The sequence below is a fragment of the Nicotiana sylvestris genome, chromosome 12 (assembly GCF_000393655.2).
Source record: "Nicotiana sylvestris chromosome 12, ASM39365v2, whole genome shotgun sequence".
Classification (NCBI taxonomy): Eukaryota; Viridiplantae; Streptophyta; class Magnoliopsida; order Solanales; family Solanaceae; genus Nicotiana; species Nicotiana sylvestris.
In genome coordinates, this window is record NC_091068.1 from 131,373,663 (window position 1) to 131,445,751 (window position 72,089).

At 36.4% G+C, this 72,089-nt stretch overlaps 5 protein-coding genes across 5 annotated transcripts; 3 read left to right on the forward strand and 2 right to left on the reverse strand.

Moving 5' to 3' along the window:
* Positions 1-12,054: 12,054 nt before the first annotated feature.
* On the forward strand, positions 12,055-13,032 carry LOC104222298 (premnaspirodiene oxygenase-like). The gene is made up of 2 exons (XM_070164453.1): positions 12,055-12,292; positions 12,635-13,032. The coding sequence occupies exons 1-2, from the start codon at positions 12,055-12,057 to the stop codon at positions 13,030-13,032; spliced, it is 636 nt and encodes a 211-aa protein (XP_070020554.1).
* A 4,502-nt stretch (positions 13,033-17,534) lies between these two features.
* On the forward strand, positions 17,535-23,238 carry LOC104246224 (uncharacterized). Its single transcript, XM_070164454.1, has 12 exons — positions 17,535-17,765; positions 18,984-19,100; positions 19,300-19,812; positions 19,916-20,119; positions 20,309-20,440; positions 20,523-20,628; positions 20,717-20,797; positions 20,914-20,994; positions 21,068-21,464; positions 21,572-21,698; positions 22,368-22,906; positions 22,992-23,238. Exons 1-12 carry the CDS (start codon positions 17,535-17,537, stop codon positions 23,236-23,238), a joined length of 2,775 nt encoding a protein of 924 aa, XP_070020555.1.
* A 686-nt stretch (positions 23,239-23,924) lies between these two features.
* LOC138883746 (uncharacterized) lies at positions 23,925-24,698 on the reverse strand. The gene is made up of 2 exons (XM_070164455.1): positions 24,573-24,698; positions 23,925-24,368 (listed from the first exon to the last, which is right to left on the reverse strand). Exons 1-2 carry the CDS (start codon positions 24,696-24,698, stop codon positions 23,925-23,927), a joined length of 570 nt encoding a protein of 189 aa, XP_070020556.1.
* Positions 24,699-30,140: 5,442 nt separating this feature from the next.
* Positions 30,141-30,599, forward strand: LOC138883747 (premnaspirodiene oxygenase-like). Its single transcript, XM_070164456.1, has one exon. The coding sequence runs from the start codon at positions 30,141-30,143 to the stop codon at positions 30,597-30,599; it is 459 nt and encodes a 152-aa protein (XP_070020557.1).
* A 16,272-nt stretch (positions 30,600-46,871) lies between these two features.
* Positions 46,872-48,020, reverse strand: LOC138883748 (uncharacterized). The gene is made up of 2 exons (XM_070164458.1): positions 47,886-48,020; positions 46,872-47,150 (listed from the first exon to the last, which is right to left on the reverse strand). Exons 1-2 carry the CDS (start codon positions 48,018-48,020, stop codon positions 46,872-46,874), a joined length of 414 nt encoding a protein of 137 aa, XP_070020559.1.
* Positions 48,021-72,089: the final 24,069 nt, after the last annotated feature.

Below are 72,089 nucleotides of genomic sequence, written 5' to 3' on the forward strand. Positions count from 1 at the left end.
CTGTCCAATCTCCATAAGGCATCGGCAGACATAGCTGCTCCATCACCGGTCTGAGCCATCACACCCGGCTGAACTGCTCCAACTGGCTGAGCTGCTGGAGTCTGAAACTGGGGAGCCATCTGCTCCGGAGTGCAAGTAGCAGGAGTCTGGGCTCCTCCTCCAGCCTGAGAGACAGCTGGTGCTACAGGAAGCAAGCCTGCCCGGGTGACACTCTCCATAAGGCCCACTAGGCGGACCAGAGCATCCTAGAGTACTAGGGTAGCAATGAACCCCTCTGGGACCTGAGCTGGGCCCACCTGAACTGCCTGGGCCGGAACCTCATCATCAAACTCAACCTGAGGCCCCGTCGTTGGTGCTGATGCTCTAGGCTGAGCTCTGCCCCTACCTCGGCCTCTAGCATGGCCTCGGCCTCGGTCTCTGCCCCTCGTGGGAGTTGCTACTAGGGGATCAGGCTGCTGATCAGTGGATGAGGAAGCGCGTGTTCTCGTCATTTGCGAAAGAACAAAGTAGAAATTCAATTAGCATTGAGAAACCAAACCGCACGACACGAAAGAATAGATGTAAAGTTTTTCCTAACTCTATAGCCTCTGGGAGATAAATACAGACGTCTCTGTACCGATCCCTCAGACTCTACTAAGCTTGTCCGTGAATCGTGAGACCTATGTAACCTAGAGCTCTGATACCAACTTGTCAGGACCCGGATTTTCTACCCTCGGGAGTCATGATGGCGCCTACTCGTGGAAGCTAGGCAAGCCGAATATTATAAAACCATTACCCTTTTCATTAAACATGTTCGATAATTTAAAAATAATAAGTAATTAAATAGCAAAATAAATTAAATAACCGGAAATGCGGAAGACGAAACTTAATATTTCAACCAAACACTGCTACATAATTTGATGTACAATACTACCCAGAATTTGGTGTTACAAGTCACGGACTGTCTAAGAATACCACAAATAAGGTCTGAATGAAATACAAAAGTATGTCTCTGAATAAGTAAAAATAGAAAGAGAAACGATAGGAGGAGACGCCAAGGCCCGCAGACGCCTGCATGACTACCTCGGGTCGCCTAAATGACTGAAGTTAGCACCCTCACTACGGTCCAAATGCTCCGGTATTAGTATCTGCACAAAGTGCAAAGTGTATTATCAGCACAACCGACCCCATATGCTGGTAAGTGCCTAGCCTAACCTCAGTGAATTAGTGACGAGGCTAGGACCAGACTACCAAATAAACCTTTGTAGTTAAACCATATACAGCGGAAATAAAAGCAGATAATTACAGCTAAAGTTGGGCGGGGGAAACATGTTGCGGGGAGTAGCAAATAACAACAGAATAACCATAGAAAAATGTAAGGAATGCCATAAATCAATTATCAGCAAGATATAAGGATATAAGGAAAACAAGTACACATATAATACCATTGCAGGCGTGCAATCCGATCCCATTTCATATAGTACCATTGCAGGCGTGCTACCCGCTCCCATTTTACATATCACTGTTGCAGGCATGCAACCCGCTCCCATTTCACATATTACCGTTGTAGGCATGCAACCCGCTCCCATTTTATATATTACCGTTGCAGGTGTGCAACCCGCTCCCATTTCACATATTACCATTGTAGGCATGCAACCCGCTCCCATTTCACATATTACCATTGCAGGCGTGCAACCCGCTCTCATTTCACTTATCAACACCAATTATAAAAGAATCTCGGGAAGGGAACAATAATGTTACAACAACATCCAGGCAAGAGAATAACAATATCACAACAATATCCCGGCAAGGGAACAATAATACAATAATAACATCCCGGCAAGGGAACAATAATATCACAACAACATCCCAGCAAGGGAACAATAATATAATTCTCATATGAAGCACGAATAAACCACAACGGAGTCATAAAAGTTACAATACAAGACTTACTAGCATGCTTGAAACCGACGTATAGATACTCGTCACTGTGCCTATATGTCGTACTCCACAAGTAACACATAGCAAATAAGACACAACTCCCAATCCCTCAAGATAAGGTTAGACCAAACACTTACCTTGATGTTGCAAACGCAATTCAAGCCTCAACTATCGCTTTACCTCTTGACTTCACCATCAATACCCTCGTATCTAGCCACAAGTCACTTAACTATATCAATAAATGCTAAATGAATCAATTCCAATGCATGAAAATAGGTTTTCTAAAGTTTTTCCCAAGAAGTCAAAAATCGTCCCGGGCCCACATGATCAAAACCTGAGGTTCGAACCAAAATCTGATTACCCATTCCCCCACGAAACCAAATATACAATTTGTTTTGAAATCGGACCTCAAATCGAGGTCCAAGTCCCCAAAATTTAAAAAATCTAGGTTCTACCCAAAACACCCGATTTCCCCCATGAAAACCTTTGATTTTGAGTTGAAATCATGAGAAAAGATGTTAAAGATTAATAAAAACAAGTTAGAAATAACTTACAATCGATTTGGAATAGTATTTGTCTTTGAAAAATCGCCCAAGAGAGTTTTGGTTTTGAAAGGGTTTGAAAAATGAGAGATTTTTGGCTAAGTTATAAATTTGCAGGTTGCAGATATCGCTATTGCGATGATACATTCGCAATTGCGAAGTATGCCCAACTCTGCGTTCTTCTCAAATGTGAACTATTGTTCGAAAATGCGATGCCTTCTAAGGTCGCAATTCCGATATCGACATAAGCTTCGCAATTGCGAAGGTTCCCTTCCCAGCTCAGTCTTCGCAAATGCGATGGGTTTTTTGCAATTGTGAGCCAGGCTTCGCAATTGCGAAGCTTGCAGGTCTGCCACACACAACAGTTTTTCCCTAAGTTCAAAACACTCTGTGGCCTATCCAAAACTCACCCGAGCCCTTGGGGCTCCAAACCAAATATTCACACCAATCTTAAAACATCATACGGACTTGCTCGTGCAATCAAATCCCCAAAATAACATCAATAACTATGAATTTATCACCAAAATCAAGGGAAATCTCATGAACTTTCAAAGTTTCAAATTTTATAACTAAGGTTCCAAATCACATCATTTCAAGTCCGTTTCTTACAAAATTTTACGGGCTCGACTTAAATCACATATAAGACCTATATCGGGCTCCGGAACCAAAATACGGGCCCGATACCATCAACTTCCAAACATTTTTCATTTCTAAATACTCATATATATTCCAGAAAATAATTTTCTTTAAAAAATTTATTTCTAGGGCTTGGGATCTCGGAATTCGATTCCGATCATACGCCCAAGTCCCGTAATTTCCTACGGACCCTCCGCGACCGTCAAATCATGGGTCCGGGTTCGTTTACCCAAAATGTTGATCGAAGTCAACTTAAATTCATTTTAAAGGCAATTTGTTTTATCATTTTTCACAAATTTTCACATAATGGCTTTCTGGCTACGTGCCCGGATTGCGCACGTAAATCGAGGTGAGACAGAACGAGATTTTTAAGGCCTTGAAACACAGAATTTATTTTTAAAATAAGTGAAGACCTTTTGGGTCATCACATAAAGTCTTATTCCCAAGACTTTCATGTGTAAAGAAGGGTCTTTGTGTGTCATATCCAAAACAAAGTCTTATCCAAAGAGTCACAATAACTTAACCCTTTGCTGCCACATTGAAAATTATCCAAATGACAATCCAAAATATTTTAATTTATTATCAATTTATTAATTAACTTGGTAATTCCTCACTAATCCAATAATTAACCAATTATCCACATAATTAAGAATCATCTCAAATTACATAAAATACCACTCACTTTTAATCCACTTTATATGTCTTATAATCACGGTATGTGATACCTTGTCTGGAAATGTGGGATGTAACATCTTATTTCCAAGCTTTCATCAATTTACTTATAGCATATTTTTAAGTACGAAAACATGGGGTGTAACATTTTTCATCCATTGTTTCTAACTCATATGCACCCTTTCCTACAATACCTCGAATCTTGTAAGGTCCTTCCCAGTTTGGGCTCAAACTTCCTGTATTGGCTGCTTTCGTTGATTGAAAAACTTTTTTGAGTACGAATTCCCCAATCTTGAAGTACCTAAGATGATCTTTCCGATTGTAATATCGCTCAATGATTTGCTTCTGTGATGCCATCCTTATCAAGGTTGTTTCTCTCCTTTCTTAAAGCAAATCGAGATTTATTCGCATCTCTTCCTTATTTGACTCTTCGGTTGCTTGGGTGTATTTCGTACTTGGTTCACCTATTTCAACTAGAATTAAGGCTTCAGCACCATACACAAGTAAGAACGGAGTCTCTCTCGTACCTGTTTTTGCTATCGTGCGGTAAGCCCATAAGACTCTTGGTAACACTTCTGGCCATTTTCCTTTTGACTCCTTTAATCTTTTCTTTAGGTTATTAATAACAACCTTGTTTATTGATTCTGCTTGTCCATTGGCCATAGGATGATAAGGTGTTGAAGTTATCCTTTTAATTTGCCAACTCTAAAAGAATTCTGTGATTTTTGCACCTATGAATTGGGGGCCGTTATCACACACGATTTCTTTTGGAACTCCAAATTGGCATATGATGTTTCGCCAAATAAAGTCCCTGACTTCTTTTTCCTGTACCTGTTTGAAGGCACCTGCTTCTACCCACTTGGTAAAATAGTTAGTTAGTACTAGTAAAAATCGTACCTTTTCTTTGGCTTGCAGTAGTGGACCCGCGATATCCATCCCCCACTTCATGAAAGGCCATGGTGCAATAACCGGATGTAATAACTCTGATGGGCAATGCATGTTATTACCATATCGTTGGCATTTGTCATATTTGACCACATAGCTTTCCGCATCTTCTTCTATTTTAGGCCAATAATACCCTGCTCTAATTAGAGTTTTTACCAAGGATCTTCCTCCTGTGTGATTTCCACAGTGTCCCTCATGTACTTCTCTGATCACATACTCTGTTTGAGAAGGTCCAAGACATCTTGGTAAAGGTCCATCGAACATCTTTCGATATAAGTTGCCTCGATCCAAACAATAATGGGCAGCTTTTCGTCGAAATGTCTGAGCCTTTTTCTTATCTTCTGGTAGGATCCCATACTTCAAAAAATTGACAATCTCGTTTCTCCAATCCCAAGTTAAGTTATTTAAATTTACCTCGTTTTTAGCTTGATCGAATGCCGAATAAAACAAATATATTACGGAAGCATTTTCTTCATTTGTCACTTCTGCAGCGGATGCAAGATTAGCCAATGCATCTGCTTCCACATTTTCTTCTTATTTGTATGATTTTTCAAGATTGGAATTGCCTGATCAATCTTGTGCCTTTTCCAAATATTGTTGCATCCTCGCCTCTCTAGCTATATAAGTCCCATGCATTTGATTAACTACAAGCTGCGAGTCACTTTTGATTACAACATGTTCTATTCTGAGTTCTCATGCTAATTCTAGACCTGCAATTACAGCTTCATATTCTACTTCATTGTTAGTAATGGGATGGCACTTTATGGCTTGACTTATAGTTTCTCCCGAAGGTGGGATAAGAACAATGTCTAAACCTGCTCCTTTAACATTTGAGGAGCCATAAGTAAATAGGGTCCAAGTGCCTGGATTAGACCCGTTGAATACCTGCAGTTCCTTTTCTGCTTCTTTTACTATCCCTGGGGCTGAAGTCTGCCACGAAATCTACTAAAACTTGTGATTTTATCGCAGTTCTAGATTGATATATGATATCATATTCACTTAGTTCTATAGCCCACTTGGCTAATCTACTTGATAATTCTTGCTTATGAAATATATTTCGTAAAGGGTAAGCGGTCACCACAGAGATAGGGTGACATTGAAAATAAGACCTCAACTTTCTAGATGTCATTATTAGCTAAAGCAAGTTTTTCTAAATGAGGATATCGAGTTTCAACATATAATAAGTACTTGCTAACATAATAAATTGGAGATTGTTTACCTTTTTCTTCCCGGACTAATATTGCGCTTACTGCCACTTCTGAAACAGCGAGATAGATGAGTAGCCTTTCTCTGTCCTTTGGTTTAGCCAGCAATGGTGGGTTTGACAAGTATGCTTTTAGATTTTTGAGTGCTTGTTGGCATTCCTCAGTCCACTCAAATTGGCTTTATTTTTTCACTACTGAAAAGAACTTAAAACTTTTCTCCGAAGATTTAAAAATAATCCTCCCTAATGTCGATATCCTATTGTCAACCTCTGCACCTCTTTTTTGCTCGTGAGTATATCCGGTATCTCTTCGATGGCTTTAATCGGTGCTGGATTTACTTCAATTCCTCGGTTAGAAACAAGGAAACCTAAAAACTTACCTGAAGACACGCCAAATGCACACTTCTCAGGATTTAACTTCATATTGAATTTGCAAAAATTCAGAAATATATCTGACAAATGTTGGATATAATCCCCCGCCTGTTGTGACTTGACTAGCATATCATCAATAAAAACCTCCATGGGTTTTCCCAGATTTTCTTGAAACATTTTCGTTACTAACCTCTGGTATGTGGCTCCAGCATTCTTTAGGACGAAAGGCATGACTTTATAACAGTAAGTCCCCCTGTCTATAATAAAAGAAGTTTTTTCCTCATCTGAAGAGTCCATTTGTATTTGAATATATCCTGAATAGACATCTAAAAAACTCAACAATTTGTGTCCTGCAGTAGCATAAATTAGTTGATCTATGTGTGGTAAAGTGTAAGGCCCCATAAAGTTCTTCCTAAAAACCGGGATATCATGGTGCCAAGCTAGGATTATGTGTTAGAGATTTATGAAATTCTTCACTCGTCACGGTTCAAACCTTTTGGATTGAATTGTGCATTAAAAAGTTAAAGGAAAATGTTCGCAGAGGTATGCATTTCTGCGGCCCATTATGCGGCCGCATAATCACTCTGTGGGCCGCATATTTTCCGCAAAGTGAGGCAGCTTTTGGCCAATATTAAGGTCATTTTTAAGGCCCATTATGTGATCGCATATTCACTTTGCGGGTCGCACATTGGTCGCATCGTTCTTAGACTTTTGCGAAGGGAGGTTCTACGGCGCATTACACGACCGCAGAACCGGTCTGCGGATTGCATAATGGTCGCAGACCGAAGCAAAGAGATCAGGACCTGAGAGCCACTTTTCGCAGTCACTTTGCGGACCGCATAACTGTTATAGATCCGAGTCGGGGCCCCAGATTTCTAATTTTTAAACATGATCCCTTGTCGTTATAACTTATACAATGGCTCATTTTAAGCCTATTTCCTAATACTTTTAGAGTGAGAAAGAGGGTCTAAGAGAGAGGAAATATCCTTCACCAGAATTGATCTACAAAATTCATGTTTAAACTTTGAAGATATTCAAGTGAGGCACCTAAATCTCCATCATAAGAGGTACGACTTCATCACCCCAGCTCTTAATTCCAAACATAGCTAAAATGGTCCAGTAGTGAGATAATTCATGGGGATGAGGGTAATTACATTGCATGCATATATTCTTAGAATATGTAGGGGAATTGTAGAACAAAGATAGAGAAATGTGGTAAATGGATTGGTATAATCTTCCATAAAAGGACTATAAGACCTTAATGAACACATGATAATTGATAAAATACTCAAGTGAGCTAAGATTATGATCATTTTCCTTATTATGAATTCAATTGTGCTACAATGCTAAAATAGATTGAAGTTGTGAACATTCCGGAACATTGTAGGAATTAAGGGAAAGCTCAATTAAGGTATGTATGGCTAAACCTTCTTCTTCTTAGAATTGAACTCCTGATGTACGTGTAAGTGGTGTAAGTCCCTAAATTCATACTAGAATTGTTGCCCTAAAGTGTTGCGTTCAAAGATTTATGCTCAATGATTGTTCTAAATGTTCATCATGCTATTTAGAATGTGTTTAAATGTGGAATATATGTGTTGAGAAAGTTCAAGAATTCATGTCAAGAATCGAATAAATCTTGCTATGTTATTTGTATGAAAAGCCTCCTTATGATTAAGATTTTCCATGCCTTCCCCATGTGTATGTAATGCCTTACATAATAGGCTTTATTGATGTGGATGATAATGTTATTTAAATGTATAAAAAGGGAAACTTGAATTGTAAGATACGTCCAAGTACCAAAAACGATTTAATAAATGAGGTTGCTCGTGCCATGTAATAAAAGATGGGAAGGAAATGTGAATTGAGATGAACGATTGAATGGTTGATGTCTCAAGTGAGATGGCCTAGCCAATCGGGCCGTGATCGGGCACCATACCGCACATATGGTGGTAATTGTACTGGATTGATTGATTGAAATTGTGGAAATAGTTGATGTCTCAAATGAGATGACCTAGCCGGTCAGGTCGAGATAGGACTATGTGCAGGAACATAGTGGTATTGTGGATTGTGGCACATGGCATTGAGATTATCAAACTTAAATAATGGAAACTTAATCGGAAATTGTGTGATCCTTACTTGATGTTTTCGTATGTGTTTGAAGCTCTTGTTGTATATCATGACTGCTTCCCCTTTATTTTATTGTTCGTTCTATTAAGATTGGTGTTTTGCTTTACATACTAGTACTATTTGACAGTACTAACGTCCCTTTTGCCGGGGGTGCTATATCTTTAAATGGATGTAGGTGGTTCCGTAGTAGATAATGTTGATTGCAATTAGTGGCACATCCTCTTTCCAGCTGACTTGGTGAGCCCCACAATATTTCGGGGACCTATATCTTTTGTATCTTATGTTCACCTTCTTAACATATTTTTAGGTATAGCCGGGGCCTTGTTGCCAATACTTTTGTAGCAATTTCTTTTGTATACACTTAGAAGTTCCGTAGACATTTATGTGGGTTGTATAAGGGTGTTGGGAAGGTCAATGAATTATGTTATGCTTTGAATCTGCCACTGAATTGATACTTCTAGAAGCCTATCGATCACCACAGATTTGTCTAATTCCCCATTGTAAAGGGAACTTAATAACTTCATGTAAAGTAGACGGAACAATATCCATCTCGTGAATCCACGGTCTGCCGAGGATCATATTGTACGCCATGTCCATATTTATTACTTGAAATTTCGTATCTTTGACTACTCCTTCTGCGAATGCGGTGAGCATTATCTCCCCTTTTGTAACAACCCTTGAATTGTTAAATCCAGATAAGGTGCGTGCTTTGAGTACCAATTTGTCATTAGCTTGCATCTCATTTACCACTCTTAAAAGAATGATATTTACAGAGCAATGCATCACTGTGTGGGATCAACATGCCATCTGCATCTGCATCTGCATCATCAAATGTTATATTGTCTTCTTCCAAAACTTGGCGAACTCGCTTTTCGTAGGTGACTGTGACTTTTAACACCTTTTTTGCATCCATATATGCCACACCATTGACTTCCTCCCCTCCGCTTATGACATTAACCGTTCTTTTCGGTGATGAAAGTTTTGGTGGCTCCTGTCTATTCTTCATATATGCTTGCTTTCCCTTCTCACTAAACAAATCGGTTAAGTAACCTTGTTTTAGCAAGTGCTCTACTTCACCTTGTAACAATCTGCACTCTGCTGTTTTATGAACGTAATCATTATGAAACTCGTATCAGAAATCTGGGTTTCTTCTGTTGGGGTTCGATCTCATTTCTTTTGGCCACCGCACCTTATCTCCCATGCTTCTTAAAACAGCTACCAACTCAGATGTGCTAACATTGAAACTGCAACCATCAATCTTCACTTTTGTACTTCTGTCGTTGTCCCGTGTGTCTCGCTTCTTTCCAAACTTGGATGACGGACCCGCATCTCTGTCCCTTGATCTGGAACCATACCTCGGGTTTTCATATTTAGAACGTGCATCCCTTCCTGCTGGTCCCATGTAAGGTTCATACTTGTTCTTACCGGACCTTTTTTCAGTTTTTGATCGCCTCGAACTTACTCTTTCATCTCCCCGTGACTGAGTGATAGTATCTTCTTCTATTCGCGGCTTCGTATTATACCTATTGTAAACATCATTCCAAGTTGTTGCAGGGAATTCTTGTAAACTTTCTTTTGAGTCTCATTGTGGCTTCTGAGCTTTTTTCATTCAGGTTACTTGCAAATACCATAGCCTCCCAATTATCAGGTACATGTGGTAACATCATCCTTTCACGCTGGAATCTATCCATGATTTTTTTGAGTAGCTCTGTATCTCCTTGGTACAGTTGGTAATCTGTTAACGAAAGCTTGAAGAGCATTGTTCACGTGTTTTGCAATTAGTTGCTTCAGTGCATCATCAGCAATTTGATCTTCCCCTTGTTGGTTCTTCACATGTGACATTTATCTGTCAGGTGACCCTTCTCGGGAGTATTGAGAAGAATTTTTGGGTGAAGGGATTCGAGTTCCATCCTCTTGTTGATTCTGTTGGTTCAGTTGGTTTTGCTGTTTTTGTTGATTTTGTTGGTTGTTGTCGTTAGCGGTCGACATGATTTTTTGTCATAAATAATGAATTTGGATAGTGGAAAGATTATCAGTTTTTCGATAATGGAACAAATTTGTTTAACAAAAATTGTGTACTTCGGTCAAAGCTTATTTTTAGAAGTACTCGGGCTACTGATAATCAAGAAATTCTTTATTTTCTCAAGAAAGAAAATGAAATAGCAAGATAATCAATAGAAAGCAAAAGAAAATAATTGTATTTCAATAATAATCAGAACGTATCCTTACAAGTGAAATCCCCTTCCCTTATATAGGAATCTATAAGTACAACGTCTCTTCCCTTTTATGACTGAATCATTATGAATATTAATGACATTAATGAAACGTTATAATTGATAATCGTAACTGTTTACGAAGATTCTGTAACGTCTATGATCATTAATGTATATTAACTGGTGATTCATGAATCTTCCTTCTTTACTGTGCTCATAATGTGCTCTCTAATCCAAATTCACGAAGAAATACCTCATAATGTGCTCTCTAAACCAAATTCCAATAGTAGATAGTATTGTCATTAGAAGAAAAGTAAAAGAGGAGGTATTTATTTGAGGAGAAAAAAAAGAAGACTGTAATGAATACATAGTTGTATTTGCATTTGCTTTCGATCTAGATTAATTGAACTTATTGTAAAAATGCACGATACTTAAAAGAGTACAATAACAATAGTAATTGAAGAAATATATATACGTGGATTATATATTTTGTACAAACATGTTACATCATAAAAAGATTGAAATCATTTAATGAAAAGATCTTTTTTTCAAGGAGTAAATGGTCACTTATATTTTAAAGGACATTTCTATAAATCAACTTTGAAGGTAGGATCTTCCTACTTTTATTATGGAACTTTTAGTACTCCATAATATGTGATATATGATATATGATATAGACAGATAGGTTAAAACTCATTTATAAGTCAAATTATGACAATGGGTCCACATCACTTATTGTGTGTTATGAGACTGCATATTATTATTCTCTCCGTTCATTTTTACTTGACATGTTTTTATTTTTCACGCCTATTAAAAAATAATAAATGAAGTGCATAATTTACCATGATATCATATTAATTGATGTATATTTTATTGAATTTGAAAAAATGATTTGAAATGAGTAATAAATACTGTGGGTATAACAGGAAAAAAAAATTGTCTTCTCTTAATATGAGTAAAGTGACAAGTAAAAATGAAAATTTATTTTTAGTCTACTTATCAAGTAAAAGTGAACGGAGGGACAGATTCGCTGAGATTTTGCACTTCATTGCTGGCTGTAATTTAATGTTTAATGATTAATCATGGTTGGACAGTTCATTAAAGTCTTCGTCGTCATTCTATTGATATCAGGTGTTTAAATTATTACAATTAATTAACAACTGGTTTATTGATTTCATTAGATGGCAATAATAAATACTAAAAGTCTGGCAAAATGCCTTTATCTCGAATGCTACTTTCACTTATTTTATTAAAAAATTTGGAGACATTTGCAAATCTTATTAGTATTATAATCTGTTTTGGAAGTAAAGCATATACTATTTACTTGTGAATTATTTTCTCTGATATTGGGATTATATATTAGGCCAAAAGAAAGCCTAGAAAAGTACAGAAGTACCAACAAATACACCTCTTTTGCTTGCTAATGGAGTTTCAGTTTCCATTCAACTTAACTTTCTTATTCCTTTTCCTATCATTCCTCTTTCTAGTACTAAGTAAATGGAAAAAATCAAAAAACTTAAGCAAGAAACTGCCTCCAGGTCCATGGAAATTGCCTATTTTAGGAAGTGTCCATCACTTGGCATTAGAAGGTGGACTTCCCCACCATGCACTTGCAAACTTGGCCAAAAAATATAGACCTGATCTTATGCACCTCCAACTAGGTGAAATTTCTACGGTCGTGGTTTCTTCTCTCGACATGGCGCGAGAGGTACTAAAAACTCATGACCTCGCTTTTGCATGGAAGCCTAAACTATCGTCCCTCGAGATAATTTGTTACAAGAGTACATCCATAGCATTTAGTCCTTACGGTGATTACTAGAGACAAATGCGTAAAGTTTGTGTCTTGGAACTTCTCTCTGCAAAGAGCGTTCGCTCCTTTAGTTCTATTAGGCGCGACGAGGCTTCTCGTCTAGTGCAACATATCCAGTCATCCACACCGAACGAGCCAATAAACACTACCAAAAGGATATGATGGTATGACAGCTCCATCACCTGCAAAGCAGCATTTCGAGAATTGTTGAAAGACCAGGAAAAATTCAAATTCATTGAAATACTAAAGGAAGTGTTAGCCTTAGCAGGTGGCTTTAGTGTGGCTGAGATATTCCCTTCAATCAAGATGTTTCATTTGCTAAGTGGAATGAGGGGTAGAATTTTGAGTACTCACAAAAGAGTAGATGCTATTGTTGAGGATGTTATCAATGAGCATAAAAAGAATATTGCAAGTGGTAAAACAGGCAATGGTGCATTAGGGGGTGAAGATCTAGTTGATGTTCTACTAAGACTAAAGGAGAGTGGGGAACTTCAAATCCCAATCACCAATGACAACATTAAAGCAGTTATGATTGTAAGTGTTCTTGCTCACCTAAAACTATTCTTATCAAGAAAATCATGGGTTGTTTAAATTTGGTCTCCCAGTTGTTCATGAATTTTGGTTTTGATCCTTGTAATATTTCGGGACTTTTTCGTATATATACGAGATTTTAAATTTATTTACCCGATTTTGTCTAAGCTTTCCTATTTACAGAACGTACCTGAAGTTTTTTACAAAATATACACAAATCCGGTCAAAATCTATAATCAATCTACAACTTGAAAACAAATTTTTCGTACATAATCAGGTCAAAAACTATAATTTATGTATCATTTATATAAAATTATGTTAATTGTATATATTTTGTATGTCATTTCTACCCCACGTACAAAATATATACAATTTGTTTATGACTTCTTCTTCGAGATTCAATCTGAAACTCCAACCAAAATCACCTCCAAATTCTCTCAAAATTGAAATATAAACTCTAAAAGATATTCCCAATCATTTGCAACAACACCTAATCTAAGCAAATAATAACTTCACCAAATTTGATTTTTAAATTCAAAACTTCGAAACTTTTAATGGCATTTTTTCCACTAACACATGTCAATGGAGGTTCGTCGTAGTATCTGACAACGAATAGCGAATACAATAATATAATAAACAAAATATATGACTAGCAGTATATAATTAAACATTACAAATTAACACAGGTCAGCAGTTATTTAAAGTTCCAGTGATGCTACACAGTTATCAAAACTTAAGCTTCCATCAGCAAGAAAGTTCATATAAAAATGGTACAACAATGCCAAGTACAGAAACATCTGCATCTAGAATTTTAAGTATTAAGAATATTTCTCCAATTTCATTAAATAAGAGACAACTTAAGAAAGAAGAAAAAAAGTATCTTTATATAAGAAACATCGAAACATTATATCCTAAATATCTACGTATGTCGGATTGAGTTGGGTGGAATGGAGGAAGAAGAGGGAGAAAAAGGGGAAGATTAAAGTCTAATACATTATTTTGTATATAATTGGTAAATCATATATCTAACTTCTAATTAAGTTAAAACTTCAATAGTGAGGGTAAATAAGTTTTAAAAGTAGTATAGATAAGTAAAAATCTCTAATATTTTTCTATGATAGTATTATCCGGACCAACTTGTACGCACCTCGACTAATTTCACCAAGTATAGTATCTCCCACCAGCATAGGTACCAGATAACTCGGTCCACCAAAACTTAGACAAATAAGAAAAAATAACTTAATGTTTTTGTTTTCATTGATTTGTACCCGATGCCTCATACTTCTCCATCTACTTCATTTAACCTGACTTAAGACCTTTTAACTTTCAGGAATTACACACAATGACCTTGAAAATGGATGGTCTTGATTTTTGTACCCCGCTTGTCCATGGTCAAACCTTTAAGGTTAAAAGTCAAAAGTGTTGTCATAGGACAAGCACGGTAACACTTATTAAACTTGTAGTTCGGCCCATAGGGCAAGCAGGATCAATAAATCAATAGTTACATTATATCTTATTTGTGCAAATCACCATTTACCTTCAATTAACTAAAATTTATATATGGGTCCTTTCGTATGGAATACTTAGACTAGTTTAGAACTATGTTAGCCTCAAATATGGAGTAACAACATAAATATTATATATATGACTAGTTTTGGGATACGCGCGTTGCGCGTGAATTCTATAGCAATGAATATAAAACATTTAAAATCACGTAAATATTATTAAACTATGTATTTTGAGTTATAAAATAAAATTTTACGAAAAGCACAAATTCTTAAAAATGATGGATATTGATCTTATTTAGACAATATAATAAAGGAAAAAGTATGTCACACAAAAGTATTCTAATGTCATATCATAAATTTGATATATTTGTATATTTGCTTTAGTAACTCAGATAGAGTAAAATAATATGTTGATTTATACTCAAATATCATGCAACAATATATTCATCTTGACCTTAAAAAATAAAGTCGATGTGCTCAGGTACCTAATATAGTAATATAAATGTCATCTTATTACTATTGGAACTCAAATAAAAAAAATACGAAAAAATAAAACAAGACTCCATATTGTTAGATTTAGTTATCGTATTACGAATTTAAGGGTACTTAACCGAATTAATTAATTTACATTTAGAAAAAAAAATGAGTGCCTAAAAAATGCAGGTAGAATATTAATATTTATTATCATTATTATTTTATTCAACATGAAGTGTATCATAATGAAATATTATTCGCAAAAAGTATAAAAATCTATTAACATTTCATATACATTTTGTGTGTAAATATATAGAAAATTACAATAATGTTTAATTAAGATTTTTTTCCATACGTATTTTAATATTTTATTCTGTTAAAAAAATTTATTGTTTACTAATTAAAAGTTATTTGCTGATAATATTTTAGTGATATGATACTTGAGTATTTATTGAATGTTAGTTCACTTAGTTCACGAATGATGTTGTTAGGATATGTTGTCTTTTATCATTTAGATAACTTTTAATTATAATACTAAAATTATAATAGAATTAATAGCATAGAAGGTAAATTTTTAAGATTTTAAATCCTAAGAATTAGAACTTTCTTCCAAAAAGCAAAAGGCTTTATATTTAGTATTTCATGCTACAAAATTCGGTGGAATTTGGTTGCGTTTTCTATATCTTTTTTTGTTATTTTAAATAATTTAAATAAGGAAGAACTTAATTAGTAATGAGAACTTACATAGTTGTCAACATGTATTTCGTGATTAAAGAAATTGATAAAGGGGTATTAATTAAGTAAAAGGAGTTTATATAAGGTAAAATTTTAATTAATTTGTTTTTAAAGTCCTATAGTCAAATAAGGAACATTTAGTAAGCAAAATTTTAGTTGATTTTAAAGTTCTAAATATTAGGAAAACAAACTTTAAGTTAAATGACTATTTTATCTAATGTGAAACTTATTTTAAAGGGTAAAAAGACGAACGATATTTCGTTAAAGACATTCGTGCTTTTAATATAACTAGTCTTAGGATACGCGCGTTGCGCGTGAACCTTGACTCGAGGAATACAAAGTTGATTTTAAAAAATCATACATAATATACATTATAAAACTATGGAGCTGAGATGATTGTTGATTTTATTTAAGTAACTAAATGAAGGAAAAAGCTTTACCCTCTAAAAGTCCTCAAAATCTTAAAATTTTAGTTAATGTCATAAATTAATTATTAATTATTAATTATAATTATGATTTATCCGACATGAAAAGCATTTATGAAGGGTGAGAAGATCATCAGTATTTCGTATTAGGTTTTGTGCTTTTATATTATAGTAGATATGTATATAGATATTGATAGATAAATATATTATACTCGTATATTAAAAAATATTAGAGCAAATGTAGATCCTCAAATCGCATTTCATTAAAATTATGGTAAAACTTAATTAGTTGAACTTAAAGTTTTAAATATTAGATGAATTTTAAATTTTAATATAACTGATTTATATTAATTTATTTGTTGAAGGAATAATTTATTTTTTTAAAGAGTATTGGCCAAGTTCAACTCTGTGCAATAATTAACTTTATATAAATTACTCCATAATTTTTTTAGGTAGTTAGGTACCTTAAATACTTTTATTATTTGTTAGGTTTTATTCTAGAACTTGAAGGGTTGTTTTATGCTTTCAGAATATTCAAAATCAATATATAGTAAATATTCATTTAAATCATTTAAATCGATATTGCATTTTTTAACATCAAATATTATTTTTCAGTAATTTATTACTATATACATTTATATTGATTGGCATGATGCGAATTGTTTAGACTTTTAAGCTTTATTTATGTTAGCTTGTGGCATCAAATATATAGTCATATTTGTAAAGAAAATAAGTATACGTAGTGTTATGTATGTGAGAGGGTTAATTGTTTAGGAAGAAACCTATTCATAATGACAGGCTAACAGTTATTTTACCCAAATCCAAATAAGAGATATACTTATATAATTCGAATTGGGATTTTTACCTATCTATACCATATATCAAAACTTATTACCCTCAATATTTAAGGTTTGTGTTTATTACATTTAAGCATACCAAATTACCATTTCTATACCATAATTCAAATTAGGGATATAATTAAGGGTTCATTTTTATTAGGCATAATTATAGGACTGTATCTTCACGTTATTTGGTTTACCCGCCCCTCTCTCCTCCCACCCCCCCCACACCCCCTACGATTTACCTTCAGTTCCCCACCCCCACGATTTACCTTCAGTTTTTCCTCCATTCTCGTACAATCTCTTCTCACCCACAATTACCATCACTTTCTTCTCCACTTAATTACCTTCAGTTGATAGTATCCCCCACGATTTGAATTCACTTCCATCTTTGTCTTCAACTCCTAAATCATGAAAAAAACCAACACTCCCCAAAAAAATCATCAAAAGCTATATTAGCTGATATTCCAACCTTTGATTTGGGTGTTTTAACACCAAAATCACCACCAAAAAACCCACAAACGACGCATGCAAGTGAACAAACTTCTGGTATTTCATCTCCTAGACAAATTCGTGCGGAAATGAGAAGCAAGCATTTGCACGATGTTGATGTTGGTGGAGTTGATAAACTAGTCGACAATCAACTGAAACGCAAGGGGAAAGAGTTGAGTGTAGATGACGATTTTGTAGATGATTCTCCCAAAGTTCAATCTGTGAAAAAACACAAGGTATCTCCTTCTTCATCAAAACCAAAGAAAAAGAAACCCTCAAAAAAAGTACCAAAATTGGTTAAGGAAAAAATTTCAATAAAGGTAAACACTATTTATGTTTCCTCACTGTTTTGTAGTTTGATTTTGGTTGTAAAAATCTGTTGTTCAAGTGTTAATTTAGTGTTCAAGTGTTTTTTGGCCAAATGTGGTATTGTCCTAATTTTGTAGATTATTTTTCACAATTTTGTAGGTTTAATGGAACTGTGATTATTAGACAGTGTATACTGTAGTTAGTTTGTAGTTGATTTGTAGTCTGATCGTTAAATTGTAGAGATGGTATTTTTCATTGCAACCTGTATTGCTGCTACATTTAACTTCATTCTAAATACAATTTATCTACATGTTGTGAGTTAATTGAAGTAACTGTTACATTCTGTAGATAATGTTTACAAGTGCATTGTTCTTCTTTGATTGTTCAAGTGTATTTTGGTAAAATGTGGTGTTGTCCTAATTTTGTAGATTCTTTGTCTCAATTTTGTAGTCTAATTGGAACTGTGACTCTTAGACAGTGTATAAATGTAGTTAGTTTGTAGTTGATGTGTAGTCTGATGGTTAAATTGTAGATATGATATTTTTTATTGTAACCTGTATAGCTCATATATTTAACTTCATTCTAACTACAGTTAATCTACATTTATGTGAGATACTTGAAGTAATTGTTACATCCTGTAGATTCTTTGTCTCAATTTTATAGTTTAATTGGAACTGTGACTCTTAGACAGTGTATAAATGTAGTTAGTTTGTAGTTGATGTGTAGTCTGATGGTTAAATTGTAGATATGTTATTTTTTATTGTAGCCTGTATAACTCATATATTTAACTTCATTCCAACTACAGTTAATCTACATTTATGTGAGATACTTGAAGTAACTGTTTTGTAGATTCTTTGTCTCAATTTTGTAGTTTAATTGGAACTGTGACTCTTAGACAGTGTATAAATGTAGTTAGTTTGTAGTTGATGTGTAGTCTGATGGTTAAATTGTAGATATGTTATTTTTTATTGTAGCCTGTATAGCTCATATATTTAACTTCATTCTAACTACAGTTAATCTACATTTATGTGACATACTTGAAGTAACTGTTACATCCTGTAGATAATGTTTACACGTGCATTGTTCTTCTGTTATTGTTTTGTAGTTATAGGTGTGGGTAGGCTATTCTTCTTCTAGTTATGTTTTGTATTTGTCATGTAGTTATATGTAGATTATTGTTTCCTTTTTATGCAAACTACTAATGTTCATTAATTTTATATTTTCTACAGAATGGACCTTACTTTGCACAACAAAATGTTGATTATGGTGTGCGTAGATTCCACAGTTTGTGTGATCCTAGCATACCTAGCCAGATACAAGTTTTACTCTCTCCGAATGCTTTAAGGGTTTTTAGAAAAACTTGTTTTGGTTACTTATTAGGTCTCCCCAAAATCTGTATGCAAAACCAAACACTTCATCTTCTGATGAAGTATGAATTGACAAAGTCTACTGACTCATATTTTTCAGTACTATTTAAGGGTGAAAAATTGAAATTTTTCCTTGAGAGAATTTGGGTTGATAACTGGTCTTAATTGTGTGAATAAGTTTTCAGACTATGGTTACACTTCCACCTATGTTAGCCCTTTAATGAATACATATTTTCCGAACAAAGAAAGGGTTGAGAAATGGCATTTGAAAAAAGTAGTGACTAATAAAGCATGGGCAAACGATGTGGATGCGGTGAAGTTGTGCATTCTTTATATGTTGGAATTTTTTGTTTGTCCTTCTGATAAAGACCATGTGACTTTCATAGACAAGTTTATGTTCTTTCTAATAGAGTCTGGTAATTTTGAGTCATACCCATGGGGTATCAAATCCTTCAAGCAGGTTATTGAATCTGTCCGACATCGTCTTAATCCCCATGTACATTCTTATCTGATACGGGGATGCTCATTAGCCTTGCAAGTGTGGCTATATGAGTGTTGCTCGTCCGTCAGCACCGAGCTTGCTACGAGATGTTCTGAATCTATACCTCGCATTTTAAGATGGTCAGCTACAAAGGGGCAGATTTGGTTAACTGCAATTGAAGAGAAGATGATCAAGCCTGAGTGGATCAAGGTATTTTTTCCACTTTTGTATGATGCTACAATTACATTCATAATAACTACATTGAATCTACATTTTTTTGTCACTTGAATTAACTGTTATTTTCATCATTCAGTTCACAAACATGATTGAATCTGGAGAAGAGCTTGGAGTGCTTAATCTGCCAGACAAGATTCAATATGAAGATGAACATGGTGCTCAACCATCACATGTTCCAACTGCTGCTTCTCCATCATTTGAACCCAAATATACAGATTGTCAAGAGGACATTGAATCTGTCAGTAGCAAGCTCATGAAGTTGGAAAAGGGGATTGTGCAGGTATTATGAATAACTACAATATATTGACATAATTTGCTACATTTTGACTTCATTACATAACAATTATAGTATGTTATACATTGTAGTTAATTTGTGGTATAAATCTATAACAATTATAGTTTGTTGAATTGTAGTGTAACTGTAGCAGTTAGAATAAGATTACCAACTAATTATATATTTAATTTTTAGGTTGATGTAAAGTTAGATGCCTATAGGAAGGATGTTTTTGAGGAACTCTCAAGCCTTCGAGAGTTCATAGATCAATCTTTGAAGGGTGTTATGAATGTGATAAACAAGAGGTTTGATTTGGACGAGTCAAAGGTAAGAATTTACATATAATTTTGTACTAAGACTAATTAAGACATATGAATAAAGTAGTCTCAAATATTCCCCAAAATTGTAGTTTGCTGGTAGTTCAACAAAAAATAATTACCAACATCAAGGAGAGAACAACCAGCAATTCCAGTTCAATGCTGGTGATCAACTGCATGGAAGCACAAGCAATACAGGTATCTACAAAATTCCTGCATACATATCTACAAATTTCAAGACAGCATTATTAAATTATACTAATCATTTTTTTACTATGTGTTGCAGCTACAATTTCTCCAGAACATTTTCAACCACATGTTGACTTATATCCTGACTTCCAAGAAGCAGCTGAGGCATATAAAGCAGGTACAGAACCATTCCTTCATTACAATAAGGTTTTTATGCAAAATTTTAATAATTTACACCTTAACTACATATTCCTACATATATCTACAATTCTCATTCCCAATTATTCATTCAAGCTGATGTTTCACCAGAACATCTACAAGGAAATATTGAGGAAGAACCAGTAATTGATGAAGTGGCTGAGCCACAACAAGCAGGTAATATATTCTCTATATTCTCTATAACTCCATAATACTGTTCATATCTACATAGATCTACACTTATCTACAGAAGGTGAAGTTCCACAGTCGCCAATTCACGGTGTGACTGTGACTGAAGTTGTTCCTGAAGGCATTGATAAAAAAGTTGTTCCTGAAGGCATTGAAAACAAAGGTTTGACATTGGATGACTTTGAGCTGCCAGAAAACTTATCACAGTTGGTCATGTATGGCGAGCCCATACGAGATGAATCAACCCCTGTTCATCCCGGTAGAACAAGGCAACCGGGAAAACATGCACGATCACCTTTCACATCTTTGTATAGTTCTGGAGGCAGCACATCTGTTGGACCTAAATTTTTTTACCTCAAGCACCCCTTCACAAGTGTCATAGGTGAAAATGTAGATCCTGAATTGACAGAAAGGTTCACCAACTGGTTATACATTCGTAGTGATAAAGTATCTAGGAGGTATGAATGCTTCATTTTACACTGTCTGTTCACCATTTTTATACTTTAAAATTGTAATTCATTTTGTAAATTTTTTGTATTTGATCATCTTTTTTTTGTTATTACAGGAGGAAATATTACTTTTCCAAGAAGGATAACCAAATCAAGCCTTGGTTGGATTTTGGTTGTGAAAAGATTGATAAGAAGGACTGGTTTTATGACCTTGCTCACCCCGGACAAGTCATCAATAACACAGTAAGTATAAAGAACATAATCATTCACAATATCTGTTTTGTCTTCAGCTGTGTAGTGTAATTGTAGTTTATTTTTCAGCTATGATGTGTAATTGTAGTAATATTGTAGACAACATATATATGTTACTATATTTATGTCTCAGCTGTGAAATTTTGCTTTTTATGGACCTTATGTATCATATGTGATGATGATTGTATGTACAAACTGGAATTTTGGTATTTTTGACTGACTTGGAATCTCCGTGTACCACAACTGTAGTTACCTTGTAGTAATATTGTAGAGCTTGTGATTGTGCCTATTAATATTAACTGTAGGTTGAACTTGCTAATTTTTTGGGAGCTTAAGTTAGGTGGTATGTTTCATTTGTTCCTCTGTATAGTGAATAAATGTAGACAGTGCATAAATATAGTTAATGTGTAGTTGTTTTGTAGTCTGATGGGTCAATTGTACATATAGTACTTGTTCACTATGGTTCATACAAACTACAATTAAATTACATTTTGTGAGGAACTTGGACTAACTGTTATATTTCTGTAGTTATAGTGTAGCTAATTTGCAGCAATCTGTTAGAGTTTTTAATAAATTCAAATTGTAGTTAATCTGTAGCTGTCTTGTAGACAAGTGTGGTTACACCGTACCTTATTGTATATGTTTATTCTATTTTGGCAGCACATTGATGTTATTATGTATTATCTGCGAAAAAGAGGCAAATATGGCCCCAACAATAATACTAGGTTCACAACCACGGATTGCTTGTTCAAGACAAAGATTGAAAGAATCTATGACAAGTTCATAAGTTCTCCACCGGAACAAAGGTATTCGGTTGTTAAACCCGAGGATGATGTTGGAGAATATATTCTTGGGTACAGAATTCTTGCTAATGTTGCCTGGGATCTTGTTGACTATGTGCTCATGCCTGTGAACCTTGTAGAGAACTTCCATTGGTTGTTGCTAGTTTTTGACATAAAGGACAGACAACTTTATGTTTATGATTCCATGGTGAGAGCAAACCGTCATAAAACAGTAGAGACATTGGTTGACAAGTTTTCAATCATTATCCCTCTTTATTTGTCATGCACTGGTTTCTATGGTAAACGTAAAGACATTAACTTCAAGAGCACAAAGGCATACATCGAAAAACCAGTTACGTACCCTCTCGACATACAATGGATGGTTGCTGAGATTCCACAACAAAAGGAAGTCTCAGTGTAAAAGAATAATCTCCTTTTCTATATGTTTAATTTTTTTATTTTAATCATTTGTTATATAATGAAAAATTCTCATCTTATGCAGCGATTGTGGTGTATTTGTGGCTGTATTTACGGAGTATGTTAGCCTTGGAGATTTGGCAATCCCAAAGGAAGATCTTTCTTATATTGACCAACACCGTAGATGCTATGGAGCTCTACTGTGGGACTATGCAACAAAGAAGCAAGAAGATGGGTCAATCAGTGAGAGTGAGGTTACTGGCAGGCTAGCAAGGAGGAAGGGTGCTCTGGCAAAAAACGAGAGGACTAGAGTGCAACGAAAGAAGAAATAGACTATTGTGTTCCTAGTTTGGTCTGTGAAATTTGGTAGTTGAATTGGAAAACAATGTAGGAAATATGTCGTTTTGGTTTTCTACAACACTTTTTGTTGATTACATTATACTCGAGTACTCTGATTACATTTTTACAGCAACAGCTTTGTCTTACAATTTGACTTTAATCTTCAAGTTATTTTTATAAATACCTTCAAGTGCCAAGTAATATCTGTATATAACTGTCATTTGTTACACAACAGAAAGATAAAATAAATACAGGAATCATATAAATAATTTAGCCATTTTTTATCAACAAGGTTTATCAAAAAAATTCAATTTATCTACATTTAAACTACGTCAAACTACATTTTAACTACAACTCCTCTACATATGAATAACAGGACTACAGTTCTAACACAGTTAAACTACATATTCACTACAATCTGGATACAATTTACGTTGAATGCATTCTTTATTAATATCAGTTTTTTTGTATACAGTAAATATTAAAGTTTAACTATTCTATAAAAAAAAGACAACTTTAGATGCTTGACAGAATACATAAAAACATAAATAGTGCAGATACACAAATTGATGTTTATACTTCTTATTCATCTTCAAAAACTTAAACAATTAGACAAAAAAATCCGATAATTTGAGCTCACTAACATTTATTTTGAATAAGTATTCTAACTACATGATATTCATTTCTTTTTCGGCGCATTCTTGCAAGTTCTTTTGTCATGCCCTTCACCTCCACAATTACCACATGACACCTTGTATTTCTTTGACTTTATTTCATCAAATGTTTTATATCTTTCCTTGTGAGGTCTCCCTGGCTGCCTTTTATCTCCCGCCGGTGGCTTTACTACCTCATCCAAAATATGTTGTGGCACTTCCCATTTGCCTTCATCAGGAAGAGGATTTACTGGCATTTCATAGGTAAGCAGAAGGCTCTTCCTTGTGTAATACGGAGAGCAATAGTTTTCGTATGTTTCATTCCTATGCCTTAATGCTGCCAAAGCATGCGCACATGGAAGTTCATCAAGTTGGAATTGTCCACAGCTACATTTCTTGTTTTCTAGACACACAATGTACCGCTTCACACCATCTAACACAGTATGTATATGATCTGTTGAAGCCCTCACCTACAATTGAAGACCAAACAGAAATAATAATACATCAATCATTAAAATGGATTATCAACAATTTACCTACAAATCAGCAACAAATATATTACAGCTCATCTACAAACTATTATTACCGACAATTTGACTACAGTTTAACTACAATCTGGAAAAACTGCAGCTAGTACTTTTTTGATTCTACTGCACCAAAAAAAAATATCTTACCCTTAGTTTCTGAGATAATGTACTGTTGTCTTCCAATTCTTTGTTGTATTTGTGACCAAGGTATGTGAAAGTACCCTTTGCCTTCGATAACTTTTCTTTTGTCCAACGTTCAAGAAGAGTCCTCATATACTCAAATAGATCAAATATTGGAAGCTCTCTTGCATCTTTTGTTACAGCATTCAACGACTCGGCAATGTTTGACGTCATAGTAAAAGTTCTATTTACCGTTGCATGTACTCTTGACCATCTATGATAGCCAATATCATATAGGTAAGACTTTACACGCAGGTCTACCTCTTCAATCTTCAACATCCTTTCATTAAATTCATCCATAGTGTATGACCGTGCTGTAGCAAAGTACAATTCATGTAATTGTAGATGTCCCTTCTTGAATTTTGACCTTATATTTGTCCATATATGCCACATGCAAGAGTAGTGTGCCAATCCCGGATAGACAACTGATGTTGCCTTCAGTATACTCTCATGCCTATCTGAAACAACACACATTGAAGGTCTTTCACCATATGCCTCCTTGAATTGCTCAAAGAACCACTTCCAAGACGCGTCGTTTTCAGAATCAACCACAGCATATGCCAAGGGAAAAATAGTACCTACATTTTTAAGACATAAAATATGATTAAATAACAACTACAATATATATTGAGAAATATAGACATGTTAACTACATTCTTTTATATAACTACAAAATAAACTACAACATAACTACAATTTAACTGCATTTTAAAGACTGTCTACAAAATAAGTACAAAATTATTCCATTATTTACCTGCTGCATCCATGGTGCTTGCTGTCAGCATAATCCCCCTGTAGGCTGACTTTAAGAATGTCCCATCAACCACTACTACCGGCCTACAATGTTGCCAACCATTTATTGATGTACAAAGAGCAACAAATGCGTATAAGAAGCAATCATCTGCTGCCTTCTTCAATTTAACAACAGAACCAGGATAATTCTTCTCAAGAATATAAAAATATTTGGGTAATTTGTTGTAGGAGTCACACGGATTCCCTCTCAAAAACTGTAAAGCTTTTTCCTTTGCTCTCCATGCTTGCATGTAGCTTAGGTTCAGTCCATGTTCGGATAACATGTCAGTTTGTATGTCCTTTGGTGTGTAAACAGTCTTAGGATCACAATACTTTGGAACGACCATGCTACCAAGTACTGCTGCAGTACGTTTGCGCTGTATGAATGTTTCGTCCATTAGGCAGCATGTGTGTTGACGGCTGAAACTTCTTATCTTGAACATTGCCGAATCATTAATTGACGTTGCCTTGAAATGCCATTTACAGCTTTCAGCAACACATATAAGCCAGTAGCTACAAAAGAAATACAATATTTACACAAATTTATGAAAAAACTACAATTAACTACAAATTGACTACAATTTAACTACAATTTATAAAACCCACCTATCTTCAATCATACACTGATTTTGCTGATATATTATCCACAAATAACTACATACCTTCTATGACTAGATCTTTTTACTCTGAACTGGAACTTGTGCATCACTGAATAATTCTTCATTGCAGCAGCTACTGTTTGCTTGTCCTGATAAACTTGTCCTTCTTCAATATATGTTTGCGTAGATTCAGTTATTATTTCACTTTGATATTCCTCTATAGCTGGTGAGGATGGAAATTCAAGTAAGTTTAGGGATCCAGACGAACCTGCAAACAATAAATTCATAAATGTAGTTTCTATGTAGATAATTTTGAAAGCAACATTGCTTTATCCTTTTCAGTACTATGTGAGCTTTGTAGTTTAATTGTAGGTAATTGTAGTAATATTGTAGATAACATAGTAACACCATAACTCTCTGCAATGTCGAATCAAACATACCTGCACTGGTGCTTTCATTGTTGATTGCCAATTCCATATTGAAATCTCTTACGCTTATACATAAAGGATACGAACCTAAGTTTTTATTCTCCTTTTTGGTTTCCATGTAAGCACGAACCCCCATATCATTCCTAATCTCCATTGGAGGACAATTCTCGTTCACAATGTATTTGATTTCTATAATTTTATCCGATGTATCAATCGATAATTGTTCTGCAATTGTAGAACTGAGAATTCCGTAGTTTGCATTATCATCTACCACAATGGCATCAACTTCAAAATCTCTAAATCTGCCATAGTTATCCCAATTACCATTCGATTTCAGCATTATTGGGATTTTTGACATGATTTCGTGTAGTTGATAGGAAAAAAGACGAAGAAGAGATATAGTTTCTACAATTTGAATACTGATATCGACGAAGAGCAATTTTGTACAATTTGAGACGAAGAACAGATATAGTCTCTCTTCAGTAATTGTACAATTTGATTGCGTTTTTTGTGAAATCTCTTTCTGTTGAGGAAGGAGAGAATTACGCAACTGGTGCCTTCATCAGGAAGAGAGATCTCCTTCATTTCAAAATTGGAATAAAATCCTTGACAGAATCACATCAGATTTGGTGCCTTCATTTTAGGGCTTTTTTAATGGCAAAATCTACCTATTTTTGGATTGGTATATAATTTGTAGTAAAAGTGTGGACTACATGGGTAAATAACAAATTATGAACATTTTTGGTAATAATGTTTGATATATGGTATAGATAGGTAAAAATCCCATTCGAATTTTACTTCTAAATATTAGGACTTTTTATAAAGCCCAAATAAAGAAAGGCTTGGGACCCATTTGACACAAAGATTCATTTTTTCACTTTTTCAGGGAATTAGTGCCATGAAAATTTCAAATTTTCACTTGAAGTTAAATTTTGGAATTTGGAAAACTCCAAAAAGTTGTATTTCAATATTTTCACTTGAAAGCACTCACAAAAATTCAAAAACAATTCCAAATTATATTCATGTCCAAACATAAGTCTAATTTTTAAATACCATTTTTCACTTGGAAAAAAATTTCATTTTTTCAAAATTTCACAATTCTAATGTCCAAATGCCCACTTAATATTCAAATTTTATTTAGTTTCAAGCTCCTAAATATTAGAAAAATAGGTAAATGATGATTTTTTAATTGTGTCTGTTTCTCATGTCATTGAGTTAATAGTTTTTAAAAAATAACATAAATAGTATTATACGATGTGTTTGAACTATAAGAAAGTGTAACATTCTAAAATATATTTTGTTGATTCTATTTAGCTAGCTCAATGAAGGATAAATCGTACCACATGAAAATTTTCAAAGTGTTATAAAAATATCTTGTTAAAATTATTGTTATTTTGTACTCTAATATCGAAAATGAACAAAAACAAAAAAACAAATACATTTATCATGACACCGTCTCAAATACTACAAATTAAAAAAATTAAATCTTTTAATCTTTTAGAATAATTCACTATGCTACAGGATAAAGCGTATAAAAATTCGATATATGAAGGCACAATTTTATGCTTTTGTTACCTTGCTATAGAATCGTGTAAAAATTAAGGAAATTAGTTTTATTCTTTTGTTATTCACTCGTAGCAATTAAGGATTTTTCCAATTATTATTTCTTACCTAGTTTAATAATAAAAGATTTAATGACCAAAATTTTAGTTGATTTTAAAGTCCTAAAAATTAGGAAATTAATTTAAATTATAATTTTATCCAATGTGAAATATGATTTTAAGGGGTAAAAAAGGCGAACGACATTTCGCTAAGGACCTTCGTGTTTTTAATATAGGATAGACTAGTCTCTATGTACGTGCGTTGCACGTAAATCTTCATTTAATTATTTACCTTACAGAACAAGAACTAAATTTATTATAAAATTATATACAAGAAGAAAGAATCCTTGAAAAGCAATTGACATGGATGCAATGCAATTATATAAATATGTTGTCTATTGGTAAGAGGTAGTTAAAATTATTTATCTAATTCTTTTCTGAAGGTGAGAATTATTATTTATTGGACGGTAAGCGCTAAAAGAGTATATAAAATGCGACCTACATATGACCCTAAACCAAAGCACCGTAATTGAGAATAAGACAAAAATAGTTATTTTCGTCAAATTCATATATATGGCCTTAAACCAAAGCATTACTCAATTTCGAAAAAGAAAAAAGAAAAAAAGAATTAATAATGCCTTTGGAAAACTTTGCTCCTTTCTACGACAATATCACAATTATATCCAATAGCCAAACCCTACAAACTAAAGATTTCAATATTAACAAATAAAGAAATTAAAAAAAAAAAAAAAAGCAAAATAGAACCATGTTAGAACTATCTTTCATTAGCATATAAAGACGTTATGGAAGAGCGCCAGAAGAAACAAATAGGCAAAGTTTTTGACATGCTTAATTATAGCCAATTACAAACGGTAAATATAGTAGTAACAAGGATGTAAACTACTTGTTAATTTAAAAGTTTATACTTTCTGTTGGTTTGGAATTTACCCGGCATGAGGTTTATGCAGCTACTCTTTGAATATCTGCATAAAAAAAGTTTATTATGAATAATGTGGAACAATACTCATACAAACTGGAGAACCAAATACCAAGCATAGCCCAAGAATTATACGCAATATCTTGTAGGGAATGTGTATGTGTAGTATAGATTGGAAAAGAATTTCAGCCTTGGATAATTTATAACTACATACTTAAAAATTATATATAAATAATGTTTTTGGAATACTTTAGTCGTTCTTTATTCATCGATAGACATGAGGAATATTCTATAAACAAATATGATCCTTTTCCAGATCTAACTCCACATTACATAAAACTAAAAGATTTTAACCCTAAGAAATAAGGGAACAAAAAAGAAAGCAAAAAAAAATCACCTAATTAGGAAAATTATCTTTGGTTTGCAAATAGAAAAAGAAATAAAAAAGAGAAGCTTTTGACATGCTTATAACCAACTACAAATTGTAAATACATGAAGTTATTACGTAAAGTACCTGTCCACTTGTAATTTTCCCGGCTAGAGGTCCATGCGGCTATACACTTGTGAGAGCATAAGCAAAAAAGGGACGGTAAAACCTTTTTTTATTACAGTAATTAAGGTATTCTTATTCAGGTGGGACTTGTATGGAAGTAGGATGCCTGATTGGTATAAGAATTCAACGCAAATTTGTATTACGGTGAGGGTTTTCATGTTAGAATTTTAGTTTAGATTGGAAAGAATTCCAGTCTTGGATAATTTACAATTACATCCTTAAATTATATAAATATTTAAGGGCATAAACGTCAATTAATATTTTGAGGATATTTTAGTCCTTCAACATTTAGCAAAAAATATTTGTGCTTTTATAATAATATAGATATATATATAGATAATCATGGTATACGAGTCACCTTGCCCCCACCTCGACTAATTTCACGGGATATCGGCTACCTCCCACTAGCATAGGTACCGAATAATTCTGTCCACCAAAACTTGGACAAATGAGAAGAAATCAGCTAGTTCCTCTACTGGATTTAAATCTAAGACCTCATAGCCAATCAAACACCATCATTTAAAATGAAAAGGATGGTGTATAACTCATGCTTTATTAAGTATGGATAAATGTAGGACATGTTTACTGGGGAACAGAAACTTCAACATCAACAACAATATGGGCGATGACAGAAATGATGAGGAACCCAAGGGTGTTTGCAAAGGCACACGCTGAGATAAGAGATTTATTCAAAGGAAAAGAAACATTTGATGAGGATGAGATTGAGGAATTGAAATACCTAAAACAATTTGTTAAAGAAACCTTGAGACTTCATCCTCAGCTCCCTCTATTGGTTCCAAGAGAGTGTAGGGAAGAAACAAACATCAATGGATACTCTATCCCATTAAAAACAAGAGTCATGGTTAATGTTTGGGCAATTGGAAGGGATCCAAAGTATTGGGAAGACGCAGAAGATTTTAAGCCAGAGAGATTTGAGCAGAACTCTGTGGATTTTATGGGGAATAATTTTGAGTATCTTCCTTTTGGTGCCGGGAGGAGAATGTGTCCTGGGATTTCATTTGGTTTAATAAACGTTCACCTTCCACCGGCTAAATTGCTCTATCATTATTCTGATGTTCAATAAGTTGAGTGTTATCAAGGGGGACTGACACTTGTTTTTAACAAGCTCTACCATCCAAAATTATATGAAATTGCTTATTGATCTTTCAATTCATATAAAATTAGTCGTAGCAGTAGGCCCCTTTGTTATTAAATAGATACAAAATTGATCTTTTAATTCAATGGGGGCTCCAAAAGGTACAGTGTGGAGCAAAACTAATACTAGTGCTAGATAACTCAAGAAATTGATAGACAAACATATATACTGCGAAAGGCACTAAACTGCAAATGATTAGACTTGTTTCAATGAAGCAGAGCACTCCTGCACTACTCTTTATATCTCTATATAGCAGCAAAACTTACTATAGGAGTAATATCAGTCTCTACAACCTAAAAGTCTCAATTCGCAATACATAAGACATACCGCAGGTACGCATTTCATTAGGAAAAAGTAAAAAGAAAGTTACAGGTATCATTCTCTTTTCCAATTTTGCTTTAAATTCATTATTACTACAAATTTAAAAGCCCGAGCACCACTTTCCTCAACTAGAAAAATCTTATTTGCCACCACTCATGACTCAACACGCAAACGCCATAAATAAACTAAAACGTACAATGTAACCAAATTCTAACCATACCTCAATCATCCAGTCGATGCCTCAATCTAATTAACTCTTTGATCCATATCTCTCGCTCTCCACTTTCAGCGCAAAAAGCTTCGTCCCAAACAAATTACCGTCAAGCATAAGGATGCCCTTGTGGTACCAACCTCGAAACAGAGATTTTGATGTCCTCTACAATGCCCTTAGTTCTCAGCCTCATTTTTCTTCCTCAAATTTGGCCATTTAAAGCTTGAAGCTCCCCATTGTAAACATACAAATGTGATTTCAACAAAGGCCATTCTATCTCATTTGGCTCAAGCTCTATTGTCTTGTCAATACTACTAATAGCATCCACTATTTTTCTATTCTTTAGCTGAATTTCTATCAAATTCCTCATTTGGGTTCGATAGCAAAAAATCTTGGATGAACTTTTCATTTTCCTCCTCAGAAACTGAATTACTCAATTTTGTTTCTGTGGTGTGTGGGGAAGAAAATTCAGCAATGGCGGGTTTCGGGTTCACAAAGATAAGCGTTGTAGCTGTAATGGTGGTAAATGGTCAAGTTGGTGCTTTACAGTGGTTAATTGGTTTGGCGTTCCTATCTTTGCTACTGCTTGGGATTTTTTCTTCTTCCTCTTACTTGCAAAATGGATATGTTGTTATTTTGACAAATTGATGATTGCGTTTTATTTTTTATGATATTTGAAAGTTATGTTTTGAATTTGAGCTCATTTGGAATAGATTGGGTGTTAAATCGTGTATTGAATTATTGAAATTTGAAGAACAATTTTTTTATTTCTGGGAAATTTGCACTTCAGACTAAAAATTCTCAAGTGCATACAAAAATTAGCTGCACTTCCGACAATTAAGAATTAAGTACATGTGTAATTTTGCACTTCAGACTAAAACACTCTTAATTAAGTTTGCAACTTCATACACGAAATTTTCTAACTTCAGACCCACTAAGTCTAAAGTTAATTCTAAAGCGGGTACAACAACAACAACAACCCAGTAAAATCTCACTCAGTGGAGTCTAGGATTTTACTGGGTTGTTGGTGTTGTTGTACCCGTTTTACGTAAACTTGCAAATTTTTGTACAATAAAGGTATAACGGCTTTTGCATCTATACCCGATTTTGGGATCACAATTGAATCTATAGCCTCTTTGCAAAAACATTTGCAAGTCTACCCATTTTACGGTCAACTTTAGACCTATCGGGTCTGAAGTTAAAAGAAAATTAGTTTGAAGTAAAAAAAAATTGCACTTCAGATGCACTTAAGGCCAAATATATAGATTTGAAGTGCAACCAATGGTTTCATGTACTTAAGGTCAATAAGTCTGAGGTGAAAAATTGCACTTTAGATGCACCTTAAGGCCAAAAGGTCTGAAGTGCAACAAACATTTCATGCACTTAAGGCCTGAAGTGCAAACTGCCCAGAAACAAAAATTAATTCTTCGAATTTTAACAATCCAGTATGCGATTTAATACCTAAATCTACCTAAGCAATAGTAAAAAATAAAGCGTCACAACAGCTCGTCACCATAAAACATCATAAATTACCTTAAAATATGTTCACAAACACCATATAAAATTATTGTTACCCAAAGAAGAAGAAGAAGAAAGAGGAGAAAAATGGCTAAAGTTGTTTAAACATTGGGTACAAGTGAAAAAAATTAAAAAGTAGGTACATGTTAAATGAGGGGACCAAATAGAACGCGCCGTGCAATTTTTACCTTCAATAATAACTCCAAAATTGAGTATATATGCAAATTCCCCGGAGAATGATACTTTACTTCTTAAAGAGGCCCAAGGGTTCTCTTTTTTCTTTTATTGAACAAAATAAACCATAATGTTAAAAAATTACCCCTCTTGTGGTGGTTATCCACAATGTTAGGAAATAGATTTAATTTTTGTGTGAGTTGATTGTGCAAAATCCACTGATTAGTACTTACACTCATAAGATCTCGAAATAGCATAAAAGATAAACAAACCACGCCCGTGGCTGCCGAAAGATTATGAACATCCTACATAGCTAGGACCTATGTTGTGCGGACTCTTCAAAATATTGTCACATCCGTATCGGATTCTCCAAAAATATAATATTTTTGAAGAATTTAATACACACCTAACAATATTTTCGAAGAGTCCGAACAACATAGACTGGAACAACACATGCACCTGGTAGAGTTTGTGGATAGAGTTTATTAGTATGTTGCATCTTGACAAAAGAAGTATTCCCATAGCCTATGTACAGATAAATCAATGTGTCTATCTCTTCAATAATTACTATTTATTGCTTGAGTTTAAATGAACTTATCTTAGAAAAAAGGTACCCAGTCGCCCAGGCGGAATGCATTAAAAAAAAACGAATCCATCTCTTATAACCAACCCCTCTTACTGGATTGAGAAAAGACATTTTATATATTTCACATAATTTCAACAAAATATTGAAATTCTTATCAAAGTTCTTGTTATTCCAATGTTAGCCGTTTCCCACAAAGTAAAAGAAAGAATCTTAGTTAATGATTTCCTCCACCTCTAAAGCATTTCTTTGCTATAGTGGTTTTAATCACCAAAATTGTGTCCCTCCGTCGAGTTTACTTATCCATTATATTGAAAATAAATGTCTACTTTTACTTGTTCAGTTTGAAAAATCAATGGATAATTTATCATTTTATACCTATATATTTTACGCTTCTTATTAAGTATTACTAATTTTCAATTCATTTTTCATCATATAATAAATAGGGGTGAGATAATAAAATTATCATGTTATTTATTATTTTTTAAGGAGTATGTTAAGTCAATAGTGGACAAATAAATTTAGACGGAGGGAGTATTTTTAGTCAATTATTCAAATGAAGGAACAGTACATTGAATTATGAAAAATTATACATGAAGAAGGATTGCTGTAAAACAAAAGACGTGAAAAATGAAACAAATATTTCAATGTTGTACATCAATTTTATTACACAAAAAAAAAAATTATATGTGTATGTCTATTTATACATAAAATATGACTATAACGCTTAGAAACTAAAACGACAAAGTAAACGTTATTTAAAGTAGAAAGTAAAGCCTATGAATCAGAATATAATTAGGGGTTGTTTGGTTTGAATACGGCTTATGTCGGGATAAGTTATATTGGTATAAGTTATGCTGGAATTAGTTATATTTGGATTATTTTTTATCCATTGTTTGGTATGTTGTATTAAATATGACAATTGCATAATTTGTAAGAAGAATGTATAAGTTATACCGGTGCTAATTACCCCACCCTCTATAAGGTACAAGTTATCCCGGTATTAATTTTAATTGTGGATAACTTATACCTGATTTGCTAACCAAACGAAGTATTAAGATGGTATTAAATTTTTATACCAACACTATACCTTCTTATACCTCATACCAAACGACCCCTTATAAGTCAAATTGTAATAATAGATCTTACACTACCCCCTCCCCCCCCCCCCCAAAAAAACTTCCGTACACCACATTTAAATAGTCACCTTCTCTTCTAGCATTCATTAGCTCATGTATTTTGATTTTGATTTCCACCGTGTATTGCCACGAGGCGAGGAATAGGGATGGATATTTGGTATTTATGATGTAAACATAAACTTTAACACTTGAACATGATAATCTTACAAATAATCATTACAGAAAACATACTTGAAACGAAAGCTATTATCGTGAAGCGAAAGTGTTAATTGGTAAATTGGTTTCTACCTCCTTGCCCTAGCCCCTAGTCTTATGTTACCACAACTGTTAGTGATGGACTTGTATGTAGGAAAAGTGGTAACCCTAATGGGTAGAGGAAAGACCAATTTATAGAGGTTCTCACTTAATCCGGTACGTCTATCAAGTAACCAATCGGCTGAGATTTTCTCATTAATTAAATATCAATCACGTTAAACCTATTGGACCACACACGTAGGAAAACTTAGGGGCATTTGCATCTATACCGGCTTTTTGGGTTACGTTTTAACTTATACCCGTTTTGCAAAAACAATTACAAGTATACCCATTTTTTTGCGTAACTTCAGGCATACGGGCATGAAGTAGCAAAGACATTCACGCAAACTTTAGCATTCTAGTAGACGGGTCTGAAGTAGCAAATTGCTGAACCAAGTGTTGGCTGAAGTTTTTGTTTGTAATTGCTGAACTTGAGCATTCTAGTACATGTAGTTTTGTTCTTTATTTGCTGAAGTTTTATTTGTAATTTCTGAACTTAAGCATTCTAGTAGCTGAAGTTTTATTCTCTATTTGCTGAACTTCAGCATGTTTTAGCTGAAGTTTTGTTCTATATTTGCTAAACTTCAGCATGTTTTTAGCTGAAGCTTTGTTATGTTTGGGTAACGACCCAGCCGGTCGTTTCATGAGTTACTACTCCGTTTCCTCATTTCTGCTTCTTTATGCCTTGTTCAGCTGTATTATATGTTATCGTATTGGTTAGTTTAGGTTCGGAGTTGGTTTGGTAGAGAAATGAGACACTTAGTCTCTTAAGTTGGCCTTTTGTTGGAAAAGTCAACTGGAAGTTGACTTGTGAGTAAACGATCTCAGAATCTAGTTTTTATGATTCGGATAGCTTCATGAGGTGATTTGGGACTTAGGAGCGTGATCGGAATGTAATTTGGAGGTCTGTAGTAGATTTAGGCTTGAATTGGCAAAATTGAAATTTTGGCATTTTCCGGTTGGTAGCGAAGATTTTGATATAGGGGTCGGAATGGAATTCCGAAAATTGGAGTAGGTCTGTGGTGTCATTAAGGACGTGTGTTCAAAATTTTAGGTCATTAGGACGAGGTTTGACGGACTTTTTGATCAAAAGAGGAATTCGGAAGTTATTGGAATCCTTAGGCTTGAATTTGAGGGTATTTTGATGATTCAACGTTGTTTTGGGTATTTCGAAGATTGGTATAAGTTTGAATAGTGGTATGTGACTTGCTAGTACCTTTGGTTGAGGTCGTGGGGACCTCATGGTGATTTCGGATGGTTGACAGAAAGTTGAGAGTTATAATTGTGCAGCTGAAGCTGCTCATTTTTTTGCTGTCATAACCGCACCTGCGGATTGAGGAGTGCAGGTGCGGGATCGCAGAAGTGGAAGAGAAGCCGCAGATGCGGCCATGGGCGAGAATGGTCAGAAGGCGCAGGTGGAGAAGGCTCAGCGCACCTGCGAGACCGAAGGTGCGGAAGTGGATGCGCAAGTGCGATTTTGAGGGACTTAAGTGGAAACCGCAGAAGTGGTTGGTTGACTGCGGGTGCGAAAACCCTGGGTCAGAAAGTATATAAGTCCTCCTTCGCGAATTCTTGGTTATTCCACCATTTTCACATACGGGTTTGAGCTTGGGAGAGCAAATTGAAGAGGGAATTCAAGAGGGTTTCATGAAGGTAAGGTATTTGGACCCTAAACTTATTTCCATGATGGTTTTTAACTGTTTAAGCTTGAAATTTGTGGTAATTAGTGGTTAAAATTGGGGGTTTAGGGCTTGGAAATTGGAGACCTAAATTTAGGGGTTTGAGGGGCCATTTGAGGTCCGATTTCGATGTTCTTGGTATGAATAGACTCGTGGGAGGATAATGATTCTATTGATGTGATATTTTCGGATTCCGAGACGTGGGCCCGAGGGTCGGGTTGGACCAATTTCGGAATTTTTGATGTAATTTGATTATTTTTGCATGTGCTTCGTTCCCTTAGCATATATTGACGTTATAATTCTGATTTTGGATAGATTCGCTGCGAGTTGAGGCCGAGTCGAGAGAGGCAAGGGCATCGCGGAGTAGTATTTCATCCGGTTTAAGGTAAGTAACCATTGTAAATCTGGACCTGAGGGTATGAAACCCCGATATTTCATATTGTTATGATAAATGAGGTGACACACATGCTAGGTGACGAGCGTGTGGGCGTGCACCGGTAGGGATTGTGACCTTGTCCGTCCCGTAGCGACTATTAAGCCGCGTATTTGATTTGAAATCTTATGATATCCCGTATTTTAGAGATTGATATTATATGTTGGGTTGTACGCCGTGTTTGGGGTCTTGTGCCGACATGTTTAGACCCTTAGGGGTATTTTTACTACTTTCCTCACTCTATTTGATTTGAAAGCATATCATCAGTCATGTATTACCTTTTTATTGTTTAAATCCGATTTCATTACCCTACTTCTTAATACATGAAAACTGTTTGGGCTGAGTTTCTCTGATTTTTCACTGATATGCCCGAGTGGCCGTGAGGTTGATGACTGATAGAGGTTAAGGACCTAATGGTAAGGATTATACATATATGTTATGGATCGGGATGCACGTCGCAGCGATATTATATACATATGGATCGGGCTGCACGCCGCAGCGATATACATATGGATTGGACTGCATGCCATAGTAATATATATTGGATCGGGCTGCACGCCGCAGCAATATGACGCTTGGGCTGTAGGAGCCCCTCCGGAGTCTGTACACCCCCAGTGAGCGTAGTCGACTATAAACTATGGATCGGGTTGCACGCCGCAGCAGTTATTATGACTATTATTATAATCAGATATTATTGAGCCGGAGTGCTGAGTGTGAGTACTGTTTGACGAGATTTGAGTTACGAGTGACTAAGAGGCTTGCCCGGGAGGCTATATTTATGAGTGATACCTTGCCCGAGGGGCTTGTTTATGACTTTTGTTACACTGACTCTTCTTTTATACTGAGCCTCCGCTGAAAAATGTTGGATAAATGTTTTCAAAGGATTTTTAATCGAAACTGAAGTTTTACGAGATGACTGGCTATTAAATTGCAGAATTTGACTTGATATTTCTAGTGAGACTTATTATATGATTTTAACTGCTCGTCACTACACGCAGACCTTATTTACTTTAGTTACTTATTGAGTTGGCATACTCACGTTACTCCCTGCACCTTAGGTGCAGATCCAAGTGCCCGAGCATCAAAGCGAGAGCTTCCAGCACTCTCAAAGCTTTATCGGAGATCGCAAGGTAGCTGCACGGCATTCGCAACCCTGCTTTCCTCCCTCCTATCTTAGTATTGTGTCTATTAGACTTATTTTGTATTATTCAGACAACATTTTGGTTGTATTTAGAGGCTCATAATTAGTGACACCGGATTTGGGCTGTGTTAGTGTATTTCATACTGTTTTTCGCATTTCTATTGATTTATATATTACATTTGAAGAATTTGAGACTTAACGGTTTTAGAATATGAATTTTATAAAAGAATTCGATGTGATATAGTGTTGGTTTGGCTTGCCTAGTACCGTGATAGGCGCCATCACGATCGGGGCATTTGGGGTCATGACAAGTTGGTATCAGAACCTAGGTTACATAGGTCTCGCAAGTCATGAGCCGGTTTAGTAGAGTCTCGCGGATCGCTACGGAGACGTATGTACTTATCCTCGGGAGGCTGCAGAACCTTTAGGAAAAACTCCACATTCTTGAAATTTTTGTCATGCGATCTGTTGATTCTAGTACTAAACTTCTGTTATTCTATTCTCTCACAGATGGTGAGGAAACGTGCTACCGGTCAGGACGGACGACCACCAGTACCACAAGTTGGGGCCACTAGAGGTCGAGGACGCAGTCGAGGCCGTGGTAGAGGCAGGGGTATAGCCCGTACAACAGCTAGGGCAGCACCTACAGATCCACCAACCGCCCCAGTTCAGGATTAGGTCCTAGTTGCGGATGCTCCAGCAAGACCGGCTCAGGCACCGCCTATACCGATTGTTATTCCAGGCCTTCACGAGGCTTTAGCTCAGATTCTATTAGTATGCACTGGCCTGGCTCAGGCAGTCTCAGTTACTACGGACGCAACTACTTCTCAGGCGGGGGGAGGTACTCAGACTCCCGTTGCTTGCACAGCTGAGTAGGTTGTGCAGGGACTTCTGACACTAGGGCACCTCTAGCCCAACCGGTTGCACCAGTCCAGGATTATGTGGTACTAGTTATGCTTGACGACGAGCAGCGTCGATTGGAGAGGTCTGGTATACTCCAGTCTCCGACTTTCAGTGGTACAGAGGCGAGGATGCCTACGGTTTCTTGGACAAGTGTCAGAGGATTCTTCGTACAACGAGTATTTTGGAGACCATCGGTGTAGCATTTACTACTTTTCAGTTTTTTGGAGCTGCCTTTACTTGGTGGGAGGCTTATGAGAAGTGTAGGCCTGTTGATGTCGCGCCCCTTACCTGGCAGCAGTTCTCCGTTCTCTTTTTGGAGAAGTATGTGCCACAGTCTCGTAGAGAGGAGCTTCACAGGTAGTTTGAGCAGTTGCATTAGGGAGATATGACTGTGATGCAGTATGAGATGAGGTTCTCGGAGTTAGCTTGTCATGCTATTTGGTTGGTTCCTATGGATATTGAGAGGATTCAAAGATTCGTTGATGGTCTCACATATCAGCTTTAGATTCTCATTGTCACACCTCCTTTTTTCCCTACACCCCGAAAAAGGGTATATGTAAAGGGAGTTTTTCTAATTAAAGAACAATCGAAACGGGATTTATTTTAAGAAACTCAGAGTCACCACTTGGGAGATTTATGGTGTCCCAAGTCACCGCTTGAATCCCGAATCGAGGAAAATATGACTCTGTTTAATAGTCCGCGAACCAGAAATCCGAGTAAGGAATTCTGTTAACCCGGGAGAAGGTGTTAGGCATTCCCAGATTCCGTGGTTCTAGCACGGTCGCTCAATTGTCATATTCAGCTTATTTATCTGATTTTAATACATGTTGAACCTATGTGCCAATTTTAGCTTTCAACGGCTTTTATTCAATTATTTTTAGAGAAAATTGAACGTCGTTTAAAACGTGTCTTTGGATTGCGTCACATGAAATGCACCCGCAATCCTGAACACATTTTATTCAACGTTTTTTGGGATTTGATTTGGGTCACATGAAATGCACACCCAAATTTAAGAAGGTAAATTATTAAAAGCGCACCTAAAGTGACTAATGCGTTATTATCTTTGGGGAGGGCTGTGAAATTCGCTAAACGGCTCATCTCGAATTCTAAGTATTTTATTATAGACATTTAATAGGACCCCGCAATTTATGCATTTTTGTTTAGCAGGGCTCGCCTCATTTATTATTTAAAGGCCAACCTAAAGCAAACTACAATTTTCTACTTAGTTTGTCTCTAATAATAAAAGAAAAAACCCTAATTAATTAGTATTGTTCAAGAACTAAACATGTCCACAATCACGATGATATTTTAAACGGCCCTAAAGGTTTCTCTAGGAATATTTATTATTTTACCTCTACATTATGAAATTAACACAAGAGCCATTTGTTACTAAGTGTCTAACTATGGCTTGCCTCAAATTTCCATTTTTTAAGACCCTAATTATTTAACACTAAAGTACTTGAGAAGTCCCTTCCAAACAACAAGGCTTTATTAAACCATTTTATTAGCGGAAGGGCCTGAATATTTTGGCAACGCCGGCTGCAAGCAAGGACTTCAGGATCGAATCCCTGAAGCCATACCTACCAGTGATCTCTCATAATCTTTTTAACCATTGAGGAGGGGAGAAAAACGAGTCGGGGCATGAATAAGAACTTTATATATATCAATCAACAATAATCCCCTTTTAAACTAATGCATAAACTATATGGAAACATCAATTGGTTACAGTTAAGACCAGGCAATCTATACATACATAGCCAAAATTTCAGCAGGAGCTATTGTTGTATACAATCTATACCTTGAGCACAGTTGGACAACTTAACACATGAATCATAACAAGAAAACAAAAGTATAAACAGCAGAAGCTAATAGAATTTAACTTTCAAACAAGACTCTTATTCAAATTCCAATTCGAACATCCAAATCTGTATACAAATTCAATCTGGTTCCAACTTGTGGTCTTCATTTGTTAGCAAAGGGTATGAAGGAATACCTGTAAATGAAAGTCAAAAGGGGGTGAGATCAGAAGTAAAAACAACAGCAATCACCAGCAGCAACAAAACAGTCCCAGTTTTAATCCAGCTATTAACCCCAGATAGTTCAATGAAACAGTATATGGAAGATGGTTTCAGCCAATTCGAAATTGAAAACCAAAAATAGAAATAAATGAAACAGTAAATTCCAGTTTTTTTTCCAGTATTTTCAGAATGTTTTCTTAGCTCTCTGCCCCTGTATATCCAGTGTATCCAGAGTGTATATCGAGTGTATACCGCTCTCTCCGCCCCCTTTTTTTCTTCTCCTCTCTGAATTTCCTAGCCTTCTACCCTCTTTGAATGTACTCCCTCTCTCAGAATCTCTTCCAAGTTTTCTTGGCTCTCTGCCCCTGTATATCCAATGTATCCAGAGTGTATATCGAGTGTATACCGCTCTCTCCGCCCCTTTTTTTTTTCTCTAATCTGATTTTCAGCTCCCTTAAATGGGCATTCAATTAGTGCATTTTCCACTACCAATTCAACTTTTCATTTCTTTAATCATCCACTTAATTGTCCACTCAATTAGTGCTTTTAGTTAATTAAATACTACCCAGCCACTATTAGAAGCTTCTCAATTAGTAAATTGGCCAAACCAGATTTTCCTCTTCTTATTCTCAATGGGTTTGGCTGAGTTTTGGTTTTGGGCCTGGCTAAATTGGCCCAACCAGATTTTCCCCTTCTTATTCTCTTTGGGTTTGGCTGAGTTTTGGTTTTGGGCCTGGCTAAATTGGCCCAACCAGATTTTCCTCTTTTTATTCTCTTTTCCTTTTCAATTTTCTTTTCCTTTTTCTTTTCAACAATTAAAACTAAAATCCTAATTAATTATAAAATACCAAATTAACTTAAAAATTCTAATTAATTCTAACTAATAATTATCACAAATAATTAAGCGCCAAATTAAAAGAAAATCACATAATTTGACTAAAATTACAAAAATATGTTATATTTTTTTGAATTTTCATTTTTGTAAAACATCTAATTATTAATTAATTCCAAAAAATGTAAAAATCAAATCTCAAATGAAAATGCTATATTTTTGTATTTTTAATGCATTAACAAAATTAAACATGCACACAAATATATGCGAACAATCAGAGAAATCACACAATAATTCTTAAAAATAACATATAATTAAAGAAAAGACCTAATTTGGGGAATTCTTTTGGAGCAATTCGTATGAGGAAAAAAATCGCGTGCTCACACTCATGACCAGGGAGAGGGTGTCAGGTGCTACTTTTGAGGAGGTGGTTGACATTGCCCGCGAGATTGAGTCAGTTCGTCGCCAAGAGCGAGATGAGAGGGAGGCCAAGAGGCCTCGGGGATCTGGTAGTTTTGGTGGTGCTCCTTCAAGAGGTCAATTTCAGCACGGCAGAGACCGTCCATTCAAACATGCTCAGTCAGCTCGCCCAGTTCATCGTGAGGCATCATCGGGCCACGGTTCTCATAGCTCACATCAGGGACATTCATCACTCAGCTCCCTACTAGCCCAGGGTTCGTCCCGTGCTCCATCGGTTCAGGGTTCTTCCATGCCAGGTCCTTCTACTGGTTATTCCTGTGCCAGGGGTTCCCTTTAGTCCCCGTTCCCCGCACTAGGGAGTTGTTACGAGTGTGGAGAGTTTGGACATATGAGGAGGCAGTGTCCTCGTCTTCTTGAGAGTCCATCTCAGCAGAGGGGTCAGCCCTTGACTTCAGCTCCAGTTACTGCACCACCCGCTCAGGCAGCTAGGGGTGGGGTCAGTCAACTAGGGGCCGCCCTAGAGGCGGAGGCCGATCAGGTGGTGGTCAGGCCCGTTTCTATGCACTCCCAGCCAGACTAGATGTTATTGCTTCAGATGTTGTGATTACAGGTATTGTCTCAGTCTGCCACAAAGATGCCTCTGTATTATTTGATCCTGGTTCCACTTTTTCATATGTGTCATCGTACTTTGCTCGTTATTTAGGTACGCCCCGTGAGTCTCTTGTTTCATCTGTTCGTGTATCTACTCTGGTGGGCGATACTATAGTTGTGGACCGTGTATACCGGTCATATGTGGTGACTATTGGGGGTCTGGAGACCCGAGTGGACCTTTTGTTGCTTTGTATGGTGGACTTTGATGTGATATTGGGCATGGATTGGCTATCTTCGTGTCGTGCTTGTAGACATATGATTTTTGATCCTCCCCAAGATTTTACATATTTTAGCATTTAAATATTTAGTTTAGGTCTAATATAGTTATTTCAATTAATTTTGACTCTTTTACTTTATTTTATCACAAAAATGAAAATTACAAAAATAGTTTCATTAATGTTTTGTAGTCATACTATTTTACTAGGATTTTTATTTAATCTTGAAAAAAAATACCAAAATAGTCTCACAACATAATAATATCTATTTTAATTAATTAAGATTAGTCTTATATTTTTATGTTATAAATTGTATATATTCTTTAGAAGGGAGAGTTAGTTTTGGGTTGATTTATCCCATTTTTATGAATTTTATAGTCCATTTTTAGTCTTTGGCCCAATCTCAAGGCCCAATAAGATCAAACTCATACTCCCTTAACCTAAAAAACCCTACAAAAACTAACTTAGACCCTAAGAGCTAAAAATCCGTCGTTTCCTATCATAGACCACTCCCCCCAGCGTTGCTTTTTCGTCCTCTATACACCCTAACCTTCGGCACCTTCACAACACAAAACAAAAACCAACCTAATAGACAAAAATCCTAGTTGTTTCCTGGACTGAAATTCAGAACCAACGACCCTAAGCTTCTCCTTCAGCACACCCTAACGTCGGATTCCCCTTAACCCTAAGCAGTCGTTTCTATGAAAAACCCCAGCGACTCCTCGCCGGAAACCAACCCCACCGGAGAAACCAGAACTCATGCCAAACGCACATACACACAGTTGCAACTTCACCAAAGCAACACCGTGAAACTTCACCCATGGCCACATGTTTCTTTCACCACCGTAGGTCTGCTAGAGAACCACCATGAACGACCCTTGAAGTTTGAGTTCATTGGCAAAGATCTGGTTTCTCCGGCAACGTTTGAGGTCTGTTCGAGGTTCACCGTCAAAGCTTCGATCGATGCACTCGATCGAGCTCTCTGTCGGATTGTCCGGTCCAACCCCGTTCCACAGCGCTGTTCGAGTGCTTGTAAAGCTATGATTCAACATCAAGCGATTTGTGCTAGTGGTGTCAGCGGTTCAAGTACAAAAACCGACATATTTTCTTTGTGGTTCATCTGTGAGTATTCTTGTTACATTTCTCGTTGGGTCAGTTTTGTTTTCTCACTTTAACTTTTTTCCTTTGTAAATTTAAGTAGTAGTAATATATTTGTTCTCTTTTTAATTTTATATTGCTATTTCTTGTTTGTTTATCATTAGATTATTAGTTGTTTTGTCATTTTGGAATAAGCAATTTTGTAGCAGATAGTTATCGTTTTCTATGTATGACGATAAATCAATCTTTTTTTCTGTTTGATAAATCAACTTGTTGTATACATGTGATCACCAATTACGAAATGCTGAATGGTGGATGTTTTGCTGAATTAAGTGACAGAAGCTGGTGGGTAAGAAATTTCCGGGGTACATTTATGTGACCCGCCCATAATTTCATCTTGTCAATAAAATAAACATGTTGTATATCGTGGGTATGGTTCCGTGACATGATTCACAATGTGTAATTGACAATTGGATTGTTAAAAGCAGTTTTAAAAGAAATAAAATGCATATAGGTTTCAAAAGATGTTTTAAAATCAGATAAATAGGCCAATAATAACAGTTGAGCGACCGTGCTAAAATCACGAAACCCGGGAATACCTAACACCTTCTCGTGGGTTAACAGAATTCCTTACCCGGATTTCTGTGTTCGCAGACCATAAATAAGAGTCAAACTTCCTCGATTCAAGATTAAAACCGGTGACTTGGTATACCATAAATTATCCCAAGTGGCGACTCTGAATTTAATATAAATAATCCAGTTTTTATTGTCACTTAAATTGGAAAAAATTCCCTTATATCCCCTTTTCGGGGCGAGAGCTGAGTCACGAGTGACTGAGAGGCTTGCTAGAGAGGCTATATTTATGAGTGATACCTTTCCCGAGGGGCTTGTTTATGACTTTCGTTACTTTCACTCTTTTTTATACTGAACCTCTGTTGAAAAATGTTGGATAAATGTTTTCAAAAGATTTTTAATCGAAATTGATGTTTTACGAGATGACTGCTATTAAATTGCAGAATTTGACTTGATATTTCTGTTGAGACTTATTATATGATTTTAACTGCTCGTCACTACACTTAAACCTTATTTACTTTAATTACTTACTGTGTTGTCATACTCACATTACTCTCTACACCTCGTGTGCAGATCTAGGTGCCCGAGTATCAAAGTGAGAGCTTCCAGCACTCTCAGAGCTTCATAGGAGATCGCAAGGTAGCTGCAGGGCGTTCGCAGCCTTGCTTTCCTCCCTCCTATCTTAGTATTGTGTCTTTCAGACTTATTTTGTATTATTCAGACAACATTTTGGTTGTATTTAGAGGCTCATGATTAGTGACACGGGATTTGGGTTGTGTTAGTGTATTTCATACTCTTTTCCGCATTTCTGTTGATTTATATATTACATTTGAAGAATTTGAGACTTAATCGGTTTTATAAAATGATTTTAATAAAAGAATTTGATTTGGTAAAATGTTAGTTTGGCTTGCCTAGTACTGTGATAGGTGCCATCATGACCAGGACATTTGGGGTCGTGACAGGGCTGAAGTTTGTTTTGTATTTGCTGAACTTCAGCATTATAGGAGCTGAAGTTTTTGTTTATGTTTGATGAACTTCAACAATGATCATTGCTGAGAAAGAAGAACAAAATATATGGTTGTTGAAGTGTGTTGCGTACCACATATATCCTGCTAAATCATGAACTTGAATCACTTGTAAATAAACTTAGTCGACAGTTATAATCCACAAGATGAATTTTCAAAGTATACGTTTCTGTAAAACAACTAGAGACTGTTACATTCATATATCTTCTACACTCCATTATCAAATGAAATTACATTGAAAACAAATCACGAGACACTATATGAAGTTTCTTGCTTCAATTGGGAAGAATAGTAGCAAACTCTAAAAGTTCCTTGTTAGTCTACTCTCAAGAAAGGAGGAAGAAGAGAGCGCACAGGTAGTAGGAAGAAGGAGGCGCCTGAAGTTGTAAAAATGAGGTTATAGGTTAAATAATTTTAAAAATATGGGTATAAAATGAGGGCGACCAAATAGGGCACCCCGTGCAATTTTTACGAAAACTTACATTCTCCCACTTGGCCCAATAATCACATAATATTAATATTTAATAATATAAATATTAGTTGCACATAAACAAATCTCTTTTATAATGTCCATCATAAATATCATAATACGATAAACTAATAAATGTGAGCTACGACGATCATACATATTTTGTCTGCATACTCCTTTCCATTTACAACATCATTAACAACTCATCGTACCAGGTCTATAAACTATAAAATATTATGATCCACAATAATATCTCATTGAGACTTATCCTGTAATATCTCAAAAACAATAATGTGTACACCATTATGAGAAACAGGAAATCATTAATGTATATCAAAAATATATAAATGAGCTCAAAGTGTCAAAATATCATAAATACATCAGATATAAATACAACCAAGACCCATTCTATATACATTTTCTTTAAATACCTTTGGCTGTAAACCTTTCGTTAACAGATCTACAATCATGAGATCAGTTCTAATATGCTCAAGTGACACTCTTTATTTTTGAACTTTCCCCTTGACGGTAAAGTACTTTAATTCCATATGTTTGGCACCTTTGGAGTACTTATCGTTCTTGGAGAAAAATATTGCTGTAGAATTATCACAACAAATTTTCAGCGGCTTGGCAATGGTGTCGACAACTCCAAGTCCTAAAATAAAGTTTCGCAGCCATAATGCATGAATTGTGGCTTCAAAACATGCCACAAATTTTGTTCCCATCATGGATGTAGCAATGACAGGCTGTTTTGACACTCTTTCATGATATTGCTCCTTCAGCTAATTGAAACAAATAACCAAATGCAGACTTTCTAGTATCAATACATCCAGCGAAATCTGAATCCGAGTATCCAACAACTTCCAAATGTTTGGATCTCTTATACATGAGCATGTAATCCTTTGTTCCTTTCAGGTACCTCAAAACTTTCTTTGCAGCTTTCAGTGATCAATTCCTAGGTTACTCTGATATCTTCTCAGCATTCCGACCACAAAACAAATATCCAGTCTTGTGCAAGTCTGAGCATACATCAGACTACCAATAACAGAAGAGTAAGGAATTGATTCTATTTTTTTCGTTCTACATCATTCTTAGGGCGTTGCATGAGACTAAATTTGTCCCCATTTTAAATGGAACAATTCCCGCTGAACAGTTGTTCATATTAAATCTCTCTAGAACTCTTTCGATATAGCCTTTTTGAGACAATCCCAATAATCCTTGTAATCGATTACGAAATATTTCTATTTGTATCACATAGGATGCCTCACCCATATCTTTCATTTTAAAATTCTTAGAGAGAAAATCTTTAGTCTCACGCAATCTAAATCAGTAGCAACAAGTATAATATTATCAACATATAGGACTAAAAATAAAAACTTTCTCCCATTGATCTTTTGGTATATACACCGATCAACGGTATTTTTCACAAATCCAAAAGATGTTATGGCATTAAACTTTATATACCATTATCGTGAGGCTTGTTTAAGTCCATACATTGACTTCCTCAGTTTATACACCATTTGACCTTTTCCTTTAGTTTCAAAACCTTCTGGTTGGTCTATATAAACTTCCTCCTCGAGATCTCCATTAAGAAAGGCAGTTTTCACATCCATTTGGTATAACTCTAAATCATAATGAGCCACCAATGCCATAATAATTCTTAACGAGTCTTTATTTGAGACCGGTGAAAAGGTTTCTTTATAATCAATGCCTCCTTTCTAAGTATAACCCTTGGCAACAAGTCTGGCTTTATATCGTTCAATGTCGCCATTTGAATCGCATTTGGTCTTAAAGACCCATCTACACCAGATTCTTTTTAGAATTTTCTAGCAATTCAATGAGATCCCAAACTTTGTTATATTCCATGTATTTTAACTCTTCCTTCATGACATCAATACATTTGTAAGACTCATTACTTTCTATGGCTTGTGAAAATGAAACCGGATCCTTTTTAAGACCAATGTCAAAATCTGACTCTTGCAAATAAACCACGTAATCGTCCGAAATAGCCGATTTTCTTACTCTTTGAGATTTTCTTAATGGCATTTCTTGCGGTTCATTTGTGTCAGATATTTGTGAGTTAGTTTCTCCATGAAGTGTTTCATCCAAATGCTGCTCTGTGTTGTCAAAGTGTTCTTCAACAACTGGAACAATATTTGGTATATTTGTGGAAGTAGGCACATTTGTAGGTATTGGAACATTGACCCTCACCTCTGTTATTTCCACACTTTGTTTTTCAATATTCCCACTAACTTCACTATTCTCAATGAATCTTCCATTACGGGTTTCAACAATTCTTGAACTATGTTTTGGATAGTAAAACACATACCCTTTATATTTCTCTTGGTAACCAATAAAGTAACCACTTACTATTCGAGAACATAATTTTTTTTCTTGTGGATTATAAACTCTAGCTTCCGCTGGGCAACCCCAAACATGCAGGTGCCTTAAACTAGGTTTCCTTCACGTCCATAGTTCAAAAGGAGTCTTTGGACTACCTTACTACGAATCTTGTTTAATAAATATACAGTGGTTTTAAGAGCATATATCCACATGATTTGGGTAATGAGGAATCACTCATCATGCTCCGAACCATATTCATAAGTGTTCGATTACGCCTTTCTGCAACACCATTTTGTTGAGGTGTTCCAGGCATAGTATATTGTGCACATGTGCCACATTCCTCGAGGAACTTTGCAAATGAACCTGGACATTATCATGATTCATTATATTTTCCATAATATGCACCACCTCTGTCTGACCTAATAATTTTTACCTTTTTATCTAATTGTCTCTCAACCTCATTAACAAACACTTTGAGAGTATCTGTCGCTTGAGATTTTTCTTTAGACAAATAGATGTATCCATAATATGAAAAGTCATCGATAAAAGTGATAAAATATTTTTCTCCATCAAAAGATGGAACATCAAAGGGTCCACAAATATCAATGTGTATAATTTCAAGAAGTTGGGTTCCTCTTGTGGCACCTTTCTTACTATGCTTGGTTTACTTTCCCTTAATGCAATCCAAACATATATTAAGATATGTAAAATTTAGATTCGAAAGAATCTCATTCTTTACTAATTTTTCTAACCTTTCTTTAGATATGACCCAAACGTCTATGCCATAAGTAAGCAGAACTTTTATCTAGTGAACTACGTTTAATTCCAACATTATGTTGAATAGTAAGAAGGGATTTAGAAAAACCAATATCGAGTTTCAATTTATATAAACCATCACTAAGAACACCGGAACCATAAAAATAGCATTCTTATATAAATTGAAACACCCATTTCCAAACTTTAAATTAAATCCAGAAACATCAAGTTTTGAAAGAGAAATTAAATTCCTAGAAACTGAAGGTACATAAAGTGTATGTAATAGATCAAGATAACGTGTAGTCTCCATGATCAAACGATAAGTCCCTATGCCTTCAATTGGAGCCTTCATACGATTTCTCATGAACAAGAAATCCTTATTTGGATTTGTAGTTTGGATCGTAAGGAATCCCTACAATGTAGTAAATACATGAGTAGTTGCTCCAGAATCAAGCCACCAAGTATTATTAGGAACTTCTACTAAATTTGATTTGAAACATACAAAAGTATTAATTGTACCTTTCTTTTCGAACCAAGCTTTACGTTTCAAGCAATCTTTCTGATAGTGTCCTTCCTTGTTACAGAAACAACACATATCTGCCTTATGTTCATTCTTAGTATCCTGTGAAGCTTTAGCAGGTGCTTTATTCTTCTTGAATTTGTTGGCCTTCACTTTAAGTCTTTTACTAGCTCCTTAACCCATGAGGTTAATTGAATGATTCCCTTGTTTCTTAAGTCTTGACTCCTCCAAAGTAAGCATATTGGACAATTCATTAACATTCCACTTATCCTTAATAGTGTTATAGTTAATTTGAAAAAGGTCCATACTCAGGAGGCAATGAGTTCAGAATAAACTGAACCAAGAAGGAGTTATCCACTTTCATCCCCAAGGTCTGAAATCTTGTTGCAATGTTAGTCATCTCGATGATATGATTTTGCATAATACGCGACCCATCAAACTTTATTGTCTTGAGTTCAGCCATTAATGTACCGGCGAGAGGCTTATCTGCAGAACGAAAACGTTCTTCCACAAACTTCAGGTATTCCCTGGCACTTTCTGTTTGTAAGAATAATACTCTTAATATTGTTGGCAATAGTCATTCGCATAAATATAAGGCTCAGCCTGTTAGAGCATTCCCATGCTTTATGGAAAGGCTTCTCATCCGCATTGCTCGTATCAGTAATGGCAGTGGGCTTATCATTCAGTAGAGCCAAGTCAAGATCCATTACACCTAAGTGGAACTGGACTTGTTCATGCCATTCAGAGAAGTTCAATCCGTTGAACACAGAAACAGACGAAGCATGCGAATGAAGAGGAATAACTGCAAGATAGATAATACATGCTCATTAATCAATATGGATTCAGTAAAACAATTAAAGTATATCGCAATTCTCCTTTGGGTAAATATTACAACACACTATCATAATTTAAATGCTATTTAGTATTTAATATGTAATTAAATATTTTTAACCAAACATATATGACATCTTTGGACAAACAATATATATTTGACTAAGAATATTAGTTTACCTCATCATATTGACTATTCATAAACTAATTGATCCACCTTTGGGTAAATCCTTAAGTTCTAGTAATAGTGAAAGTCAGTTTATCCATTTATTTTCAATAATAGGCATTTCATTAGTTTTTATGGATAAACTATAATTTTATGCATGCGTAATTTTTTAAACATACTAGTTTGGCCACTTTGGTGACTAACAAACTATATAAACATAAATGCACACAAAAATAAATACCAGAATATTTTATGCATGTAAATATTTTAGATATTCTAGTTTGATTACTTTGGTGACTAACAAAATATATGAACATTAATATATGCATAAAATAAATATGAATTTGATGTATGAATAAATATTAAACATTCTAGTTTGATCACTTTAGTGACTAACAAACAATATAACTTTAAAACACACACATCAATTGATATATAATATAAGAACCAAATCACAGTCGATACATTAGGTGAGATTCACGTGCAACTATTAAAATTTATATTCCATAAACCTTTTAGGAATAAACTTTATTTCCTTAATGTCCTTAGATATTTTAGATCAATAACTTTACTTTATGACATAGAATATAACATAAAATAAAATACAAATATTACGTATAAAATCAATATTCTAGGCCGATACGGACAGATACAGTCATCCATAAGAAGACAACAATTTAGAGTCACATTAAACCTAAATTCCAATCCATTATTTTCATTGAAAAGGATGAACTAAGAAACAAGCACACTAATACATCTCGTTATTCAAAGCACTCTAATTTGTTCAACTAGAAAATATTCTCAAAAGCCATTACGAGAATTGAAGCCTTAATCATGCTTCAATTAATAAAAAATAATGAACTGATGATGACTTGCCCTTATTGATGCATACTTATAGATCACGAAAAGAAGGCAAAGGCAATTATATAATTTACAACTTAAGTTGACAGAACGTTGACTTGTTTGCTTTTCCCATTGATTGATTATTCATAACTGAAATCGTTTTACACGAACAGAAACCAACAAGCATGATTAAATATTTAAAGACACGATTCGGTAATTGCCGGAGGCATATGTAATTCCTAAACATCAACTCGTCCATAAAAGATTATTCTTTTTAATGAAGATTATTAGTTCAAGTCATACCACATATAAACATAAACTTTAACGCATACCAGGATCTTAAATATGATAATCTTACAAATAATCATTACAGAAAACATACTTGAAGTGGAAGCCATTATCATAAAGCGAAAGCGTTAATTGGTGTCGCGACCCCATTTTCCCTCCGTAGGATATTGTGACGGTACCTAGTCTCTAAAACTAGGTAAGCCTAACAATTATACCAAATAACTGATTATTAAGCTGAAACTCAATTCTCAATATCTGGAATAAATAAAATTGCAATTCAAAATTATTACAATTCCTAAAACTCGGTAGAAATAAGTTACAAGCTTCTAAGAGAAATATTAAATATCTCTATACATCAGAGTTTAATGAGAACAAGGGAAATCAACATTAAAAGATAGAGGGGGACTTCGAGGTATGCGGACGCTGGCAAATATACCTTGAAGTTTTCACGCAATCACTGCTCACTGATAGCGGGGCTGGTAGGAGGTACCTGGATCTGTACAAAAAGATGTGCAGAAGAGTAGCATGAGTATACCACAACGGTACCCAATAAGTGTCAAGTCTAACCTTAGAGGAGTAGTGACGAGCTCAGGTCATGGCCCTACTAGAATAAAAAGGAAACGAGGCAGAAGATATAATATAATATAATAAAAGACTAAGAATTTAACACTAAGAAATTTCAGAAGGAAACAACACAACAAACATGAGTAAATAACAGGGGCGCTCCTGAGGTACTGCCTCGTAGTCCCAAAAGTAAATACGCAACAGGGGATCTCCTGAGGTACCGCCTCGTAGTCCAAAAGTAAATATGCAACAGGGAATCTCCCGTGGTACCGCCTCGTAGTCCCAAAAGTAAATACACAACTCATAACATTAGAAGCAACGAATTTACAACACGAAATCCTACAATTAAAGACTGAATACAAATCAAGGAAACAGGTAACTCAATTAAACATGTTGCACAAATAACAAGTAAGAGTTTAAACAAGTAGGCATGCGACATCAGGTTAAACATGATGACTACACAGACTAGGGAAACTCATTTAAGGAATTAAAAGAGAACTACTCAGCAAGAACTGAATTTTTTAACATATAACCCGTGTACACACTCGTCAGCTCGCGTACACGGCCTTCACGTATTTCAAATATCACAACAGTACCAATCTTTTAGCAATCCCCACTACCTGTTGGTATGCGATGTCCATCTCCAACTCTCAGGCCATGCTAAATCTGATACTGGGGTTGAGCCCCTCAATAAATCGACGAACCCGCTCTCGAACAATAGCAACTAAGGTTGGTGCATGCCTAGCCAATTCACTAAATTGAACCGCATAATCTAACACGGTCATAGGACCTTGGCACAACTGTTCAAACTCTGTGTGCCATGCATCACTAAGACTCTGGGAAACATACTCCCTCAAGAACATATTTGAGAACTGAGTCCAAGTGAGTAAAGCTTCCTCGGTCGGACTATCCAACTCATATGCTCGCCACAACTGATAGGCTGCTCCTCTAAGCTGGAATGTAGTGAAAAAAAACCCCACTAGACTCTACAACACTCATAGTACGGAGGATACGGTGGCACTCCTCAAGAAAACCTTGGGCATCCTCTAACGCCATGCCACTAAAAGTAGGAGGGTGGTACTTTTTGTACCTCTCGATCCTGAGCTACTCCGCCTCAGAAACTGTGACCCTAACCTCAAGTTGTACTAGGGCTACCGGTTGCATCAGTATGGCCTCTAGAACCTGGTCGACCTAGATCTGTTGCTCTGGGGTATGGGCGGCTGGAGTATGTGCTACTCTCCTGGCCTGAGATGTAGCAGGATCAAATGGTATCAACCCCGCATGATCCAAAGTGCTAAACATACTCAGAAACTGGGCGAGGATCTCCTAAAAAGTTGGTGCAGTAACAGGCGTATCAGGTGCCTGCACTCCAATTGGAACTACTGGTGGCTCCTCTATAGCAGCTCGTGCGGGTGCTCTGGCTGCACCATATGGACGTTCTCGGCCTCTACCCCGGTCCCGGACTCTAGCAACTCTATCAGGGGGCGCGAGTGTCTAGTCATCTGATCCAGCTGTACGTGTCCTCACTAAATGTGAGAGAATAGAAAGACAGAAATTTAGAATCTGAAGTAAAAATCTCGCACGATAAGGAATCAAAGAAGTGAAACTTTTCCTAACAGTTCCGTAGCCTCCCAAAGATAAGTACAAACGTCTCCGTACCGATCCGCGAGACTTTACTAAACCTGCTTGTGACTCATAACACCTATGAACCTAGAGCTCTAATACCAACTTGTCACGACCCCATTTTCCCTCCGTAGGGTGTCGTGACGGCACCTAGTGTGTCATGACGACACCTAGTGTCTAAGACTAGGTAAGCCTAACAATTATACCAAATAACTTATTATTAAGCTGAAACTCAATTCTCAATATCCGGAATAAATAAAACTTCAATTCAAAATGATTACAATTCCCAAAACCCAGTAGAAATAAGTCACAAACTTCTAAGAGAAATACTAAATATTTCTATACATCAGAGTTTAATGAGGTTAAGGGAAATCAACATCAAAAGATAGAGGGAGACTCTGAGGTCTGCGGACGCTGGCAGATATACCTTAAAGTCTCCACATAATCACTGCTCATTTATAGCGGGATTGGTAAGAGGTACCTGGATCTGCACCACAAGATGTGCAGAAGAGTAGCATGAATACACCATAACAATATCTAGTAAGTGCCAAGGCTAACCTCAATAGAGTAGTGAAGAGGTCAGGTCAAGGCCCCACTGAAATAAAAAGGAAACAAGATAGAAGATACAATATAATATAATGAAAGACTGAGAATTTAACAATAAGAAATTTTAGAAGGAAACAACACCACAAATAGGAGTAAATAACCGGGGTGCTCCCGAGGTACCGCCTCATAGTCATAAAAGTAAATACGCAACAGGGGATTTCCCGAGGTACCTCCTCGTAGTCCCAAAAGTAAATACGCAATAGGGGATCTCCTGAGCTACTGCCTCGTAGTTCCAAAAGTAAATACACAACTCATAACTTATGGAGCAACGAATTTATAGCAATAAATCCTACAATTAAAGACTGAATACAAATCAAGGAAACAGGTAACTCAATTAAACATGTTGCACAAATAGCAAGTAAGAGTTTAAACAAGTAGGCATGCGACATTAGGATAAACATGATGACTACACAGACTAGGGGAACTCAATTAAGGAATTAAATAAGAACTACTCAGCAAGAACTGGATTTTTCAACATATAACATGTGTACGCACTCGTCACCTCGTGTACACGACCTTCGTGTATTTCAAATATCACAACAGTACTAAAACCTAAGGGGAATTTCCCCCATACGATGTTAGACAAGTCACTTATCTCAAACCAAACTCAATCAGTCAATAAGAATGCCTTTTCCTCAAATTTCCAACTCCAAATGTCTCAAATCTAGCCAAAAGCAATTACATACTATAAATTAACTATAAGAAACTAATCTAAATAAAGAAATCACAATCTTAACAAGAAATTAGAAAATCGCCCCAAAAAACGACCCGGACCCACGTCTTGGAGTTGGGTAAAAGTCACAAAATCCGAACATCCGTTCAATCACGAGTTCACCCATATCAAAATTATTTAAATCCGCTACCAAAATCTCGATCAAAACCTCAAAATTCGGCCTAAAAACTTTTTCTCAATTTTCCCCAATTTTCCATCTCAAATCACTAATTTAATGATGAAATCAAAGGCATAATCATGGAAATTAACTAAAACTAGATAAGAATCACTTACCCCAAACACCCATGTAAAACTCTCTCCAAAAATCGCCTAAATCCGAGCTCCCAAATCAATTTTTGTGTTATGAACTCAAACCCTCGTTTTTGAACATTTAAAGTCTGAGGTATTTCCTTCTTCGCTAACGCGGAAGCTTCCTCGCGTTCGCGAAGCACAAAAATGCTTCTGCCCAAAAACCTTCTACACGAATGAGAGGGCCCACTTGCGAACATGGTGAACACTGTCCCCAGGCCTTCACGAACGCGGAGCTTCTCCCGCGAACGCGTAGGCTAAAAGCCTGAGGCCCCCAACTGATCGATCCTCTACGCGAACATGAAGTCCCTCTTGCGAACGCATAGACCTCTGACTCCTCAGCTTTGCGAATGCGGGCCCCTCATCGCGAACATGAAGGTAAAAGTTCCAGCAACACTTAACTCCTCTATTCGAACGCGGGAGAACCATCGCGAACGCGTAGAAGGAAACCAGGCACCAGATCTTCTGAAGCTTCTGCCATCATCCAAGTCATAATTCTAATCCGTTAACCATCCGAAATTCACCCGAAGCCAGTACCTCAACCAAATCTACCAACAAATCCTAAGAACTTAGTCGATCCCTCAAATCACATCAACAACGCTAAAAACATGAATTGCGCATCGATTCAAGTCTAGTGAACTTTAGAACTTCAAACTTCTATATCCGATGCAGAAATCTATCAAATCACGTCCGATTGACCTCAAATTTTACGCACAAATCACATTTGACATTACAGATCTACTCCAACTTCCGGAATTAGAATCCAAACCCGATATCAAAAAGTCCACCCCCGGTCAAACTTTCCAAAAATCATCTAATTTTTCAACTTTCGCCAATTAATGCCAAAATAACCTACGAACCTCCAAATCAACACCCGGGCATGATTCTGAGACCAAAATCACCCTACGAAGCTATTGGAACCAACTGTCACACCTCCTTTTTCCGCCCCCGCGGGGGGCGTAGGAGTTTTTTCCAATTAAAGGACAATCGAAACGGGATTTGTTTATTTATTTCAGAGTCGCCACTTGGGAGATTTAGGGTGTCCCAAGTCACAAATTTTAATCCCTAATTGAGGAAAAGAATGACTCCATATTACAGTCTGCGTACCAGAAATCTGGATAAGGAATTCTGTTAACCCGGGAGAAGGTGTTAGGCATTCCCGAGTTCCATGGTTCTAGCACGGTCGCTCAAACTGTCATATTCGGCTTGATTATCTGATTTAATACATGTTGAACCTATGTGCAAAATTTAATTTTTAACCGCTTTTATCATTTACTGTTATTTTTATCAAGAATTGCAACATCGTGGAAACACATCTCTAACCACGTCACATCAATGCACCTGTGGTTGTTGGCATATTTCAACTCTGTTGAGATTTGAATTTGGGTCACATAAATGTGCACCCGAGTTTAAGAAAATTAAATTATTAAAGGCGCGCCTAAAGCGACTAACGTATCATTTACTTTGGGTAGGGCCGTGGAATTTTGCTAAACGGTCCATCCCGAAGTCTAAGCAATTTTAAAGCAAATATTTACTGAGGCCCCCGCACTTTTGTATTTTTATTCGGCGAGGCTCATCTCATTCTTATTTTTAAAAGGAATTTGCAACGTCATGGACACGCATCTCGAACCACGTCACAATCAATGTACCCGTGATTAGAAACACATTTCGACTCCGTTGAGATTTGGATTTGGGTCACATAAATGTGCACCCGAGTTTAAGAAGGTAAGATTTATTAAGGCGCGTCCTAAAGAGACTAACGTATTGTTATTTTAGGAAGAGGCCGTGAAGGTTCATTAAACGGCCAAATCCAAAGTCTAGTCAATGGTTATGTATTTAGTGAGGGCCCCAGTGATGTGTGATTTATTTGGCGAGGCTCGTCTCATTTTTATTTTTAAGGATAAACCTACAGTGACTACATTTCTTCTATTAAGTTTGTCTCTAAAAATAAAAGAAAATTTCTCAATTAATTACATGCTTGAAAAACATAACTTATTAGTTATTAGTTTACGGCTAAGGTGAATGGAAAATTGCGATCGAGTTTGTACAAAGAAAAACTGCTTTCATTCTATATTCTATTATTCAATAATACTAGAACATGAAATAGATAATAATATCGAAACAACTTTAATTAATTTAAACTAATATTATTAGATGAAGAAGTTATACATATGCAACCTCATTACTCATTAATCAATCAACTACATTTTTATACAAAGAACGGAAATTTATATTCAAACACAAATCTATACAGGAGGAATTCAACAGGAACAAAGCCTGATTAATATTTCATTTTTGCTTCAAGCCGAGAGCGTACAAATGTGTACCTGGAAATGGCAGTACAAGAGCAAAAGAAGGAGAAGTCAGCAGCAATAATAACACAGCAACAACAGGTTCAACAACACCGCAAACCAGTAACAACCAGTAGAATAACCCAGTAACGGATTGAAAAATCAGCAATACCAAAGTGCAATCGCAGTCAAAGCAGAAGAGAGACAAATACAAGATGCAGTAGTTTACTGATTTTGAATGACACTCCAGAAAAGAAAAATGGAATTTATTCAAGTAGAAGTTCAAGTTGTCTTTCTCTTTTTTCAGTCTAAAAGCTCTCTCAAGTGTAAAAGTCTGTCAGCTCTCAAGTGTAAAATGTCTGTTTAATGTTCAAGTCCTAAAACTCTCTCCCAAATCTTGGTCCCTTTTAATGTCAAGAATGATTCTATATATAGCAAAACCCTTGTCTTGAATTCCCGACCTGAAATTATTCCCCCAATGGCATGCTTTGTCCCTTATGCCTAACATAAACAAATACAATATTCCCCCACTACATTATGTTTTGTCCCCCATTATGTTAAACAATTATATCAAACCCCACCCCATTATATTTTGTCCCCCATGCTTAACATAAAGAATTAAAATAATGTTCAATTCCCAAATTACCCCTCCGACCTTATTGTAATTACTATTTTACCCCTGAACGATACTGCAGTTTACCAAACTACCCCCATCAGCTCTAAACAATCAATTAATCAAACTTAACCAAAATATAGCCGAGATGACCAATTTCTCAACAATCTTCAACAACAAATCATATGAACACAGATGAACAAACACAACTCCAAATTAATGGAAATAAATTAACCATATCGGGAACCAATCCTGGTTAACTTAGACCAAAAATGAATGAGCAAAGAGACAACAATACAAACAACAAAATGCATGATTCAAATTAAATCGACAAATCAAAAACCAAAACAAACTCAAATTAAATCAACTGGATTAAAATGAACTTCAAACCAACATGAATTAAACCAACTTAAACAACAAACATGACGGATTAAATGATTCAAACAACATTAATAATTTCTGGAAAATACATAACAACATGAAACAAATTAAAGAAATAATCAAATAAATTTCAATTTGAATCTAACAAACATTAAACTAACAAATCTTTACCTAAACAATAAAACAAACATGAAATAAACATGAAAAACAACTAATTAAATTTCCATTTGAAATCTGAAAATTAATTCAACAAAACATATGAACATGAACAAAACAAAAAATCAAATATCTAACGATTTTAGATTTGAGAAATATCAAAACGAAATACGGACAAAATAAAACTCGAAATCTACTAACCGGATCGAAACGAAATATGTACGGACTGTTTTGACGACCCCAACCAAAACTTGAACAAACGACGACGAACACGAACCTAAGAAGCAACTGAGGCAACGCCGAAGCAGTAGCAATGGCGCGGGCAGCAGCCATGTTACGTGAAGAAGCTGGGGTGCGATTGGTTCGTTTGGTTACGTGAAGAAGCTGGGGTGCGATTGGTTACGTGAAGAAGCTGGCGCGGGCAGCAGCCATGAAAGCAGCCGCAGCAGCGTGGCCTGCTTGGTTGATGACGAAGCAGCGGCGACGGGGGGCTTCGAACAACAGAAGGAGCAAGCAGTGGACTGGTCGACGCAGCAAGCAGAAGCAACTGGTCGACGCAGCAAGCAGAAGCAGAAACGTGAGATTTTCGGCCTTGGGAGCTCAACAGCGGACTGGGCTTTCATGGTGGAGGTCGACGGACTGGTTCGTTGGTGCCGAAGAAAGATGACGAAGCAACAGCAGCAACAGATGGTGACGGGGTGGAGCAGCCATGGCAGCCTGAGCTCAAGCTTGAGCTCAACGAAGAAGATGAAGTAAGGGCAACGATGGTGAAGTTAAGGGCAGCGATGAGCCTGAGCTTGCCGTGGAGAAGATGAAGACGCGAGGGATCGTTTGGACGTGAGAATGGAGAGTAAAGGGCAGCCATGGGAGGTGTTTTTGAGTTTGGGGAAGCAGAAACCAAAGTGGGGGGGGGGCAGATCCTTTCTAGGTTTTCTAGGGTTTTTCTTTTGTTTTCTTTTTGTTTTGTGTTTTGTGTTTTTAAAAAAAAATGAAAAAGGGTGTTGGGTATTTGGGTTAATGGGGCGGACCGGGTCGACCCGGTTTGAAGTGGACCGGGTCATGGGGAAGGTTGGGCAATTATTTGGGCCTGTGGTTTGAAAATTGAAGAAGTGGCCCAATCCGATTTTTTCTTTATTTTTTTGCTCTTTTTCTTCTTTTATTTTTCTAAAACTAAAAAAAATACTTGAATTATTATTAAGAACTAAATTAAGTTATAAAAGCGCAAATTAACTCCCAATAACAATTAACGCACAATTAAGTAATAATTAAGCATAAAATTGTACATTTGGACATTAAGTGCTAAAAATGCAAAAGATGCATATTTTTGTAATTTTTTAATTTTTGTAAAACAAATTTAATTACTAACAATTGTAGAATTAAATCCTACATGCAAAATGCGACATATTTTTGTATTTTTTTTATTAATTTAACAAATAAATATGCACAGACAAATACAAATAATTATCCAAAAATATCACAAAATCTCACAAAATTGCACACCAAGGAAAATCATTTTATTTTGAATTTTTTGGGAGTAATTCTCATATAGGGCAAAAATCACGTGCTTACAGCTGCCCCTCTTTGCCCGAAGACACGAAGGGTTTTCGCGCAAAGATAAAGTGAGCGATTTTTGCCCATCCGAGTACTCCGTGTGAAGCATTTTTTTTTTGAAAAATATTTAACCGAACCTTTGCTTCAAAGGTTTCCTACATATCCCTGGCTAAAGGGGAATCAGGTTAATGTAGTTCGGGAAGTTTTGGTAGCTGGGACTACCGTGGGACTGCAATGTTACTGTTGTTGCATGCTGTTATCACTGCTTACCGATCTCCTTGTTACACCGTGCTTAAAAGAAAACAAGAAGCTAGGCTAGACTAAAATTTGTTCTTGTTGCCTTGCTTTCTTGTCGGCTTGTGTTTCCTCCGGTGCTTTTCTTCCGATGCTTTTCTTCCTTTTGACACATGGACTTGAGTTTATGCTGGGACCTCTTGTTGCAACCTTCTGCTTCCCGGTGCTGGGGATTTTATTGTTTACTGCTGGGGATTCCTGTTGTAACCTTCCGCCTTCTGGTGGGGTTACTGATTCCAAACTCTGTAATACAAGACTAAAAAGTTGCTTCAATTTGACTCACGAGCTTGAATTTGTGTTGGGACCTCTTGTTTCCATCTTCTGCTTTCCGGTGGTGGGGATTTTTATTGTTTCCTGCTGGGGATTCCTGTTGTAACCTTCTGCCTTCCGGTGGGGTTACTGATTTCAAAATCTGCAGTATAAGACTCAAAAGTATTTCCTCTCGTTATACAGGTGGGCGCCTGAACGCAAAGATAGAAATGTATTCCCGCATTATACTGGTGGGCGACCTAGAACAGAAATGTATTCCCGCATTATACTGGTGGGCAACCTAGAACATGAAATGTATTCCCGCATTATACTGGTGGGCGACCTAGAACAGAAATGTATTCCCGCATTATACTGGTGGGCGACCTAGAACAAAATGTATTCCCGCATTATACTGGTGGGCGACCTAGAACAGAAAAGTATTCCCGCATTATACTGGTGGGCGACCTAGAACAAAATGTATTCCCGCATTATACTGGTGGGCGACCTAGAACAGAAATGTATTCCCGCATTATACTGGTGGGTGACCTAGAACAGAAATGTATTCCCGCATTATACTGGTGGGCGACCTAGAACAGAAATGTATTCCCGCATTATACTGGTGGGCGACCTAGAACAAAATGTAAAGATAGAAATGTATTCCCGCATTATACTGGTGGGCGACCTAGAACAGAAATGTATTCCCGCATTATACTGGTGGGCAACCTAGAACATGAAATGTATTCCCGCATTATACTGGTGGGCGACCTAGAACAGAAATGTATTCCCGCATTATACTGGTGGGTGACCTAGAACAAAATGTATTCCCGCATTATACTGGTGGGCGACCTAGAACAGAAAAGTATTCCCGCATTATACTGGTGGGCGACCTAGAACATGAAATGAAAAGACCGAAATGTATTCCCGCATTATACTGGTGGGCGACCTAGAACAGAAAAGTATTCGCGTATTATACTGGTGGACGACCTAGAACATGAAATGAAAAGACAGAAATATATTCCCGCATTATACTGGTGGGCGTCCTAGAACAGAAATGTATTCCCGCATTATACTGGTGGGCGACCTAGAACATGAAATGAAAAACAGAAAAGTATTCCTCTCGTTATACAGGTGGGCGCCTGTCTTCAACAACAACTTTGAAAATAAAATCCTATTTGAGGGCGGATGAACCCAACATATCCTATTCGAGGGCGGATGAACCCGACATATCCTATTCGAGGGCGGATGAACCCAACATATCCTATTCGAGGGCGGATGAACCCGACATATCCTATTCGAGGGCGGATGAACCCGACATATCCTATTCGAGGGCGGATGAACCCGACATATCCTATTCGAGGGCGGATGAACCCGACATATCCTATTCGAGGGCGGATGAACCCGACATATCCTATTCGAGGGCGGATGAACCCGGCATATCCTATTCGAGGGCGGATGAACCCGACATATCCTATTCGAGGGCGGATGAACCCGACATATCCTATTCGAGGGCGGATGAACCCGACATATCCTATTCGAGGGCGGATGAACCCGACATATCCTCAAAACTTGAAAATGTTTTACCTCCAAACTTGCTGGGGATTATTTTGCTGGGGGTGAATTTTCCTTTTCTTCCTTACCCACTCTGGGTTGTCCGACCCTCTTGAAACTTGGTCGAAACTCTGTCGAGGATGCTTCTACATCTCGATGATCCGCTGGTGATAACACTGCGAACTGCTGAGTAACCCTACTGGGGATAACACTGCTGAGGATAACTCTGCTGAGTAAATATGTTATCTTACTCCTTCCAAAACTACTTCCTTTTAAGTAGGATGTTTCATTCCTCTGCAAACTACTTCCCCCCCCCCTTTTTTCTTTTGCTAGCTTCTTCCTTCGAAGGCTACCTCCCTTAAGACTCGTTTTGCCTTTCCCCGAAAGGAACCGCTGAGGATACCGATTTTCACCAAACTTGTGTTGGACTCCTCGAAACTGCTGGGGATAATACTGTTGGGGAATTATTTACTTACCTGTTGGGGGATAAAATGTTATCAGCTGGGGATAATGCCGTCGAGGATAACACTGCTGGGGGATTCTGATTCCTTCAGGACTAGTGCTTCACTCTTCGGAAGGCTTTTGGGAATGATACTGGCCTTCAGCTTTTTCTGAGCTCAAGTTTCATCCCTTTGTTCTGTCCGCTGGGGAACAACTTCCTCCATTGAAACTTATTATGTTGGGGGCAACACTAGTTCTAAGACCACTTCCCTTGAGACTGGTGTTATCTTTATTCTTCCCCGAATGGGTACCTGACTTCCAGAAAATTTTCTAAATGGAAGGAAAATTTTCTGCCCCAGTTTGATAATCTTTCTTGTGGCATGCATTTCCGTTATCAATGCCATTTCCTTTACCTGTTTCAAATCAAACAAAATTTGTTAGTTTAAAACGCGGTGGTTGGCTGTGATACTCCTACTGGGATGGTTTTCCCTTTCTCCTTCCTTGCTCTGCGTTCCACGACTTGTTGGGGATGATATTATTTGCTGGGGATAATCCCTTTCTGCTGGGGATATCCCTCTTGACACTCGTCAATCCTTTTGTCAATTCCCTTTTGCTAGGGATATCTTTCTTTACACTAGCCTCGTGCTTGTTCCTTGCTGACTATACCACTTGGATGTACTAGCCAGATCTCATCTTGCATAATTGTAAAGTTGATGGCATATTTTGAAGTCAATTCTCACTTGTTCTGACCAAACAGACTCTACTGGGGGATTTTTCTATGAAAGGAAAAAAGGGAACAAAATAAAAAGACAAAGGAAAAAGATGACTCTTTAATGAAAGAAACTATAAATAAAAACCTATCAAACGCAGATACCGACTCTAATGGTCATGACATGCACATGTGGCCTATCCTCCGCCGTCAATCTTCTTTCAAGACCTTCAATTGGCAATTCCCCATCTGATTCTCAATCTTATTCGACTTGTAGTGCCCGAAGGGTTTTCACTATCAAGCCTCTCTCATTTTGGTTTTTCTCTCAGCTTTCATCGCCTTATGGTGTCCGTAAAGATTTTCACCGATAAGACTCTCTCATTTGTATCACTTTCCAGCTGGGGATTTGGAGTGTTGCCGGTATGACTCTCTCTGCTGGAGATTAGAGTCCTTTCTATTGTGGAACAGAGTGTTATGTTCACCGGTAAGACTCTCATTTGTCTGACTTGGCATCTTTTGAAGACTGATCAAAAGGTCTTTCTTTGGACCGTAATGTGGGTTTTGGATAGGGCTAGAAAGAAAGGGTATTAAAGGCTAAAAAATGCATCGATTTTTGGTTATTAATTACAACCTTCGGAACTAGATTTATTTACAACAAACGCAACCTTTCCTCCAGTTTCTTGCTTGGGGATATCTTAATTGATTGATTTTTTTTTCATTTTTCAAAACTATGACCGAGCCGTGAAGCGCCTACGTATCCTCTTTGAGGATTCAGGTCAAACGTAGTTCCCAATTCCTCTTTTTCATTTGACTCTTTTTTCTTTTTGTTTTTTGTTATCATTTCTCTTTTCTTTTCTCTTTTTCTCTTTTTTTTTTCCTTTTTTTTTCGTTTTGCTATTTTCTTTTCTTTTTTTTTTTCTTTACCTGCCATGCTTGCGTTTTCTATTCGTTTCTACTGATTCCGAACGAGGGGTACGAAAGAAAAACAATAAGGCTCAAAAGGGGTTAACGAAGGATAAAGTGTTTAGGTAGGAAAACAAAATGCCTTCGTCATTCCAGTCTTCAAAACATGCCCAGTGCAAACAACATAATTAAACAAAGATTCGCAGTCTCTTCTGATGGTGCTGGACTTGACAATTATATTCAACATTTGCTTTTTCATTTGTCATTTATAAAGCACCATTGGGCGACACTCTCACTCTCGTTATCATGAACGACCCTCATGCCAATTTGGCGAATCTTGCTTTTAACGGTTTTCTTTGTGTTTTACTTGCCCCAGTTCCATATGACTCGAGCTCCGAATAATCTCAAACCGTCCTTATTTTCTTTAAATGTTCTGATCACCTTTCCGGGATTTTATGATTAACTTTAAAGAGTAGGCCCAAACTGTGTGTGCATGTCATGTCACTGGAATCGGCGTTGAATAAAAATGATAAAAGGACTAAACAAAAGAAAACTGGAAATAATAAAAGATTGGATTTTGCATTAGATTACCGGTGAAATGGTTTGAATAACAAGACAAACAAAACAAACCAGAATAAAATCCTAAAACAGACTGGACAAAACTTAAACAGAACGCTATGACGAAATGGAAAGATAAGAAGGTTTGACACAAGACAATATCCGAATTACAACCCTAATAATCCGGACAACAGAAATGACAACAAAATAAGGCACCAAATGCTTCTCTCTTGCTAACCAAGGAACGGGGCGTCCTCCCACTTTATCAAAACTGGCATCTTAGCCAGTGAGCCTCGCATCAGCATTGCCTAGACCATTACCAGCTTCAATATCATCAACCTCCGTCAACAAGTTCCCAATAGGATTTGAGTGCTTCTGTTATCAGGCTTGATCCCCGCAGAGTGTGTATCATGAGGTACAAGTAAAGGATTCTGGGTGTCATTGTCCGGCTTACCACAAACCAACCACCTTAACTTTCTTTGCGAAACAAACAGGTTAGAATGGACTCAGTCGGTCCTCATTATTAACAACATCTTTTTTTCTTTTTCTTTCTTTTTTCTTTCTTTTTTTTTCGATTTTTTTTTCATTTTTTTCTTTTCTTTTTTTTTCATTTTTCTTTTCCCTTTTTTTTGTTGTGGTCGAATCTTATGGAGATTGCCTACGTATCATGACCCCGCATGAATTAGACCTCGCGTAGTTCGGACCGATAAAAGATAAACAATAATAAACATTTTTTTTCAACTTTCATATTAAAACAAACCGGGTTTCAAAGGTTTGAAGATGACCTACAAACTCGAAAATCAAACAAACCACATAATCTAATCCAAAGATTCACAAACGACCAGCTCCCCTTCTCTGTTTGACAAATGCAACCAAACGGTTATTTTTGCAAATGTGGCCCCTTCCAAATTTCACATGAATTTTGAGGCCGGGAGGATTATTTATGACACTTTACAAACTTGTCCATTCTTTTACGAAAATGGCCTTTCGACAACTGAAAGATACTCTAAGGCTATTTCGGCAAGAACAGATTAAGACGCGGCCGAAGCTGGCTCGGCTTATTTTGACCAAAAGCCCGAACGGTGTTCACCTGATCGCTGCTCTTTTTTTTTTTCAAATTACAGTGAAAACCTGGTGTTGCAAACACGGCCCTTCGGCGTCTCGGGGACGAAGATTTTCAAGGCTGTGTGGGTCAACTGGACCAAACCTTAAGAAATGACCCAAAGGTGGCTGTTTATGCAGAGTCAGCCTTCCGGCGTCCCTTTCGAGAACATTCGGCTATTTATGACAAAATAACACCACCTGACTTATTTACGACTCTTTTTATCGTTTTTCAAATTAGAAAACTCAATATTGCAAACACGGCATTTCAACATCTCGGGGACGAAGATTTTTAAGGCTGTGGGGGTCAACAGGACCAAATCTTAAACATGACCCAAAAGTGGCCATTTATGCAAAGTCAGCCTTCCGGCGTCCCTTTCGGGAACATTCGGCTATTTTTGACAAAACAGCATCACCCGACTTATTTATGACAGAATTAAATGTTTTTATTTATTTATTTATTTTTGGCTATTTTAGCAAAAGGTGGGGTTGGACCCGATGAGGGTTGCCTACGTATCTCACATCCGGTGAGAATCAAACCTGCGTAGTTCGGGCAGATCAAGAATAAGTAAATGAACTAACCCCTTATATATTTTATTTTATTTTTTGAAGGAAAGACTTATAAAGAAGAAAGGGAGCATTATTGCAAAGAAGGATTTCTAAGAAAATGTTTTTGGAATTTTATATTCAATGAAAGAAATGCTTCTAAAAGTATTTTTTTTTTGAATTTTGAATTTTCTTTTCAATTTTGAAAGAAGAAGGAAAATATTTTCGGATTTTTTATTTTATTATATATATATATATATATATATATATATATTAATTAAAAAGACTTTCTAAAGAAGACAATAATGGAAAATATTTTTGAATTTTTTGTTTTTAAAAATTGGAGGTCTAAAAAACTTTTCTAGACTTTTTGGCAAGACAAATATTTTTGCAACAAATAAAGATATATATACATTTTTTGGAAATAAAGAAAAACTTTTTGGATTTATATATATATATATACAAATAATAAAACCACTTTCAACGCCCGACTCTTTTTATTATTATTTTTTTATTTTGGCATTTTCATAAACAAATAAATAAATAAAAAAACCATTTTAAAAACAAGACTCTTTTTCATTTTCATTTTTATGGCAAGACAAACTATTTTTTTTTTGAAAAACGAGACTGAACAACGACTCTTTTTTTTTTTCTATTTTTCCTTTGCTTTTAATAAAACAAACTAATAAGACATTTTTTTTTCATTTTCTCAAAATTTTGGCAGAGTTTTGACAGTATTTGGGCATTGGTTTTTTTTCAAAAATAAACAATCAATTCCCTAACCGCTATTTCCTTTTCTTTTTTTTCAATTTCATGATATTCATAATATTCAAACACCGGTCAGCATGCGGGCGCGAGACAAATAAATGCACGGAAAACAAATAAGCGTTCCTACTAGGGATCCGGCATGAAGTCATGTTATTCTATGTTCAAAACCTGGGTCAGTGTTCTAGACAGTGTACCCGAGCGGACAACTCGAGTTGAGGAAGGAGCTCCTTTCCGGGAACCAAAAGGCCATCCGGCTTAGAAACTTTCCGAGCCTCTTTTATTTCAAGGTATGACACTAACAGAATAGGGAGTCTCAACCAGTAAGCACATCCCCGGAGGTAAGAAGAGAAAGGTTTCGGCACAGTTTATATACAGTTCAGATAATATCAAAGCGGTAAAAGCATCATTTAGCACATTGAGCTCAAAACATGTAAAAATCAGATAAAGCCAAATATAACAATTTATCTAAGCTCGAATTTCTAACCCTGAACCAGTGGTTCTGGGTTAATATCCCCAGCGGAGTCGCCAGAGCTGTCACACCTCCTTTTTCCGCCCCCGCGGGGGGCGTAGGAGTTTTTTCCAATTAAAGGACAATCGAAACGGGATTTGTTTATTTATTTCAGAGTCGCCACTTGGGAGATTTAGGGTGTCCCAAGTCACCAATTTTAATCCCGAATTGAGGAAAAGAATGACTCCATATTACAGTCTGCGTACCCAGAAATCCGGATAAGGAATTCTGTTAACCCGGGAGAAGGTGTTAGGCATTCCCGAGTTCCGTGGTTCTAGCACGGTCGCTCAACTGTCATATTTGGCTTGATTATCTGATTTAACACATGTTGAACCTATGTGAGAATTTTAACTTTTAACCGCTTTTATCATTACTATTATTTTTATCAAGAATTGCAACATCATGGAAACACGTCTCGAACCACGTCACATCAATGCACTCGTGGTTGTTGGCACGTTTCAACTCTGTTGAGATTTGGATTTGGGTCACATAAATGTGCACCCGAGTTTAAGAAGATATCATTATTAAATCCGCGCCTAAAGCGACTAGCGTATCATTATTTTGGGTAGGGCCGTGAAATTTGCTAAACGGCCCATCCCAGAATCTAAGTACTCAAAATAACTATCCGTTGAGGGCCCCGCACTTTGGGTATTCTTGTTTGTCGAGGCTCGTCTCATTCGTTATTTATTATTATTATTATTATTATTATTATTATTATTATTGGGGGAATTTGCAACGTTGTGAAAACGCATCTCGAGCCACGTCACAATCAATGTACCCGTGATTAGAGACACATTTCGGCTCTGTTGAGATTTGGATTTGGGTCACATAAATGCACACCCGTATTTAAGAAGGTAAGATTAATTAAGACGCGTCCTAAAGAAACTACGTATTGTTGTTTTAGAAAAAGGCCGTGAAAAATTCACTAAACGGCCAAATCCAAAGTCTAGTCAATGGTTATGTATTTATTGAGGGCCCCAGCAATGTGTGATTTATTTCGCGAGGCTCGTCTCATTTTTATTTAAAAGGTCGTCCTATAGTGGCTATGTTTTCTATTGAGTTTGTCTCTAATAATGAAAGAAGAAGAACGGTCCAACTTTATTTACATGCTTACAAGTTAGTTATAGTCGGGTTCCGAATGTGATTTGCAAAATCCGAAACATGAACGCGTATATGGGCAGTCATTTAGATATTATGGGCCCAGGCCCAGCGCATATTGTATGGACTGGACCTGGGCCATCCTTATTCCAATTGGGCCTAGTTAACTTATTTTGTATATGCTTGACATTTATAAGGGGGCTGAAATGTAAAGTACTGCTTGTCTAATCAAGCAATATTCCTACCAATTTGAAAACAGGCCATTTGTTTAAAGAAGTAACTATTGGGTACCTAACATGTTTCTTGACAAACAATAATGAACTAATAGAACATGACTACTATAACATTAGTCCCTTTAATTATAAGAAAAACATATAGTTCTCCAACTGAATGATATGTATAAAGGTTCAGTTACATCACAGCTAACTACATGGTTCTAGTAGAGAAAATGAACTATCATACATACAACTAATGTTCAGTATATTTCTAAAGTGAATTCAAAATAACTTCAACTCTTCATTTTTGTATTCATGCTTCAAATTTCAGCCTACATTGACCAGTGTATCAGTTGTGTACCTGGTATAGGAAAGCAAAAGAAGAAGAGGAATGATCAGTGGAAGCAGTAGCATACACATCAACAGCAAACAGGAAAGCAGCAACACAACCCCCAGCAGTCAGATTTTTGTTACCAACAACAAACCCAGCAGAAAAATCCAATAATAACCAGTAGGAGGAACCAGCGACAGATTTAAACCAAGCAGAAGACCAGTGAACTTTCAAACCAACAGAAAACCAAGACACTCAACTGAAATAGTGTTCAACAAGTAGAGAACCCAGGAAAGACTAAACTGAAACCCAGCAGTATCCCAACACAACAGACTGGTGCACAAAAGTAGTAGTTTCTGATTTGTCAAACACTCAAGAAAAGCAGCCTGAAACTCTTTAATGTGGAAGTTCGGCTTTAACACTCTATCTCTCTGAATTTCTGAGGTCCAACCCCTTGCTTTGTTCTAAATGAGCCTATTTATAGGCAAAGTAGGCAAGCCCCAAGCTGCCTTGATCCCTTCAGACCTTAACTCTGCCCATACCCCTTAATTTCCCATTATCAGGTGTTTTGTGCCCAAATGGTATGGGCAGCTGACAACAACCAACTAATCCCCCATGCTTTTTATGTTTTGTTCCCCACTAATACTAATCAATTCATTTCATTATTACTCTAATGTTATGGGCCTATTATAATACTCAACTAACATCCCATGCCCTTGTGTTTCCCAAACCAGCACTAACAGATAAAATAATAAACTAACAGTTCCTAAGTACCCTCCCTGTCAGGTCACTCGTCAAAACCATTTTCAGACTTATAAGCTCCCCAGTATGCCCCTTTAACCCCTGTGTATTACTGTCTTACCCTAAGCTTCAGCAAACTGAAATTTGAACTTATGGAAATTCAGACTCAAACTGCCCTAAACTGAGTTCTAGCTATTTCTCTAATTGCACTACAGCTACAAACCATTCACAGATAAATTCAAGCACTCAGCTAAATTACAGTGGTTCGATCAATCATGTGAGGCTTATCAGAATCAGAACATTTGAACATTCAGCCCTGTAAAACTAATCGACGACGTTTATCTAATCGACTATACTAATTATAACATAGAACAATCAGTCGATAAATAAATAACACAAATAGGGCCCCAAATGGCTTCAGGCAGCTTTGCACAAAACAGGGGAACAACATGAATGAAAGACTCAACGACACTGATCAAATCGAATATGTATCTCACCATACGTATTTAACAATAAACAGAAGAATAGTCGACCGAATAAAAAGGTCTTACGAAGATGGAAAAAATTGAAAGAAAATACCAGTAAAATCAACAAATTAACTAAACATGTTAACAAACACAAACAACATTCAAACAAGAACAGAAAGGAAAAAGAAAACTCACTGTGGAAGCTCAACAACGAACGACCCAGGCCTGAACTGGATTTGACCATTTGAGGTCGAACGGACTTTAATCGAGGTGTTCTCAACCGAGAACACTTCGATTAAGGTCTATTAGACCCCAACCCTCCGCTTAAACTGGCCGGATTCCCAAAGTTCTTGTGTTCTAGGGTTCATACGGGTGTTTTTGGGGTTCGATGGTTTCTGGTTAGATTCGAACCAAACCAAACTTGGTTTGGTCACGTGTGAGGCCAGGGTAATGACCGGTGTGAATCTGGGGTGGGTTGGTGTAGATCGGGGTTTTGCTCGAACCTTCAAACGAAGATTCGAGACGATGGGGAATGATTCGAGGCAAGAGGCTAACGGATTCGTGTTCAGGGTGGTTGGGTGCATCAGGGGTGTTATCTTGGTGGTCACCGGCGTCGTGTTCGCCGGGTTTATAGTGAGAGTGAAGGGTGGCGGCTAGGGTTTGAATGGGGGCTGCTGGGTTTGTGTCTGAG

Coding starts and splice junctions, on each gene's coding strand:
- LOC138883747 (XM_070164456.1), top strand. CDS start 30,141: ATGACAGAAATGATGAGGAACCCAAGGGTGTTTGCAAAGGCACACGCT.
- LOC104246224 (XM_070164454.1), top strand. CDS start 17,535: ATGAGAAGCAAGCATTTGCACGATGTTGATGTTGGTGGAGTTGATAAA. Junction 20,798..20,913: donor AGCTGAGGCATATAAAGCAG/GTACAGAACCAT, acceptor TATTCATTCAAG/CTGATGTTTCACCAGAACAT. Junction 20,995..21,067: donor GGCTGAGCCACAACAAGCAG/GTAATATATTCT, acceptor ACTTATCTACAG/AAGGTGAAGTTCCACAGTCG.
- LOC104222298 (XM_070164453.1), top strand. CDS start 12,055: ATGGAGTTTCAGTTTCCATTCAACTTAACTTTCTTATTCCTTTTCCTA. Junction 12,293..12,634: donor TCTTATGCACCTCCAACTAG/GTGAAATTTCTA, acceptor CCTGCAAAGCAG/CATTTCGAGAATTGTTGAAA.
- LOC138883748 (XM_070164458.1), bottom strand. CDS start 48,020: ATGGCATTGGTGGCTCATTATGATTTAGAGTTATACCAAATGGATGTG. Junction 47,151..47,885: donor CTAAAGGAAAAGGTCAAATG/GTGTATAAACTG, acceptor TGTTTCAATTAG/CTGAAGGAGCAATATCATGA.
- LOC138883746 (XM_070164455.1), bottom strand. CDS start 24,698: ATGAGGACTCTTCTTGAACGTTGGACAAAAGAAAAGTTATCGAAGGCA. Junction 24,369..24,572: donor CATTATCTCAGAAACTAAGG/GTAAGATATTTT, acceptor CTTCAATTGTAG/GTGAGGGCTTCAACAGATCA.